Raw genomic sequence first — 72,089 nt, 5'->3', positions numbered from 1 at the left:
ACTTTATGTCTGAGCACGGAAATACAGTTTTTTCACCACCAAGTGTCACTGTTGCGCAGCCTAACACACACACGCACACACACACACACACACACACACACACACACACACACACACACACACACACACACACACACACACACACACACGTACAGTACAGCACCACTCAGTATACTCAGTGTATAGCAGAGAAGCTTTGAACTAGTGATGATGGAAGGCTGAAAGGGCTGGAACAGAATGTGAAGTGGCTCTGGTGGTGGTGGGTTTCATTTCTGGCCCAGCCTCCCACATCACAGCTATCATAATAACAAGGCAATATAACCCCCTTTCAGCAAGACCCACGTCTTTGTATGCTCGTATGCCTTCAGTAAATAATATCACACTTACCAGGGGGCCATATTTTGCAACAATTTAGTTTAGAGAGTCCCCTGTCTTGCTTCGGTGTCGCTTTCCCGTCGCCGAAGCACATAATCGCACTGTATAAACGTGCATGCCCGAACGCACACACACGCACGCACACACGAAACAGACAAACGTGACACGGGCACAAAAGCTCATTTCGAAACACACTGATACAGGAAGACCGAAAAGCATCAACAACAAATAACCCTAATCACATACATAGAGTATATTAGGAGTATATGCTACAAAAAAAGACTCCAGCAGCATGTTTTTGGTGTATTTAAATCTATGCATAGCAGACGTGTGTGTGTGTGTGTGTGTGTGTGTGTGTGTGTGTGTGTGTGTGTGTGTGTGCGACTGTGCGTGTGTGCGTGCATGTACACCATACTTGTACTGCCTACATGTACTGTCGAATTTGAGAAATAGACATTGAGAAGACAGTTTTCCTGGTCCTTGCAAGAGATTTTCAGAGGCTTACAACTATGATTTTCAGAGGCTTACAACTGTGAAAGCATGCAGGTTAGGGTCGCAGGCATTAATTAGACGTTATGGTAGGATTGGAGTTATGCCAGATTTAGTGTTATATTTGGGAACTGGTATCTTATACCAAATCTAGCAGATCTACCTACAAGTGTTTTTTTCACATGTTTTAATGTACCACGTTCAATGCGTGCCTCTGGTGTGTGTGTGTACAACTCAGCTATTAGGGTTAGCGTTACAAATGGCAACGGATTTTGAAAATGGCATTTATAAAAATGCCGTCCTAAAGTTTTAATGTCCTCAGTGCGTGCGTGTGTGCGTAGGTGCATGCCTGCGTGCGTGCATGCGTGTCTAGCCAGCGATGACAACCTCTGTGTCCTCCAGGGCAGCAGCATTAGCATCATCATCATCATCATCAGCGGGAGACGGCACATGGAAATAAAGGCGGCGAGCAGAGAGAGAGGCGTCGGTTGGGGGGGGGGGGGGGGGTTTCATTAGTCTGTCAAACTCAATGATATTTAGAGTCCCTGCGCCCTGGGCACGGACGGACGGACGGACGGACGGACGGACGGGGGAAACTCAATCAGTGCTCTGATTTCATAACCCCTGCTCGGTGACAGGGCTTATTTTATCGGCCCACCAAATCCCTTCTAATAAACGGCGGGGCCGACTTGGCACCTCACCGCGTGAAATACAACCTCCATGCCGTCCTCCGTAGGTCGACCCGAAAGCGGAGGGGTGTGCGTGTGCGTGTGTGTGTGTGTGTGTCGGGCGATAAATCAGAATTGTGGGCTACTTGGAAGGTGCAGATAATCCACTGCAGGTCCGGATATGGCCCCCCTATACACACACACACACACACACACTAACACACACACACACGCACACACAAATCAGAGTGCAGGACAGTGTTGATCTGGCGAGGGCTTGATTGATTGATTGCCATTGATTGTGAGGTGGGGGGGGGGCAGCGGGAGGGCGGTAAATAATCTCCGGCAGAGCGAGTGCCGAGCGAAGGAAAACAATTATCTGTGCAGGCAGGACGCGCCGTAAAGTGAGGAATGATAAACACGGTGAAATATGATTGGCTCAAAGTGATATATGGATGTCGAAGGGCAGGCTGTGTGTGTGTGTGTGTGGGGGGGGGGGGGGGGGGGGGGGGGCGGGGGAAGTGCCAGCGGTATATCCTTGAAGTCTCTGGGGAAGTGTACAGTTGAGAACTCAATGCACTGCGCCATTTTCTGACCATCTTATTTTCTGTTTGTGTGTGAGTGTGTGTGTGCGTGCGTGTTGTGTGTGGCGTGTCGTGCCGTGCGTGTGTGCATGTCGTGCGTGCGTTGGGTTTGTCTCTACATATACGTGTGTACTGTCTAATGCGCTTGTATGTGTTTGTGTGTGTTCTCGGATGATGTGTGTACGTGCTTTTCTGTGTGCGCGTGCGTGCGTGCGTGCGCGTGTGTGTGTGTGTGTGTGTGTGTGCGTGCGCGGCGTGTGGCCCTCCTCTCAGCAGACGACAGATGACATCGTGTCGTCGGCGGAGTGCTCCAGTGACGACGAGGACCTGGAGGAGTGCGACTCCGGACACGCAGGTAGGACGGGCGCGTCGCGCCGTGCTTGCTCTCAACCTTCGGTCTATATACTTCCTCTCCTCTCTTTTTTCTTTCTTTGAGTTCTTGTTTTCTTTTTCCTTTTTCTTTTTGCTATGTCGAGGAGCCACTCCTCTAAGCATCATGTCCCATGGGAGCCTCAAGTGTAACTTCAAAGACTTCCCATAAAAGCAAAAACCGCCCGGCAGAGAAAACATACACGATAGCGTTGAGGGGGGGCGGGGGGGGGGGGAGAGAGAGAGAGAGAGAGAGAGAGAGAGAGAGAGAGAGAGAGAGAGAGAGAGAGAGAGAGAGAGAGAGAGAGAGAGAGAGAGAGAGAGAGAGAGAGAGAGAGAGAGAGAGAATGCTGGGGTTGGGGTCCTCTCAATGTGTATGTAAGCTTTAAAGAGCTCTAAGCACTTGGAAGTAGGCGGATGAAAGAAGTAAGTTGTCAGATGGTATCCTTAGCGTGCCCTCTGTCAGAGAAGACATTAACAGTCTCTACTGTGTACTCGACTTCTGCTCAACTGCTGTATATATATATATATACATTTATATTTATATTATATATACGCATAGCCTGAGACCATAACTAAAGTCCACACTTAATAATCTCAAGTACAAGTTACACTTTGTTAAGGGGCCTCCAGATGCAGACATGGCGAGGCGCTGATACTAATTTTGTCCGCTCAGCATTCAGTGGCGAGCAAAGGCAGAGAGGGGAAAAAAGCTGAAACTGGACGTTGACAAAGTACAAAATTAGTATTTCGCCCCATGTCGCCCACACTGATGCTTCAAAATGTATCTCTCCTGTACATGGTTGATTTCCTCTTGCTGTGCGTGCGTGTGTGTGTGTGCGTCCCCCCTTCGACAGAGGATACATTTTGAGATTCTTTTGAGAGCAAACGATGCTTTCAGCATAGATACTGTGATATGTAGCAGACTAACTGCAACGGAGCCTCTTCCTCGCTCCTCTTTCCTCGCTCCTCCTCCTCCTCTTCCTCCTTCTCTTGTTTGTACCTCTGTTTTCCTTCGTCGGAGGCTTGCCTTACCTGAAACATTCTAATAGAGAACAGATATCCTCGAATTTCTGTGCGCATCGTCTCTCCCCCTCCTCCCTCCTCCCCTTACACACACACATACACACACACTGACTCACGCATGCACACACACACACACACACGCAGACACACTGACACACTTTAGATGTCATTAGGTCAAAGTGATAATATTCCAGAGTCAGACACTGAGCAGTGCAGCTGGTAAAGCAACGCTCCAGTGTTCGGCGCTATATAAGATAGCAGACAGCGCTCAGATCAAAACGGGATAAGGTTCCTTTGAGACAACTTGGGTTTGGACCGCCGCACTGTGGAGGTTTTAATATGCAGCTGTCAGTCAAGGCCTCTCTGCCCATGGGAGGGTTTGGCTCTCATCCCAGCGGCTGTGGGGATAAAACCTGGAGTGCACGAGCTCTCCGTTGAAACTGGCTGAGTGTGCGAGAGACTTAAATTCCCCTCAGGCCCCCGCGGAAATCATTACCAGCTCAGGCGATTTTAATGAGTGCACAAGCTCTCCGTTGAAACTGGCTGAGTGTGCGAGAGACTTAAATTCCCCTCAGGCCCCCGCGGAAATCATTACCAGCTCAGGCGATTTTAATTGCCGCGCTGTCCTTCAAAACGCCATCACGGCGGACTAATTGATGCCGCCTTAATCTGGCTAAATATGCCCCGGCTTGGCACCGAGCATATGTCCACTTTTCCTAGCTAATAATGAGGCCGTTTTCATTCGGATGCCGCGGAAACAATCAGTCACTTTTTACACACTGTTATACCTCTGGCCAGAGATAAACAAAAGATAGTATTAGGCATTTATTTAAACGACGCCTCTGAGTATGTGTTGATATTACCACATATGAGAGATAATTATGCAACTATCCATCAGCTATTAATTTAGCTTCTTGCCCTATATCTGTGAAAGCGACTCATTTCTATTGAAGCCTTATTATTCCGCTGCAGCGCAATTCTGTTTCCCTGGAAATTGTGCACACAGTTTCTGCTCCTTGTGTTCACAGGCTCTGATGTGAATAAAAAGTCATTTTCTCCTCAGGTTCAGCTGGCATTTGCAAGCATAATTTGCCGGAGTGAATATACATCTAAGATTATTTAAATTGAAAGGACAGAATGTGCCAGCTTGTGTTTCTTTGCCCGCCATTATTTGTAGAACCACAAACCCAAGTATGCTCAAAAGTGGAAGTGCAAAGTAACTGGTAGTGTAAGATTTATATTAAAGAAATTAAATAAATAAGGACCAACGTGAACAACATGGTACCCTCCCCTCATATAGTGGCAACATACATAGCCATAGCCATACACACTCATACTGTACGTACATTTCACCATGTCGACACAGAAATTCATGCCCTCATTCCTCGCCCTGCTTCCAGCTGTGTGACCAGTTGCATGATGACATGACGTTTGTTTGTTGGGTTGGTTTTGATTTCTTTATCCTTTCGTTCTTCATTCTCTCCTCCTGCGATGCATCATAATTATGAACCATCTCTCTGTGCTCTATCGATTTGGACCCCCAACTGGCTGGGTCACAAATGATTTCAGTTTATTCACGTTTGTTTTCTTTATATACTTTGCATTGGGTTGGGGGGGGTGGGGGTTTGGGGTGCTAGTTTTGTTCTGTTGGTGTCGTTTTATTTTCCTTTGACGTCCTCTATCATCCGTCGTCCATCATCATCCTCCAAGCAAGGATCAAAGCCGCTCCTCCCGTTTTTTGCCTCATCTTGTGCCGCATGAACTTTTGGTGGTTGGAAATAAATCAACGTTCTCCTCCTCATCATCTACTTTGTGTTAAACTTTTGATTCGTTTTAGTTTTATGTTTTGGGATTTTGTGCCACATGGCTTCCAAAGAAACATTCCCGTCCCGCCCCGTCCCTCAAACCCCTCTGCCCTGCTCCATCGTCCCTCCCCTCAAACCCCTCTGCCCTGCTCCATCGACACCTCGCCCCTCAAACCCCTCTGCCCTGCTCCATCGACACCTCGCCCCTCAAACCCCTCTGCCCTGCTCCATCGTCCCGCCCCTCAAACCCCTCTGCCCTGCTCCATCGTCCCGCCCCTCAAACCCCTCTGCCCTGCTCCATCGTCCCGCCCCTCAAACCCCTCTGCCCTGCTCCATCGTCCCGCCCCTCAAACCCCTCTGCCCTGCTCCATCGTCCCGCCCCTCAAACCCCTCTGCCCTGCTCCATCGTCCCGCCCCTCAAACCCCTCTGCCCTGCTCCATCGTCCCGCCCCTCAAACCCCTCTGCCCTGCTCCATCGACACCTCGCCCCTCAAACCCCTCTGCCCTGCTCCATGGACACCTCGCCCCTCATTTCCGATGAAAACACAGGGAAATTAACGGCAACAAAATCTTTTTCTTGCCATCATCCTTTTTTGGGCCTTGTGCAGGCAACCCCATTCTGTCTCAAGAAAGTTGTGTGTGAAAGAATGACTCCCCTCTGACCTCCCTACCAAACCACCCCCCCCCCCAATCCTCCACCCAAAACATCACCCCCCCCACTCCCCCACGTTTTCCCCTCCCCCTTCCCACCTCCAGTTCCTCCCCACTCCGCCTCACCTCTCCCTCTTTCTTTTAGCCTTTCTGCATATACATGTCTGTTTTGACTGCGGATGGCATAAAAAGACTTTTATTGCCACAAAGTATATCTGTTTTTCTATTCTATCTGTTGCTCCAAGTAGAAGGCATTTTATGTGGCATGCACAATGTACTGGACTGCAGATACTAACTCTACCTGTAATGTGTCAGACCCCCCCTCCCTCCCCCCCTTGCTGTGCTTCTGCATGGGATATGATTGGCAGCCATTTTGTATTGCTTCTATATCTCCACCCATAAATCTCAGGCTATAACTCCCTCCCTCCCTCCCACGTCCTCCCTAGTCCCTATACACTCTCCTTGCTGGCTATCAGTATATATGTGTTGGTGTGTGTTTTAGGGGTCACAGCGGTGGACTGGTTCCACTGCTGTCCCCCATGTGGCTGCTCCTGCTTCTGAGGCATCCGGTGTCTTTCTCTATGTGTTTGTCTGTTTGTGTGTGTCTGTGTGTGTCTGTGTGTGTGTGTGTGTGTTTGTTTGTGTGTGTGTGTGTGTGTGTGTGTGTGTGTGTGTGCTTGCGAGCACGCGTGCGCGCGTGTGTCTCTGCTACGTCTGCCAAACCAGCTTGTCTCGTGCTGTACTGTATTGTAATTGTTTTGTCTGTCTGTCTGTATGCCTGTCTGTCTGTCTGTCCATCTGTCCGTCTATCTGTCTGTCTGAATGTGTGTTTTAAAACTGTTAAACCTTACCTCCACCCTTGATCCTGAGCGAGTTCCACAAGAGGGCAACCAAGGAGCGTGAAGAAAACTCTGGTTGCCTACAAAAGTTTAAATTTAATTGGGTTTGCCACACTTTTACATCCGCTACTCGTACTTAACCGTCGGTTAAGTTGGTGATAAAAGTGTGTACAACAGGTGTGCTTTAGTGCACGTACAAAAGGAAAATCCCCGGAGGCACATTAAAGAACACAAAATCTACAACAATGTCCATCACCGGTGCTAAGATAATAGGTTACTCAGTTTGGGGTGCAACTGAGTCAAGTCAATCTTCCTAAATCTAATTTCACAGTAATTAATGTCATCACTGCTTGTCATTACCATGTAATCAACACAGTTTAGTGATTAATTTGTAATTATATAGTCCCTGATTGGTGCAAATGATTCTCAGACATCGTGGCTGAAAATCGAGACGTTCACGTCTACTAGTTATTCAAATCTGCCACGGAAGCCGATATTAATCTTGTCTGTTAACTGCGAGTAAAGACAGTCTGTGAGTGGGCTGCATTGCAGCAGCTCATCGTTTGCACTATGGCGTCAATAGCACATTTAATATCCATAAATCTCTACAAAGAGGAGAACTGTTAGTAGCGGTTTAGTTGGGAACAGCTGTTTCACGGCCACGCTGACAGCCAAGTGGAATGCAGACAGATTAAGCACATTCAATAAATGGGCCACAAATGGAGCCGCTTGAACCATTACCACGTTAGTCTTTGATGAATAGGCCTTGTCAGTGCAATTGGGTTGCTAGGGAACAGCTTGGGTCCAAGTTCATTTCCTGTCAACCGCCGATATTCACAAAGACCGCAATAAGGACATAAACTTGTACCCATTTAGAATGTTTATGTTCTCAAGTGAGAAAAGTTCTATAGGCCACATCGATTCAAAGGTGATAGGTGAAGGAGGCCGTTTTATAAGAATGTGGTGGGTCTTTGTTTAGAGACAGAGGAACCTGTGGCAGGAGGTGCCGTTATGCCTGATTTTAGTCTTAATAGTTGCTCGCCAGTGTATAATATATAATAATAATAATAATAATAATAATAATAATATAATAGCAGATCTATGAGCTTACAATTGAGTGTTGTGAGCCTGTTGATCCAACCAAGAATAAATAAGACATTAGGTTGGAAGCATCAAAGTTGAGTTATTTTTGAAAGGCCCAGAGGTGTGGTGTGGGGGGGTTTGTGTGTGCGTGCACGTGCGTGCGTGCGTGCGTATTAGGGTTTGTAGAGGGCGTAGAGTGAAGTATGATAGGGACGGATCAGTGAGTTTCGTGGTGGCGTCAGGGCCCGGCTTCCGTCAGGGCCCATCGGCCCGGCTGTCACTTTGGTGCGAGCCTCAGATCAGTTTAAAGGTTATTCGGCTGACACATGTCCGCCGAGCATGGGAGGTGCAGCCTAATGGTCGTTCAACAAATCGACCGGCTGACAGGGGCGACTCGCCCGTGTCTGCGGCGGGAGATGCCAATTTAATGCGCCCAAAGCGCGGCCAGCCACATGATGACGGATTAAGAGCTATCTGCCACGGGCCCGCGGCTGTGAAACACCACCCCAGAAGGGAGCACTTCCTCTAGTCAAGAGAGATATGGTTTGTGTAATATCCCAGTATGGCAGTAACTGACCTCTCTCCCTGGTGCCCTCACCGCTCTAAACTTAACATCGTCCACTGTTTAGTGAAGGAGATCAACATCCACATTGGGGAAAAGTCAGACCTCCGTAGGCTGGGGTGTGTGTGCTAAAGAGATAAAAAGAAAAAAAATTATAGCACAGAGCTCAGATTTTCTTTTCATTTTTTTTGCAGTAGAGGTTGGTAGAAACCTCAACACTGCACACCAGCATAATCCTTAGAATGTCCTCTTTAACTGTGTGTCCACAGCGAGAGCTGGTTGGTGTGCTGCTGGCTGGCTTTTAATCACCTTCCTGTACCTGTGGTGGGTTTTGGGGGGTGAATGAATCTGCCACAGCAGTTCTCTGGGCACAATGTGTACAGCCCCACAATGGGATTTCAGGCCCCCCCAAAAAACCACTGACTCACCTACAATTTTGCGCCGTCAAAATCCCATTGACGGACGGGGTCCATCTGGGTGTGCTGGCTTTCCTCTTTTATGGTGTAGCGCCGGTAAATCCCTGACACACCGATGGGATTCATCTGCAATCCGGAAGCCTCAGCACACATCGGATGGACACGGGGATCAGTCCAGGAGAGAGAGGGAGGGCGGGAGAGGGAGGGGAGGTGGGAAGGCGAAGGGAAACTGCTGTCCTGAGTTTTCTTCATCTGGAACCTCAAAGCTGCTGAGGTAGCCAGTCAGCCACTCAGTCAGTCAACCGTTTAGCGCTGACTCTATTTGCTTAATTCCTCTTCAAAGGGCAGCATGGGCATTCAGCAGATAGTCGAGCACTTGGCACGTCTAAGTCCTTCAGACTAATGAGGAAATAGGGAGGGCAGAGCCTAAGATTCACATTTCGATTTTCTCCGTTTTATAATTATTTCTAACCATTGATGAAGATACTTCAACTCTTCACCGGCTGTTTAGTCTTACTCCTTCGCTGCGAGGCTACTATAGGTCGACCTGCCGAGGTCCTTTTTCAATTCCATCCTCATCTCCTTTGGAGGGAAATGAACGCTGTGGTGAACACTGCGATTGCTACAGAGTGGGGAATTACAAAAAGAAGGAAGAACAAAAGCCCCGTTGGTCTCAACCCGAGCACGGAGAAAAACAAACACAATTCCGTTAAGCAAACCCATTAGAACAGCGGCTGTTTGCCTAGTTCAGAAAAAATGTGCTTCACAGATGTGCGCAGCTTGTTTAGGAGCTTACACAGGATTAAAGTGTTTACTAACACATCAAGGTCCTCTGCACAGGCTCCTCCAGAGACCCTGGTTGCCACGGTTCCTTCCCATCCAAGGGTTCTGTTGATATAGCATGGGAAAGCACCAGTCGCCAAGTGCTGTTAGCCAATAATGAAGTGACGACGTGCAAACAAGGCCAAGACAACAAGGGCACAGTCAATGAGATAAAACAATGTTGCAGATGAAATCGTGCGCGCAGAGCTGCTATTTCCAAGGAGCTTAGGTTGCTGATTGCAGTACATCACCATAGCCACACAATCTACTTGACGTGCCTTCACATAAGTATCATTAAACCTGCTGATATTTGGCGACATGCAGTCAGTGGGCACTTCCCACAGCAAGGACAGTTAGCCGGTTCTGCTTTAATTTTCATTCAAGTTTTATTTATTCTCGAAATTACACGGAGTAATCAAACAAATTTTCAGTGTCGTCGAGTAATACAATCACATAGAAAAACATCACAATACATCAGAAGATCAGGAAAATAAAAACAAAGAATACAATACAATACAAGGTATACATATGAAATTTAAAAATGATCTAAAAGCAGTTACACATTGTGGGGGTCTGTTTGCTCACCATGGTTTTAAAACGATGCAAGGGTGGTAAATTGTAATGTCTTTTGTAGGTCGTTCCATGTATTAGGGCCACAGAAACCTTAATGACGAAGGTTTCTAGAAACAGCCAGAAGGGCAGGGCGAACACTTGATAAAGGAAGATAAATGTGCCTCCCGCGTTGCATTCACCAGGGGTGTAAATAAAAGCAACGCCTCTTGCCCTCTCGTGGAACTCCTCCCAACACTATGTATATCTGTCAAGCGAAGGCTGTTGGTTATGCACATTAACACAAAGCTTCTAAACTGTTTCTAAAAGTGGTCCATTAATTATCAGTATATATTTTCCCCCTTGATTAATTAGAGAAGGCGGTGGGACTAAATGCTTTGTAATGTTGGTTGTATATCACCCATAAGTGTGCTCTCCCACGTGTTGGATGCAGACCAAAATAATTTATTTTTCCTGAGACCAATATCCCACAGCCCTTGGTGGCAGTGATCTTTTTTTTACTGACCTTTGAACCCTCAGACAACCCCTTTACCCATTTCCTGACCCTGGCTTGCTGTAGTGTTATTGTATATTACTTTCCCTAAATGCAACTTACTTAAGCATGCATTAACCCAGCCTCTTTATAAAGTCCAAATGTTAAGTTTTAAATAGAAACCAAACTAGAAAGAAAAATCCATGTCTTGATTTACCTCTTTCTGACGTACATCCAGATTGCACGCCCTGTTCCCGTGTTTGAAAATACTAACAAGAGAAACTTCATGAGGAATAACTAATAATAATGATTTTATTATTATTAGTTTATTGAAGGTGGTGACATTTTGCCCATGGACTGTCCCCCCCCTCTCTCTCTCTTTGTCTGCCTCAGTGTGTGCTTTCTGGTTGTTCATCTTTGATAATGTGATAAATTTAATGCCGTTCTTTCTTGCTTGCCAATTTGTTTTTCCTTATTTTTGTCTTTGTACGATACATATATGTAAGTACACATATATGTGGATATCTCTGTTTATTTCTGAATATGTTCAAACGTTAACTATCTTATAGTTTGCTAAGAATTGCTAAGAACCGATGATGTTTTGATGATTGATTGACCTAATTAGCTTCCTCTTTTCTCTATGAATCATCCATTTATGGACCCCAGGAGACCACTTGAGATCGGGGGCCTGGCAAAACATGATTCCAACCATTCGGCCTTCTCCAATTAATCAATTCATAGAGAAAAAAGTGAAGCCGCCCTCACCACTCTCTGTGAGAATTAGAAATTCCAAACTGTTCTTCACCGGGTTATCATTCTTATCTTCTTGTTATAATACCTGATAGACAGATCTGCTGCCGCCTTAAAATTTGGATTTCCGAAAAACAAAATGTTGACAAAAAAATTGTTTTGCATGGCAAAGAAGTTGCAGCTTAGGGACTGTAAAAAACCAAGTGTCAGTGTTGAGAGTGCTGTTCTCTTCTGTACATGGGCATGTATATGCTCATTGTTTGTATATCCCCATCCCTTCCTTACAGCCAAAAGCTCTAATGCCGCCCGACCGCTTCGTGCCGCCTTTACATGGACATGGCAACTGATGTACACGTTCACCCCCATCTGTGTCATTTCCTTCCTAGTATGTTCATAGGTCCCACCCCCCCACCAAACCCCCCGCCCCCCCACACCCCCCCCCCCCCCCCCCACCCCGTTCACACTCCCTCCCGACCCCGTATACATAAGAGACACTAAGATATGTACAGTCATCCATTGGATCATAACGTAAGCCAAGGGAAATCACAAAAAACTAAACAAAATAATAAAGTGAGAAAAAAGATAACCTAATCCGGCTGTAGATATTTACGGAGAGATTAAAAAAAAAAAAAAAAAAAAAAAAAGAAACTAATGAAGATGATCTGGTCAAAAAGCAAGACATAGATGTACAGTTTTCTTTTTTTATATATAAAAAACGAGATGACTATCCAAAAAAGAGAAAAAAAAATCTATATAAATATTATATATATATATCCTGAACAGAATGGTGAAGATTATTTTTCATGTCATGCTGTGTGGATGTATGTGCTGTTGCCTCCCTGTTTGCCATCCTGTCTAAAAAGAGAATTAATTAACTAATTAACCAGACATTGTTAAAAAGAAACTAACCTAACTTGTCCAAAGGCATTCTTACACAACTTTCTTTTGTAAATTTTTTTCTTCCTGCCAAAATCATGCGGGCAATTTGTTGATGTAAGTTGACAAAATTGATGGTATGCTTTCCTTCTTTGAAAACTGTTCGTAGGCTTCTATAATTTTATACGAGCTGACTTTGTTTTTAATCTCTTTACTATACTTACTAATCCCTTTCTGGATATACTATCTGTGGCTTTACTTTGTGAATGTTTTGAAAATGTTTGCTCTAACTCTAAACTGTTTTTTGCCTGTTGTGCCATATTTATGATTTCCTTTCCTTGGTTATGGTTTTGTTCTTTTTGTTGCTTTTATGAGAGATTTGCATCTCTTTATAGTGCCCTGTTTGTGAGCCTTTGCGGTGTACAAGCAAGCCACTTTGGCAAAAGGATGAGCAGATTCAACAGACATCTGAATGTCATATTTGTACCTGTAGCAAAACATTATGTTTGGGCAATACAATATATTATCATCAACTACTGGGTGTCGAGGATTTCATTCCAAAACTTAACTGTTGGTCTTGACTCAGTCCTTTAAAAAAAACACCGTCATTCCCATCCAAAATATATACTTTATCTATTTTATTATTGTTATTTTTTGAATAAAATAAATGTAATGCATGTGTCGGGTACCTTCAGTGCTTAACCCAGCATTCCACTCACAGTATTCCACTGTGAGTTTAACTTCCTTAGCATTTCAAGTCTGCATGCAGCTGATGCTTTATTTCCCCCCCAGACATTTTACTTTATACTATAGTCTAGAAACATTTCAGACTTGGAATGCAATCCTTCACTCACTTTCAGCTCACCACAGCTACATGCATAATAGAGTAGTCTTGCACTCCAACATGTAGAATGACAACGCTGGCTGATGCAAGTGAGAATATGAGTTTATTATTAAGAAGTAAACCTTTCAGGCATTCAGGTGTCGTTGAAATGCTGGGTGACTTTATGCCATTGTGGTAACTGTATATAGGAGTCAAAAGGCAAGGGGCTAGGGCGAATAGGGGAGCCTAGTGGTGTCGAATAAAGGGGGGGAAAGCAATTTCCCCTTCATAATAATGACCTATGCTATGGAAGATGGTTTGACACTTTATTGGCGGAGTTTATTCTTACCGTCGTAGACTTGCTTTGGATTAAGTATAGGATTCATTCGAAATTTGGATTACCATTCAGCCCCTTCCAAAATTCTCTTTTCTCAGTGTGACAGGAATCGGAATTTGCTAGCTTACGCAATACGCAGGTTCAGTGGGGTTGAAACAAATGTCTCTGAGCACTCACATGCAGAACTCTGAGTTCCTTTAAAAAAAGAAGAAACATCATCTTTAACCAAATGCTCCCTAGCATCCCTCTTCTTGGGCAAACATTCGGTCAAAACAGCCGATATACAAGCTCACAATGCATTGCAATGGGTGGCACATTGTGAGCTTGTAGATCGGCTGTTATTGGCGAAGAGATTTGGTGTAAATAGGGAAAAGGAGCAGACCTAGAGCCCTGGGGGGCCTGGCTCAACTAAGTAAATAGGATTTAAGTATAAGCATTGAATTACATTTACCTAATGTACTGTTTACATTTCTTAAAAAGATGTAAACATTGGTCATTAACATTTGATACCCATATATATTTAACTGTAGGTCTAAATGTTTAGCCATACAATTTTAATAATTTAGATTATCAGCACATGCAGTACAATAATTTGGATGTATCATGAATATGCACAATACGATCAGAAGTGTTAATTTTAACTTGAGAGTGTCAAAACTTGCATTTATACTCTCAGAGTTGAATAGACACTGTAACTACAGTATATAAGACCATGGTTAGTGTGCAGTACAGTATAAACCTTTTTTCTAATAATATTAATAATAATAATAATAAGAGAAGTTTGAGGAGTGAAGTCATGTCAGTTCAGTGTGGCTCACCCTGCAGCCTTTTGATGCAACACATACATTATTTATGGCTGTTGTTTTCCTTCAATCTTTTGTCTCGTTTGTTTCTGGATTTGATTGATTTTGCACTGGTATGGTGTTTTTCTGTTCTTTATTTCTGTTAGTTTTTTTTTTTTCATATGATTTTTCATCCCTATGTTGAGCTTTGCCTTTTCAGTTTTATTTATTTATTTGATTATGTTTTGTTGGGTTATCAATTCCTTTGGTGTTTGACTGCAACTCTGACTGATTTCCTTTCGTTGTTGTCTTTTGCTGATGGGAATGGTTTCTGAACTTGTTTCTTTCTCCTTGTTTCCTCTAGGAGGGGAGCTAGTCATCCCCGTGCTAGTTGAGGACCCCATAGACATTCCCTCTGTTTCCACCCGCTCTCCCTTCATCTCCCTCCCCCCGACCCTACGCCCCGTCCTCACCATTATTGAGACCACCAAAGAATCCCTGGCCATGGCCACAGAGGCGGGGGTACCTTGCTTGTCGGACCGAGGCAACGATGATTGTGAGGATGGTGATGGTGTTGGTGGTGAGGATGGTGGTAATGATGATGATGATGATGATGATGATGGTGGTGATGGCATGGTGATTTCGGGGTTTGGCTCTGGCGAGGCTTTCGACTCTAGCCTGCCCCCGACTGACGATGAAGATTTTTACACCACCTTCTCCCTGGTAACAGATAAGATCTTGACCACGTCGGCCTATGAAGGCGGCTACAAGGCCCTAGCACCCAAGTGGGAGGCCAAGGACCTGAGGCCTAGCAAGGCCTCCGAGGCGGGTAGGACTACACCCACCCGGCCTCTGCCCGACATCCGGGCCACGCCGCCAGCGGCGGGCGGCGCGCCCCCCTCGGACGCACCCCCTAAGCGGCCTGCCGGGAAAATGAACAACCGCGAGGTCAATAAACCCCCGCAGCCGGACGTAGTCCTGCTGCCCCTCCCCACGGTGGCCTTGGACATGGACGGCACCAAGCCGCGGGGGCCCCTCGTCACCTCGCCCATGCTGCGCACGGTGCCGGCCGCCCTGCCCACCGTGCCCGCCGTGGTGCGGCGGGTGCCCCCGGGCGCCTCCGAGGTCCGGGAGTCCAGCAGCACCACGGGGATGGTGGTGGGCATCGTGTCGGCCGCCGCCCTCTGCATCCTCATCCTCCTCTACGCCATGTACAAGTACAGGAACAGGGACGAGGGCTCCTACCAGGTGGACGAGACGCGCAACTACATCAGCAACTCGGCGCAGACCAACGGCGCCGTCGTCAAGGATAAGACTCCGGGGGGCGGCGGCGGAAAGGGCAACGCCGGCAGCAAGAGACCGAAAGACAAGGACAAGGAATATTATGTATAGAAAATAGAGAGAGAGAGAAAAATATTCCCAACACAGTAAGTACAAAAAAAACAAAATACCCAAGATGAAACTGTTTGAAACAAAGATACAAACATTTTGACAGTACCATATTGGCAACTGTGATTTAAGAAAAAATGAAAAAAATGAATAAAGATGCAAGGATTTTCTTGTTGAGGACTCGAGATGGACCAAGACGTTAAAAGACAACAAAAAAGACAAAAGAGACATTTCCAAAAAAGCGCCCATGGGTATAACGGAAGGCGCTCTTTACTGTGGTAACCTTTATCGGACAGACGATGCAGTACGGCGGTTGATAGGGACTCCACAACAGAACTTTTTCACTGCGGGAGTGTCCCCCCTCGGCCACCCTCCTCGCCCCCCTCCACCTCCCCCACCTTGCGCGCCCGTACATGTGAGACATTTTGGCAGTGTAAGATAGACATCACTGTTTCATACAACACACTATCCCAAGTTGACTGTCAGAGGTGTGTGATCCATCAGAGTTCTAAACGATCTTGATACCATCGTAACCCTGTAAGATAAAAAAAAAAACTAAAAAACAACGCAATCACTGTCATTTCAGCCATTCTGAGCATGCATGTGAGGTGTATGTGACGTGGTGCTGGCATCTGTGTACGTGCGGGGACCAGAAGAAACAATGATTGTCTTGAAAAGTTCTGAGGTAAAAAAAACAAAACAAAACACAATTTACATTTTAACCACGTGAACCCAATAAGCACCCCTATTCCGGGGGCATGTCGTAATAGACATGCATGCAACATGCAGCCTGTCGGTCGAATAGAGAAATATAGCTGCGCTACAAGATCACAACGCGTCGTGTTTGCGACACGTTGCGGGCTTGTAGATGTGCTATTTTCGCCACTTGACATTGGCAAGGTAGACATGGGGTTTGAGTGGTTTAGGGGGAAAGTAATGGTTACATTAAATGTACCTTTCACAGAGGCGAGGTGAGGTAAGATATATGTATACTTCAAGGTGTCTTCATGATTTCTGTTTCTTTTTGTAAGGTTTTTTTTATTTATTATTAGTTATTCGTTAATTTTAGGTCCAATGGTTTTTGATTTCAAGAGATTATATTCAGTCAGGGTTGACTAGGCAGTGCTCATTGAATGCTCAGCAGGAAGTTGATACAGCGATGTATCACAATTTCTTTCTCCCACCCCACCCCCCCTCCCCCTGGTCTCTGCTGACGATTGGATTGCTATACACTGACATTCAAATTCCACATATTGTTCAAGCGTGCTAAATATGGCTCCACCAGGCAAAATGCTAGATTATTTCTTCCAACTTTTAGAGAAAAAAATAAACAAATAAATCTCTGATAGGATTTCCCCCTTCCCTGTTATTTATTTTATTTCAGCTTTTTTCATAGACCAGTAGTTTGGCCATTTATTACTTTTGTTCGGGTCCAGTTTTCTTTCCAATTCTGGAGATGCTGTTTGCAAAATGCAATGTCTGGTGGGGACAGATTGGAGCAACAACCAAGATTAAGACCTATTCAAGTGAGAAACAAGTGTGAATACTGTCACAGTAGACTGTGTCAAAAACAGCAGATATGTTTACATATTTTATTACATCATAGCCGTTGTATTTTGCTGGTCAAATTATTGTATATAAACCTGTTTCCGTTGAGTTTCTATTTGTTTTTCGTTTGGTACTCTTATTGTACAGACGGCCCTTCTGATTTGATCTTACAGATGTGCTAACATGACAAGAGTTTTGTTTTTCGTTCGTTTTTGGCGATGAACCGGGGGTGTAGTGCTACTTTTAGAAGTGGTGGGGCGCATCCATAGCGTTTCTCCCCTCGACACCAAATATCTTTTGCCAAAAATAGTTGATCTACAAGCTCACAACGCATGGCACTGCAATGTGTTGTGAGCTTGTAGATCTATGCTATGTTTGGCAAACCCTCCCCCTCCGCCCCAGAATATGGATGCTGGGGTTCAAGTGGTTTATCAATTGCCTATAGCCGAAATCGTACCAAAATCATTCTCAAAAACGAAATCCTATTTTTTAGAAGTGGGGGAGCGTTGCTCCCCTGCACGCCCCCTCCACTACACCCCTGGCTGGCGATGTACACACGGGGACATTTTGTTTAGGCGGGCAGCAAATGTTGTTAGCTTAGAAGTCTAGTATTTCTGGATGGTGTTTCTCCAAGTCGCATGAATATTTGACAACATGGGAGCAGTCAATCAGATAGAAGAACACCCTCCCCGGATCTTGTATTAGCGACTCCTCCCCATTCTTAAATTACTTTAATGTTATTTATTTTTTTATTGGAGATTAAAAGAAAACAATATCATGAGAATAAAGACAAATTGTGATGGATTTGGAGAACTATTGCTTGCACCTTACTGACTTGCGCAGGTGTTTTCCTTTTTTCCCCCACATAATTTTTTATTTTATTTATTTGTTTGTTTATTTATTTTATGTTTTTCTTTTTTATTTATTCTGTTATAACATGTAGCATAATTCCAAATCTCAATTTATTTCCTCTTGGCACACTGTTTAAATCAGATCCTGGCTACTCTTGTTCATTTTTCATTCCATACAGATCGGTCAGTACTTACGTTCCGCTTTGATTTCTTTTGTTGGTGACTTTTTAAACCCGTTAATTGCTGTTTTATGCTCCTTGACTCCAAACAACTCCCAGAAATAAAAATGTTGTTCCCAATGTTTTCAATGTTAGAATGTGGGTGGCTGTGTCACTCATCATCATCCATGTCATAGTACAACAGAGAACATGAAGCCTACATTATAGCCTAGCTCTCTCCAAGAGAGATGTTGTTTAAAGGAGAATTCCATACTAGAAGGCTTTCTTACCTTTATTTGTAGTTGTTACGTCCCCACCAAAGAGGTCCAGGTGTTATTTTGTGCAAAAGCGCATTATTGGCTATTTCCCCTATAAGCCCTCAATGAATTGCATTGAATTGAATGGGGCTATGGGGTGTTGTGCTAATTCGCTTATTTCCATCGCTCAAAAATTAATTTATTTTGTATCCTCTCTTCATAATGTAAATAGTATCCCAAGCGGCACACTTTACTACTTATTTAGATGGAAATAAGCGAAATTGCACAAACACCCAACCCCCATTGAGGGCTTATATTAGGGGAAATAGCCAATAATGCACCTTTGCACAAAATAACACCTGGACCTCTTTGGTGGGGACGTAACAACTACAAATTAAGGTAAGAAAGCCTTCTAGCATGGAATTCTCCTTTTAACATAATTGTTTCTCTTGGAGACAGACTTCCCTAGACTTCAAAGGCTAATTTGAGCTAACCTGGCAACGCAAATTTTAGTTTGAAGATCACTCGGAAAGTAGCCTCGGACATTTTTTTATCTTTATGAATTCATTTTTAGTCACCATGGTGACTCACAGAAGCACAATTTTCCCCCCATTTATCACCTGCGCGGAACAGTCTTCTCATGGTGTCATTTCCATCCCAACGAAGCACCGTGGCTCGAGAGAGAGGGTGAGTGCATTGTCCGGTATGTTCGGTAACAGGACAACTCACCCCTTTTCCTCCCAGAATTTTCTTCTCCTATCTTCTGACACTATCACTATACTTATAGAGGATATGCGCCTCAAACCTGGTTTCTTGGTGCAGAGAGAGAGAGCGAGAGATAGAGAGAGAAAGAGAGAGAGAATACGAAGCTGTGGGAGATTGGGGGGGGGGGGTCTTATCAGAGGTTCTTACCATCCTGGAGGAATGGTTTCGGGTTTCTCTAGGTCAGCCTTTTTTGTGGAAAAAGCTCAGCCAAATGATATTCTCCACGAGCACGAGTGGCTGAATGGCTGCAGCACCTGCTTTTCCCTGCTCCGTTTTTTTACGCCGCCCATATTTCGTGCAAATGGGCCTTCGCGGCGCTGGTCATTAACTTGCAATAGCCCATTGATGTAGGAGATCAGAGTGGCGTGTGCGAGTATATTCAGGCAGTATAATGGCTACATATTAACTCATTCATCCTGCCACAGGCAGTGCACGGTAAAGAGCACACAAATGGACCTGTGAGGTTCCATGTGGTTCCACATTGGTTCCATGTATACCCGCTTCTGATTTAAATGAGCACTGAGGATTTTACAGTGTGGGAACCAGAAAGCGGAGAGGGATTAATACTTACAGTGGCACTGTGCAGTGCTTTTACATTCAGCGAGGCCTGACTGTGAACATGAACGTTACAGACTACAGTGCTTTTACATTCAGCGAGGCCTGACTGTGAACATGAACGTTACAGACTACAGTGCTTTTACATTCAGCGAGGCCTGACTGTGAACATGAACGTTACAGACTATATAGTGCTTTTACATTCAGCGAGGCCTGACTGTGAACATGAACGTTACAGATTATACAGTGCTTTTACATTCAGCGAGGCCTGACTGTGAACATGAACGTTACAGACAACAGTGCTTTTACATTCAGCGAGGCCTGTGAACATGAACTTTACACACTAAAAACACGTGAACATGAACAGTACATACAGTATAGGCTATATAGTAGGCCTATGTTTGAAATTATTCATTCATGGAATAAAAATGTATTCTATTAAATACATTAATTTTCATTTGTCTCATGTTCTGTAGATGTTTGACAGTCTAATTTACTGTATTTCAAAGGAATTCTGAGCTGTCCACTGGATCTGAGTCATCTGTCATCTGTTCGATGAGCACTTTCCTCGCTTTCTGCCTCTCTTTCTTCTTGAAGGAATTGTAGTTTTGTGTTGTCTTTTTCTAATGATGAGCTTCAGACAGTCCATCCATGCACCATACCTAACCCCATGCATCTTCCTCTTGGGTACAATTATTCACCCTAACTTATTTGTTTTCTTGTCAGAAGAACTTTGTTTCAGCATTTGTACTAAATTAAATTAACTACACTAACATAATTATTGTCATCCGGTAGAAAGGTCAGATTGTCGCTGGTACTCCCGAAACCTACAGTGTGACTGAGAAACTCAATCATTTCTAATTGACCTGATTACATTTTTACAAGGGAATGAAATTATGATACTGTAGGTTTGATTACAACAAGAGCTTGGAAAAAAACGAAGGAAAAGGCCAAGCTCCTGGAGGCTCGGGGTGAACATTTAAATAACAGACGGTCAATATGAGGAAGAAAAAGCAAACGAACAAACTAAAAAGAGAAGGTAATTCTAACAGGAACAATATTCCCTATTAATTTAATAGACCTTTGTCTAGACCTACAGTATTATACCAAATTAGGCTCTGTTCCATTTAGTGTATAATGCCTTTTCAGTGATCCAACATGCACAATAGCAGCATGCTGACTAAGGTCACATTCATACCAGAGAGCTTTGCTGCGATTAAAACGAATCCTGCTGCGCATTGTCAGAAAGTGCGCTTCGTTTGGCAGGTGTGAAGGCTCATTCGAATCCTAATGCGCAGCAAATAACCGCATTTTACTCCGCCCAAAAACGTGGGTTTCGCTTCGCTTCGAATCGCACTTGACTACGATTCGGTGCAGGTGTGAATGCAATCCGCAGTAAATAAAGGAAATGAAGCAAACATAATGTGGTGGGTGAGGAGCTGAACACAGTTGGAGACGGTTAAGGCATATTTTACGCAGCGCAAAGATGTCCCGTTACTGTGGATAGACGTGGTCGAATAAGGAGACTGAAGCCCTGATCGAAATGAGGACGTGTAGGCTACATTAATCAATTGCTTAAGAAAACACATAAAAACACTGCAGTGTATTATAACCTACATAATATTCTGTCTGTCTGTCTGTGCGTGCCGTAAACATGGAGTGCTGTCACTGTGTGGGACTGGGGAGTTATATCAGTGCGCTCATGCAGCGCTGTGCCTCCATGCCCAAAAGAACAGTGTGTGGCGGCTGCGTGCGTAGAGAGAGAGAGAGGGGGTCCCAGACGGCACGACACATGCACGTTATGAGTGTAATTTTATCACCATAGATTTCACTGTGTAGGCTATAGTTTATGAACGGAACACATTGATAAAGGTCCCCCTTGCTGCGTTTCCAATTGCTGCGAATGACAGTGTGAAGGCAAACCGCAGCCAATTAAATATGCAAGAATCCCGTTTCCCCGCCCATACGGATCTGAGTCTACCGAAGTATTAGGTGAGAATCTGACCTATGTGTAACATTACACTACTATATTTTTGCCAATATGGCTGTCATTACGAGTGGTTCAACACCAACCGGTGACACCAACAACATGGCAAAGAAATAGAAATGTCATTGGTTTGCCCCACTCATTGGGACCCAACCCGTTTGAAACCATGAGTAGGCTACCTTAAGAAGATTGACTTTGGTGCTGCAGACTGGCATTAGAATTTGTCCAACAACAATTAACTCTAAAATTAGGCCTGTTTCCACTCCTGGAACAAAATGTTAAAGCAGATGGCAAAATCAATCAATGCTTTCAAGATGCTCTACAAAGAAGACAAGATATCCATCCATCTGATGTTCAAAATGCTTTTTACCTTGTAAGATTGTTGGCTGACGTGTACTGATTGGATTTTATGTGCACCAACTACTTTTCCTTTTAGTCAAATTAGCTGAAAGAGATTACAAGGTTGTATAACTCATATGTTAATTGACAGAAAAACTATTTACATTCACTAATGGTTTCTCCAAATGGATTTGTGGTGTGTGACTGCATTTGCAGTACCTCTGTCTCCTTGCCAACACAAAACAGAAATAATTGGTTGAGAGATAACATTTTTGTTTAGGCCTAAGCTCTCTGAACCAGTTTATATATCAATGTTTTATAATGTGTTTATTCCACATATCAGCAATTTGCTTTATAATGCCATTAGCCTGACGCCGATTAGGTTACATTAAAAATGTGCATCATGGCTGCTTGGAACGGCTGCGACATTTACCCTGTAAAGAAAGAGCCATGACAACTAGCTTTCCATAGGAATATTAGGAACACACTTTTATTCACAACGCAAAGGGGGAGAGTCTACTGCACTTTGCACATGCCTCTATCACATAAAAACAAATGCAGTGGTGGAAGAAGTACTAGAAGTAAAATGCTGACGTGTCAAATTTTGAACACAGGCCTTTTATGTGTATGTGTAGCGTTCAAATGTCTTTGTGGTTTAACATAGTCATTAATGTGCACACACACACGCGCACACACACACACACACACACACACACACACACACACACACACACACACACACACACACACACACACACACACACACACACACACACACACACACACACACACACACACACACACACACACACACACACACAGCATTGGCATTAAATATGCTTACAATACCAAAGTAAAAGTAGGCCTATATATGTTTGGAAACGAGTCTTTATGAAATCATAACGATATGATGCATTGCGAGTTTGCAGATGGGCTATTTTCGAATAGGCAAAGCATAAAATGGGGATTAATTGGTTCATGCACACTTACATGAACCAATTAATCCTATATTTTATACTTTGTCTATTGGAGTGACTATAAGTGGAGTGCAGTGTAAAGTAAAAATAAAAGCACTCACTAAAACCCCAGCATCCGTATCGTGGGGTTGCGAACTTGCAACGCATTGTGAGCTTGTCGACCGGCTTTTCAGCGAAAGGTTTCCCCACAATAACAAAAAACAGACAAAAATAAAAGTACAGTATGGAGCCCTGAGGGACTCTGGTCAACCATATATACTGTATAGGCTTCCGAACATAGATAGGTAAATGTACGTATAGTCACTTTCCACCACTGCAACAACGGATAACAGAATAACACGACACAAGTTGTAACACATGACATCACCCATACAACCTCCCCAATAACTAACACAATGAATAGAATGCAGTGACACAAGAACGCCTACAGTACAGTGAGGCTACAGCACTGTAGTGTATAGATTGCAGCGTTCACCCCACACACACACTGCGTGAAGAAGCTGCGGGGCAAGTGCAATATCCGCCGAGCAAACCCAGGAGTAACACTGAAGACAATGGTGATCTATACTGACAGGTAAAATATGAGAACCCTGACCTCACTGTACCTCCAGGATTATATGAAGGGCAAACACTCACTCACACACACACACACCTGAAGAAGTGTGCTTGTGTATCTGTGCACAGCGTGTGTGTGCATACATGCATGTGTTAGACGGTAACCACAAACACATGCAAATAATGCTCATATGCAAATGCACGCCACGTGCACGCCACGGTGTATACAGTATAAATGTCCAAATGCATGTGTTAGTGTGTGCGCGCGTGCGTGCATGCATGCATTAAAGTTAAACTCACAAACACATGCAAATGCCTCTCTTTTCTTATTAATACTTTTGTATTCCCCATAACACAGAACATGTGTGTGTGTGGACTTCATTCACTTTCATGTCTCTAGTGCAGACGGCCTAGCCCACCTCCCTCCTCGCTCTGTTCCGCTCCATCACTTAGCGACCAGAGCTTTCACTCGGCTCCTCAGTCCTAATTAACTGCGGAGATATGAGCGCGCTAATCTGGACTCTAAATCTCCTGTTCCACTGACAAAAGCTTTTTACAGGGGCTGTCACACAGCGGAATGATAAACAGCCAAAGGCCGGCCGTTCTCTTCCAGGGGCCACAGTGCCATCTAGGGACCGGCTTCCACAGGGCAGCTTCCACAGGATTAATAAAAAACAAACACCTTGGAACTAAGGTGCTATTTACACGAGGATGGTGTTCATAGAAAACGGCAAAATAAAGTACCGTTTGCTGTGGTTGTTTAGACGAGAACCGTGTTCTCATGAGGTGAAAACGCAACAAAGTGAAACCACCTTCCAGAGTGGAAATCTTTGAGAACGCGTTTTATCCCTTCTCCGTGTAAACAGGCAAAACGGTGAATCCGCAAAACTTATGACATCATGGCTCACGTTGGCTGACAGCGCATATGTTTATTACATTGATGCAGAGCCATATAATTATGATATAATGGAGTTCCTGAACAAGCCTCCCTCCTCGCCTACAAAGTGCTGCTCATCAGCGATGGTGAATGTAAAACCATGATGTAAATAAAAAGCCTTGTGATAGGCGGCAGCAGCAGCGTTTATGTAGCCTAATGTATTATAAAATATATACCATCCCGTGGCGCTTTTGCCTGTCAGTGTCAGCCCAGAGCAGTGTTGCGCCGCTTACACTGTTTTTTGGCAAATCTAAGCTAGCAAATTTAAGACCATCTCTTCAAAATAAGAGTATCCTCTAGAGTATTGAAAAAAGTTTCATTTGCACATTAAAAGTACAAATTAAGCATTTAAATGATGCTATAAGACACACATTATGTTTAATTTAATTACTTATTTTTACACAGAAACATAATGTGTGTCTTTACAATAGCTGTAATGTAATAATAATACTAATAATGTAATGTAATCATTATTTAATTAACGACACTTTTATTCTGAAAGCAACCGGATGTCTTAAATTTGCTAGCTCTCAAACAGGAAGTTCTAGATTTGCCAAAAAGACGGAGCCGTGTTGCGCAGGCTTGCGTGAAGGGGTTCTTCTTCTTGTACGTGGGTGACCTGTCTATTTGGCAGCCCGTTATCGCCACCTAGCGACATTATAGCATAATAGCACATTATAGCATAACGTGTGCGTTCTCGTGTAAAGGGTAAGAAAAAATGAGAACGCAAGGGACTTTGCCATTTTCTATGAACACCATCCTCGTGTAAATAGCACCTAAAAAAACCACTTGAATGCTAGTAGTTATCTAACTTCTTCTTGCCAAGGAAGGACCCCACATAGATATGTATTCGGCCGCGTATCGTCGGCCCCATCTGAACATGTGTTGTCTCGGTGACTGCCATGCAGAAGAGAAGGTTTTCTGTAAAAGGTTTTCTGTAAAATTATTGAAAATATTCCAAGCATTTTTGCGATTTTTGTAATTTCACAAATAGATCTTGCAACGTGGCACGAACTAAAGTGGTTGTGATAAACTATATTAACACATTTTTTTGGGGGACCCCCAACTTGTGCTTTTTTGAGAGAAATGAGAGCCTGACCATGCAGTCACTTTCAGTATTAGAAGCCTGCAGAGGGGAGCTGTGTGTGTCTGTGACTGTGCCCAGGTGATGGTCGTTGATGCTCATTAATTCATCAAGGAAGACAATTATGTTTCTGCACTGTCAAATAGGTCTACAAACTCTTGACTATATCTATCCTAAGATGCCATGTTAAGTTGTTAACTCGAGCTAGGTTCTAAACAAGAAAGCATGTTTACAGTTGTTGCACAGTGATACGTATCGTATCGTGAGTTGAGTATCGTTACATGCATAAGAAATGTGAGTACTTTTTCCACCCCTGCAGACTCGGCGATGCTGCTGTACAGTATTACAGTATATATCCCGCCTATACTGTAATAATACACTATGGTCCGTGTCAGGCTTGGAGACAAACCTATGCAATTAGCTCCGTCTCAGAAGAGCAGCTTGGCCAGGGGAGCCACTTAAAATCCTGTGCCTTAGAACGGCGTACCGTGGCGTATACCACACCATGAGCCCCCCGGACAGTACTGTAAGCCCCCACTTAATTGTCTCATGTCTAAAATTATTCTTTGGTCAAAAATATGTTTTTTGACACGTCATTTACTTTTATGGATACACGATTAAGCATTGTAAACCGTTTTTCTAAATAGGCTGCACACGTCTGCATGTTTTAATAGTGTGTCTGCGCGCGTGCACGCAAATGCGTGTGCATGTGTGCGCACAAGTGTCCCCCCCACTTCTAAAAGTGGCACTACAACACTGTCGTAGTTGAAATCATACTATTTCCACAACTATTTGGTGCTATATTGCATACTAGCAGAATCCCAATCCCGATGTGAGATGATGTGAAGCCTTTTTTTTTATCATTTTTGAGTGGTGCAACCACTCCAAGGAACAGCAATGTCCGTGCGCATTATGTGTTCACCTATGTGTCCGTGTCTTCACCTGTGTTGGTTAATGAGCACGTGGGGCGACTGTGGCTCAAGAGGTAGAGCAGGTCGTCCAATGATCCATGGGTCGGCGGTTCGAATCCCGGCTCCTCCTGTCTACATGTCGAAGTGTCCTTGGGCAAGACACTGAACCCCCAATTGCTCCCGATGTGCTGGTTGGTACCTTGCATGGCTTCCGCCGCAATCGGTGTATGAATGGGTGAATGTAATGCACAATCTATGTAAAGCGCCTTGGATAAAGGCGCTATATAAATGCACCATTTACCATAATGAGTACCAGTAGGGGCACTGTTGTGCCAGAACAGAGAGAGGGATAGTGCTGCACTGTTGCCTGCTAATGAGAGAGAGAGAGAGAGAGAGAGAGAGAGAGAGAGAGAGAGAGGTAGATAGAATGAAATACTCGGTTGTGGACAGTCAAACCTACTGTACTGTACCTCTGGCCTGATCTGATGAGGCTGGGATTTTCTCTCCAGACATGAGCCGGGCAGCGAGGCGAGGGAGAGGAGAGGGCCCTGAGCTGCACGCAACACGTTGGTTCACTGGAGCGCTGTAGTCTGGAGGATTGACAAGGAGATAGAATAAAGAATAAAGACAAGGTGTGGCTGCGTGCGTTTATCTCTGTGTGAAATGCTCCAAATTGTATCCGTGAGTTCCCTGAGGGCAAGGGGTGCACACGATTGTGTGCTTGCATTGGAGCGTGCGTGCATGGGAGCGTGCGCGACTGCGCGTATGTCTGCTCTATAGGCCTATCTGACTGCTACCCAGGGGGGACAGGCCTCCTATCCAAGCCTGCCTGGCTGTGTGTTTGGATCCAGTGAGAATCCCAATGAAGCAATGAGTATGAGTATATATCCCAGCAGCAGTGTTGGTGAGTGGTGACAGGTTTCAGCTTGGCCCACAGGTTACAAATAAACAAACTGTCTTGGCGATATTGTCGGAGAGGTGTCTCTGTATCGTTTACGGCAGTCAGTCAGTCACAATATTATATTTCATACAGTCTGTTTCTAGCTAACAACTAATTCAGCAGCAGTTAACATTAGCGTTTTCTCGCAGTCAGTTGATTTTTCATATTCATATGTGAAACCGCCGGGATGATTTGTTTATTTTTCAAACACAGTTGACAGTTCTTATATGAGGCGATCCCCCTATGGGGATTATAATACAAATTTAAAAAGTACACAAACCTGTGTAATTTGGTGCCCTCTAGCGATATTGACATCAGACTTTGGTGCTCTATATGCACCAAAACAAGACCAGAACTCCATCACGGGGAAATTATCTTTGCAACCACTATATTAATCAGAGGTGGGGACTTGGACTCGAGACTCGAGACTCGACTTGGACTCGAGTCCCGATTTTGATGACTTTAGACTTGCTTGATCAAATCAAAAATAGACTTGGACTTGCTTGGGACTTGAATGCCAAAGACTTGAGACTTGACTTGACTTGAACGCCAAGGACTTGAGACTTGACTTGACTTGAGCCCTCTTGACTTGAACATTTTCAAGTCACTTAATACCTTACAGCATCTGATTATCTTTTTTATGACATGTAAAATAGTTTGGTATTTGTATATAAAGGGATGCCGCGGATCGGATATCGGGTCGATATCAGCCAAAAAACGTGATCGGGATCGGATCGGACTACAGCGAAAATGACCGATCCATTCCAAGCACTGCAAGCACTCCACTCCAGTCCATTCTAGTACTCCACTCCAGGACTTTATTCCTCCAGCAGTGTGCGCTACAGAGGCATTGGCAGCCCCAGTCACACTTAGTGGCAGTCTTGCACAGTGCAGGCTGCTAGGCTAGCCACTAGCTATTACTGCGCGCTGCTACTCAGTGTGGAGAAAGCCACATTGACAGCCGCTCCCGCATGGGAGTATTATATATTCTAAAACAAAAAAGACCCAACAGCCGAGTGCAAAAATGGATTCGCCACCGTGGTAACAACAGCAGCAAAGTTTCAGCCTTAGCTCCATGCAAGCTAATCTTTAGCATTGATTAGCGTCAACATCTTAGACGAGAGACGGAACAGCGCAACAAGCTGACAGCTGAGCATGACGACATGCTCATGTTCTTAAAATGATATATCCCCACAGTCCCCAACAGTTGGTTGACAAATATGACCGCTGTTTGTCAATACTTATGTGACAGACCATGCTATGATGCTAATAACTGCTTAAGTGCTAACCAATGCTTAAATAAACAGACACTATTTCCATTGTCACGGACAGACACTGTGTGCTGTGTAGCTGTAGGACAGTATGCACGGTTTGGGGATCAGGGGTCCCCACTCCCAGCCAAATGATAGGTTCCATTTGTACACTCTATATTGACATTGATTTTACAATATAAACAAATACAAAATAATAATTTGGGGTCACAGAGATACAAATTGCTGGGTCCTTAAAATTTTGTGCATAATGTGCATAATACTAATAAATAGTATGGATAAAAAAAGGCATAGAATACAATAAAATAAATTTGTCACTAGAACACTTCCACATTTGAAGTATAGGCTCAAGTTGTTAAAAATAAATGGGTCAGTTATTCTCAACCTATACTCATGTGGAACTTGTTTGTTGACTATTATTCTGGGGAGGTGTTGTTCTCTGTTTTGAGTAATAATATTATCACTTGATCAATCCTGATTCAACATTCCAGACTATAAAATCTGTAATAAAAGGTAAAGATAAAAAAATGTCTGACAGATTTGGGAAAGCATAGAGCGACTTAAATATGTGCTGGATCGGATTGGATCGATATCGGATCGGTATCAGTTATCGGATCGGTTTTGATGATTTTAGATCGGTATCGGATCGGGAGTGGAAAAAGTGGATCGAGGCATTATGTAACATTCCTCTTCTACCCTGGATTTGAACACCTTTTCAGTGCAAGTAATGACATTTTACCATTGTAATAATAATAGCCTGCTTGCTCAGGGGAAACATTTAATTTGTGTCAGATCCTGTGTCTCGGTGAGACATGACCTTTGACATGATCTAAATGGCTCAATAGATGCTCATGATTTATGTAAATCTTTACATATCATTAATTAGTATTATGTCTTGGTGGGACTTGTTTGGGACTCGAAACAAAAGGTAAGGACTTGGTTGGGACTTGAAACAAAATGCTTAGGACTTGATGGGACTCGAAACAAAAGGTAAGGACTTGGTTGGGACTTGAAACAAAATGCTTAGGACTTGGTTGGGACTCGAAACTAAAAGTTCAGGACTTGGACTTGCTTGGGACTTGAATGCCAAAGACTTGAGACTTGACTTGACTTGAGAGCAAAGACTTGAGACTCGACTTGGACTTGCAACATAGGGACTTCCTCCCACCTCTGATATTAATTTCCTAGAGTATACAGAAATCTGAACTAACCCTTTAAGAGCAATTTGTCGTTGCTGTCAGACAACCACCTATTATCTCCATACTTTTTTGGAAAATGAATGCCCTACTAATACTTGATCATACTAACTACAGCATCACACAAAAGCTTACATCTACAAGCTCAAAATGCGTTGCGAAGCGACACATGTGTCATGTAGACCATAGGGCTTGTAGATCTGACCCAAGACTTTTGTATGGCATATAAAAACCACGGTGAAGCAGCATTCTGCTTCTACGGCACGACTGCTTGGAATAAACTCAGTGATGTATAGGTTTGGTTTGCAACTAGTGTAGAAAGGATATCATTTTAGCGGTTCAGTTGTGGTGCAGTATAGGTTGTAGTGAATACGTTTACAATGCCATAACACCCAATGCATCTAACCAGGGGTGCCCAGACTTTTTTGGACTTGAGAGCTATACTTTCAAAATGACCAGCTCAAAAACCCACTAAAAACATTATCTCATTGAATTATTAAAATGACCTAAGAGGGCTTTGGAATATCGGAGCTGGCGTTTCATAACATGACAAACACACTTGGAATGGGAAAAAAGGATGGAATTAGTTTGTAATTGTAATGCTACGGATGTTTGTGCTCAACAGTCTTGAAAACAAAGTACTCCATTGTGGCTTATCTGTCACGGTCTGTATCTCCACTGTCAGCCCTGGCCACTTTCCATTCCACACTGCAGTCCCATTTACTCACCTGTCTCCAACTCCCTCATCATCCCACATGTGGACACTTCTACAATCAGCCTGCCCCTTATATAACTGAACTCATTGCAAACATTTATTGTCAGTTCATAGTTTGTTTGTCACCGATGCATGTTCCTGGTTTCTGTCGTTCCTGTGTTGACTATACTTTGCCATTGCTGTTCCTAGCTGCGTTCCTGAGTTTTCCCTGCATACAATTTTTAAGATTTTGCACCGTTTCTGCAGTGTAAGATTTTGCACCTTTTCTTTATTAAATACTTTGAAAATCTACGCTCGTTTCCTGTGACTCTGCATATTGGGTTCAATTCTCTCTGCATCCTTTTTTGTCATCAAAGTTTTTTAATGATTTTTTCTATTCTCTCTACATCCTGACATTAATAGGCAATTTTTTTTATGTCAATCAATGAAGTCACCTTATTTTTTTATATGTTTTAGGGACATGTCATGTGATCTGCCTGCACAGCCTTTGTGATCTACTGGTAGATCGTGATCTACCTTTTGGGTACCCCTACCTTTTTGGGCACTAACCTAGCTTCTGGATTATTGCTGTCTATTATTATTTATTCTGCGTTTGAGCCATGCACCACCATTTCTCTCTAGGCCGTGTTCAGACGAGCCCTCCGACGTCGCTTCCAGTCATCCCGGTTCTCCATGCATCTGGCCAACTCGTTGGTGGTGGTTTGTGCTCCTGCGTCGTTCTTGACTTTGATGAGATGTAGCCTAGAGTTAAACCCAAGACTAATTTTGTTGTTTAAAATGTTGTCCACAATTCCATGCTGTATTGATGTTGGTAACATAGGATAAACAACAAGCTTTCACAGAAAATAGCAGCTGGACAAGTTCAGCGACCTGTTGTGAGCTTGCCGATAGGCTATTTTCAGCTCAGCTTTCCCACAATCACAGAATACACTAGAGCCCTGGGGGACTCCAGATTTAAGTGGTTAATGGTTAGAGATAATAAAATGCGTCACATTATGTTCAAGGAATGTATGTTATTTATTGCGACTATAGGTCGCAGTTTACTATGAGAACCTGCATTTTCCCTCATTCGTGCGGTTGGTCACACCTCCATACATTTATACATGTATTGTATATGGTCATGCCTCGTCGTGGCATCACACCTCCATATATGGTCACGCCTTCATGGTCACGCCCTGTGACACATCACGCCACTATTACCATATATGGCCATCTCCAGCCCCGGTTTTTAGTACAGGCCGTCGAAGCAGCCGCTTCGAGCGCTACCTCTTAGGGGCCCTCCAAAAATATATATTTTTTGCACTGGTTTCTGCTTTAAGTGGGGGGATATTGGTCTGGCAACTGGCAACCCACACATTCACATTGGGTGAGGTGACAAATGTTAGACGCTAGGGGGGGTAGTCGCCACCGTCTAAAAATGAATCCTACACTGCGCGTTGCCTAGGAGACAGGTTTAATTAACAGCCGACCCTTCCCGCCCGGGTTGAACCGGAAAGGGAAAAAAGATAAACGACAACAAAACAAATGATTGGATTTCCCAAGTAAACTTGCAGACAGTGCATATTTATTTACCAGGCATGACTCCAACTCCAAGCAAAATGGACTCAACAAAAAATGTTATCATTAGAGCGGACGTAGAATCCTACGCACATCGACAGGCTGGGTGCTGGGCTAAAGAAACTTCAATAGGTCTATATTGGATGGAGCCGCACACCACAGGTAGGCCTACAAGAAGAATGTTCTTTATTGAAAATTCTGACTATTTTATCATTACCATTTCCTATTTTCCATTTTTTTAACATTTCCCTACTACACAAAACTATTAGTAGGCTACTCCAGTCCACATGTGTGACTGTGAGCAAATTAAGTGAGGAAGTAATGTACAAATGTACAAATTCCCATTGTGTCATTCAAGTCAATGTACAACTGGGCGGCTGGGCCATTCGTAACTTCATTGACCATCTGGTCTGCATGGTTGCTGTGAAGCAACACATGTGGGCTAGTCCATGTGCTTATCAACACAGACGAGTGAGAAATATATTATTGCCAAACTACTGCCAAAATGCCATAATGTTACTGTAACTGCGCTTTCATGTGTATCTGGCCGAGCAAGTTAATTTCAGCAGGCCAATTCATTAGTCCTCGTGACCTGTCTGTCATCAAATATCTAAATCAGATACCGTATGTGACACTGGTCACCCTGAGCTTCACCAGTCACTCATGAGCAGTTCTTTTTCGATTTCTGACCAACTATGACTATAAGTATACATTTTAGTAGGCCTATAGTTGTGTATTTTTTTTAATAGCAAGTGTGGTCGTACTCAAGTATAAATTTGACCTGTTGGGTCAAATTTTTGTAGTTGTAGTTGAGTAATATTTGACCAGGGGTGTTCCTTGGCTCAAGTGCTGTGGTTGAGCTCTTTGTCCACTGCTGGAAATAGGGTGCCGTGGCCTATACACCAGTCACCCTCACCCATGAGGGTTGCAGAAGAGAGGACACATCTCTGTATAGTTTGCCGACTCGGCTCTACAAATAGGCAAATTTTTATATATTTGAGAAAGGAATACATATTTCTACGAACAACTGCACAGTGCACAGAGATATGTTTCAATCAAAAATAACCCCAGAGAGTTTCTGCAGCGCTAACCCGGTCTCTGGCTGAACAGTGCATGGTTGGATATATACACTCTTAGCTTCGGGCTTTAGAAGGAGAAAAAGCAGAGCTGGGGGCTGTCTGTAATGCAAGCCAAATGGGTTTGTTCTAAGGGGAGCGAGTCTCTGTGGTGGCTACAGAGCTTACGCCAGCACAATAACACTACAGTGAACTGCGGTGGCAAATGCACCGTCAGTTTTTGATTGGCTACGAGGGGCAGAACTCACACAAAGACGCTGCTGTGTTTACTAATAGTCCTTTTGGCAGGGAGTTATGAAGCATGGTTTCAGGAGGTGCTCAGTGCTCTACCAGTGGAGTAGGCCTATAGTATTTATTTGTGTGTGTGTGTGTGTGTGTGTGTGTGTGTGTGTGTACCAAAAGTTTACCAAAAGTAAAAAGTATGCATTGTGCAGAATGTCCTATTTAAAGTTTTCAAATGTATAAAAGTATTTTGAAAATAGCAGATCTACAAGCTCACAATGTGTCTCGCTGCCACGCATTGTGAGCTTGTAGATCGGCTATTTTCAAGTGGATGAATGTGGTTAATCTATGTTTTGTAAAAATAAAAATAAAATCTACAAAGTAACTAGTAGTTACTAAGGTTTTCAATTAAATGTTGTGGAGTAAAAGTACAACATTTTGATCCGAGATGTAGTGGAGTAGACTTAAAAGTATTGGAAATGCTCAAGTGATTATGGCTTACAATGCTACTAGGCATTTATTTGCTGACTCAGTATAGTATGTGTATTTTTTCCCATGGCGCCAGCCAGCAAGCCGTGATCATACAATGCCAAATTTAGGCCACTAATGGACCAACAGCGGTGTTAACTTGCACGCAAATCATGCTTACCTTATTTGTACACAATGTAAGGGTCCATGTGGTTACACCTGTACACTCAGAGTTAAATGAATAGGACTTTACTGCTCAAGCTCGTTGGTGAAGCTATTAAACACTATTCTCCACACACTGTCACTTGAGTTTCTCTCCACCAACAATGGCCGACCTAGAAATGAACAGATCTTTATAAAAGCATAATTCGTTGCTGTCAGGAGGAAACCTCATAACTACATTGTTTTGGTTTTTGGCATAAATCGGTGCTATTGAACACCCTTTTTTATGTCTGTGTGTTTCGAAAATATTGAACCAATGGAAAGTAGTAAAAAGTGCTTTAGACAACTCCATTGGACCCTCAGAATGTTTGCTAAAGCAACTAACTCCACCACCTCTCCCCCTCTCATGGAAGTAATTGACAATATATAAAGTTACAACACCAACTTTGATGTAGTATTGCTTGTTTTAATAATATAAGGTTTTCTTTATTTCCTGAAAAATGAACATTTTGAGTTATGAGGTTTCCTCCTGACAGCAGAGATATAGCATTTGAAGAGCCTTTCTCTCATGAGAGCTACCTTTTCAGTCCTAATCCTGCACAATAGAAGGGTCAATTTAGTTTCATTTGTACATTCTTTGTAGTAGTTGCATTAATAGCCACATTGGGATTTCAAAAGCTATTTTGTCAGGCTACTATAGTACTTGGAAGCCACCTCTCCCCTCCCCAATTTTGATGGGCTGGAATGGCTTAGGGTTGATGTACAGCAACTTGCCATAGGCCTGCGGTCTACAAGATTTGCTACACGACTAAGATACCCATACCTGTCAAAATACTTCACAATCACAACACCAGAGGGAGTTCAACAAACCACATGCAACTGAGATTCGGCTCAAAAAAGGGGTTAAATTCATTTAGCTTCTATGCCACTAAAATAGACGCCCTAACAACGGCCATTAAGAAATGTGAATCCCTAGACTCCTTCAAAACCCCTCTCAAAGAGCACTTACGGACGACTGAAATTCCATGTAAAAATGTTAGTCCCCCCACCCCCCTATTTACTATGCACACATTTTACTTATTTAAATAAAAATGAACAGCATGCAGAGTTGGACAATATGATGAATAATTTGTTGGTCTCAGGAATACGAATAAATGACACAATTACAATTTGTAAAGTCTATGAACCAAACTTTATTAAAATAGTGACTTGTTGAGAGAAAGCTTTATGAGGTAGAAGAGAGGTCGGCTCACATTGCAGTTGATTTGTTTCAATGTAAGTACAGTATCAGACACAGTGTACAGTATGAGAAATGTGATCAGAGAGACAACTCAAACAATCTGGACATGGAATTTGATTCAGCCTTTTCAGCTTTTTTCTTGTCCAGGTTTTCCTGTTTCACGATTTCCCTTTGCTCAAGGAAGTCTTTGCATTCGTACAGCTTGTTAATCCTCAGGATGTCGATATCAGACATGCCGTCTCTCTGGCCGATCTGCACGTTGGCGTTTGGGATGGGGGTGATGCTGTCTTTGCCGGACTGGATAGAGAAGGCCGTTTTACCGTAGTGCATGATGGAGGAGTAGTCATAGGGGGTGTCCAGGTTGTTGGTGTTCTGCTTGTGGAAGTTGTATTTCATGTCGTCGTTGATGTTGTCCCAGTTGATGAGGACGTAGTCGTCACGGTCGCTCCTGGTCTGCTCATGCTGGAAGCCCAGGGCATGGTTGATCTCGTGCTGGATGATGCCGTGCCACATGCAGCCCTTACGGTTGATAGAGACCACTTGCTTGCCTCCTACTCTGCCTAGATCAGACCAGCATCCATCACTGTTCTCAAAGCTGATGTAGTCTTCCTCGTCCTGACGTGGCTCAAAGTGGACACAGGTGCTGTCGGTGAAGGTCTGCATGGCTCTTTCAAGCTTCTTCTTGTCCCATTTGTTGAAGTCGCTGCTCACCGTGTAGGGGATCGTCACCGAGCCATCAAAGAAGTCTTTCTCCCACAGGCAGTTGTAATAGAAACAGTACATGGCGTTTCTGGTTCTGGGAGCGACCATGTCTCCCTCCACAAGGAGCTGCCTGGAGCCGTTGTTGGAAGTCAGAATGATGGTGCTGATGTCTGCCTGGACTCCAGATTCACTTCTTTCTTCCAGGATGGGATGGGCCTGGGAGAGGCCCAGCAGTAGCAGGAGGCTGAAAAAGATCTTCATCTTCTGGGTCCTTCAGGGGTCTTTCTTGGTCCCTGATGGCGATGCTGTGGAGAGGATGCTGGGAGCTTGGTGAATGAGACTTCTGAGTCCTTAGCTTTTATACTGACCGGTGTAGGTGTGTCTGCTGGAGGATTAAGGGTTGTGTCCAGGCCACTAAAGCCTAAACAAACCTGTGAAGGCAGAACTCCTCAGACCAACCTGTTGTTTCAACAGGGTCTGTATTCCTCAGTCATTACAGGGACAACTACTGTTGGTTAATGGTGTGGGAAGGTTTGCATTACATCTTAGACATTGAGCTGACTCTAAATTGTGAAACTTTAAATGTTGTCTTTAATATTATTTTTATATCCATAATAATTGACATGACTGTAGCACTCTCACTTTTTTCTATATATAGATTTAGCTAAAAACAAAGGCCAACAAAATTACCCTGTTCATATAATGACAAAAACATGCAATTGAGCAAGAACCTGCAAGTTTAATAATAAAATAAAGGGCAAACAATGAATATTCAGTATTCACTTACATTTACTTCACTTACTATTATTGTTGTTGATTAATATAATTTAATTGTGTGCTTCTATTTTTTTTTTGTTATATACAATTGTCTTGTTACTAAAGATATTAATCTTTTTTGAGTTTTCCATAGTGTAACATTAACTGTGTCAGTATATGACCTTAAACTGAAACTGTTTTTTTCAACTCACTAAATTATATCATATAATTGCTGCCCAGGTATCTGGTACAAACAGATAAGGTTAGATCACAGGGCTCTTTTCTTTATAATTATGTACCAAGAGCTCTCTCCCTCTCCATTGAGGAGAGTGGTATAAATCCCTGTGTATGTAAGCTGTTGCTTTACTCTGTATATCTCAGAATGACAATTTATTGAACTCTACTGTATTGTCTTTGGCTCCGTGTCATGGTAACTTTAGTATTTCAGACTCAAGATGTTCCTTACCTATCAGTTGTGGTTAATTATTTTTATCATAATTAATTTGCTTTGAGTTTGTATTAACATATTTGCATGATTGGCACGGCTGCAAACAATCAAATTTCACCAATCTTAATGAAGCGAGGGTAGCTACTGGGACGTAAGTCGGGACTTGATCACTCCCGGCTGGGTCACCTGAGTGAGGGGTATGATGTTGTGAGACCCGAAACCCCGATGACCTTGGGATACATCACTGAGGATACGTCCCAGGTGCATCCATTTATGTGTGTATTTTGTTATAGTTCTTCTATTTATAGTGACTCATAGGAATAGACTAAGTGACAACCAGGAATAGTCTGGTGACCACCGGAGAGACTGGTGGCAGCCGGAAATTAGACGGCACCCGGGAGCAGTATGGGTTAGCGCCCCAGCCTGTGTCTTCCGTGAGGAAGAAGCCCAACAAACCCACGGTGAGGCCTTTATGAGGGCCATGCAAGCCTCAAGCGGAGTCTGCGGCACCACCAAGGGCAAGGTGGAGCCTGCGGAACCGTTGCGGCTTGAGAATCCACCATTCCTGAATAAAGTGCCTGGTGCTGGGAGTCTGGTGCAACGCACAGGGCCTGACCTGGTGAGAGCAGGAGTGGACCTGGTGAGACGTAGGAGGGGCCCGGACAGGTGTCAACCCACAGAGCCTAGTCCTTCCATGTGCCAGAATGGTACCTCCCAGTCCCGGCAGAATAGTTCAGGAGGAACGGATTGTGTGGCCCTGGTTTTTCCCTAATGGGACTTATCGAGGGTAGCTACTGGGACGTAAGTCGGGACTTGATCACTCTCGGCTGGGTCACCTGAGTGAGGGGTATGATGTTGCGAGACCCGAAACCCCGATGACCTTGGGATACATCACTGAGGATACGTCCCAGGTGCATCCATTTATGTGTGTATTTTGTTATAAGCTATGGAAAAACTACAAAATGTGCTCCACTGAACCAGGTCAGGTAGGCTATAATATAGGCTAATGATGTGAAAATGGTGCAATTTCTTCCTAGGCCTTTCACGGCAATCAGGCTTTAGAAGGCAGAGGTTCTGCTCTGGCATCCAGGGAGTGTGTGTGCACAGTTTCACGTTGATCAGGTCAACAATGCCGGAGATTAGCTGTCCACAAACTGACATAGTCTCAACTACACTTTAGAAACAAGCCCAAATAAGTTACTACACTTAGAAAAAAAATCACACCCGTGTGAAGTCAGTGGTGCAACTCCGTGTGGGGGTCCCCGGAAGTTCCAGACCCACAGGACCACGGCCATGGTGTCGGCCCGGTTCCGGCGAGCCACCCCACGTCCGAAACGGTAGAGAAATGACAGTTACCATGTGGGGGTCCCTCTACTGTACTGTACTGGCACACCCGAAATCATCATTATATACAGTTAATATGTGCGTGTGTGTTTGTGTGCGTGTTAGGTTGCGCACAGGTGGTGAAAAACAACCATGCTATTTTCGTGCTCATACCCACCCAGCCAGGCAGCCAGCCAGCCACACACATAGCTCCGTAAGGGAGTGGTTGCACCACTAAAAAAACCTGAAACGCGCAACAACTGTACCAATGTTTACAAGTGACTTTACAGGAGAGAAAAAACAGAAAAACAACCCAAAGTCACTTATAATGAGCAGACATGGCAACACTGGGCCAACACTGTGCAGGTGTCCTGGGACAACAGGTGTGTGTCAATTAGAGTATTAGCTTAACGGAGCATTTAAGGGCAGATTCAAACCATGGTCCCTCACCCGGCACCACTTGTCAGATGTTGTAGTAGTGTGAATGGTGCGTACCGTTCCCCGGAGCGGGTCACCAAACCATTCCCAGGACCGAGGTAGGCTCAGGACCCATTGAAGTGTACTCGGATACTGATCGATGCGATATGATAGCATTGAATAGCCTACAGTTGAATGAAGCATATACTCGGGTGCGGAAGAATCAAGGCCAATGTGAATCACGGTCAGCGGGGACCAGGCAATTGTATTTGGAAACAGTTTGAATCAAACAGACTCAGTCTGAATCTGCCCATAAACACAGACAAAACACACAGGTCCAGGCAGCAGAGCTGTGCTGAGGCTGCAAGAGATGTCTCTGGGACTGGCTTTGAGGTACTCATTAGTGTTTGTGGGGGTCTCCCTGTTTCTCCAGCTCAAAATAGTAAACAGAAAATTCATTTTCAGCTAAGGATACCAGTTTTATCCACTGAGGAGAGGGAACTGGACTCACGCAAGATACATGAGTGAAATTGGAAGTGAATGAATGAATTGTAAAGCGCTTTGAGCACTTGTAAATGCGTTATAGAAATGCAATTCATTAAAGCTAATATTTGAAGCTCAATAAATGAAGCTTTAAGCTGATAAATGGGTATATACTCTCTTGACTGAATTGGAACACACTTGAATACTGTTTTCTCTTTAATAAAGAGCTGGAGAGACAGGGAGACCCCTGTGCCCCGTTACTGAACAAACCTATAGCAATGATTGCGACTGAAGGTCGCAGTTAAATATGGAATCGTACATTTCCAGTCAGTGTGTCGGGCACCATCAGTGTGTTGTTGGTGCCCAGGTCTCGTGACATCATCAGGGATGGAGATGTGAAGACCCTGATGTCATAGTAAATGCGACCTGCTGTCGCAGTTAAGCCCATATTTGGAGATCCCTGATTGGCAAGCAACTCTACATCTGACCTCAAACCCTTAGATTTCCATATATGAATATATGACAGAACCTGTTCTAACATTCCATATGTTGATCCTAACCCATGCATCCTCCCTCTTCGACTTATACCTGACCTGTCCATTCAAATTTCAAACTATAGACGGGCCTGCCTCAAAGTTTTTAGTTCAGCCATGCCTCCCTCCATGCCCGGCAGCCGGCGAAAACTAGAGTTCTCAACAGGCCCGGAAATTAAGGCCTGGCCCTACCTGGGCCCTCATCAAACCCTGTGTACACTCAAGAGAATGTCCCCGCTACCACCTTTAGATCTCCATATATGGAGCTGACCTGTTCTGACATTCCATATGTTGATCTGTCAAATCCTGTACACTCAAGACATGCTCCTTTATATGGCCAGTACAGAATTCATTCCATGTTGATCTGACCCCCCATGCCAAAGCGCCAGCGCTCGCCCAGCAGTCTGCCGTCAACGAGGCAGATGCGTGCACGCAACCTCGCTCAGGCATCTTACTGGTTATTACAACTAGAATTTCGCGGGCCCGCGGCCCGCTCATCCTAACGCTGTACTGTACTGTAGTCTTGTGTACTGTACTGTACTGTACTGTACTGTTATTAGTGTTATTGTTGTTCTTCTTGTTATTGTTATTGTTATTGTTATTGTTATTGTTATTATTATTATTATTATTAGTATAGTTATTGTGATTATTATTATTGTTATTATTACATGGATTATTGTTGTGATGTGAGCTTGTTTGTAAATTAGTGAGTTTACAGGTGACCATGTTGATACGACATGGATACACCTTTTTGCTCACATGTTTTCGCTCACATGTTTTCACTTGTATATATAGATTGTGAGAAAGGGATGTCAGAAAGCCAAGCGTCAGTTTACTCACAGCACAGCACCGTCACTCCTGTCACCTGTGGGTTGAGCTGCTTAACACGACACTGTCTGTCACTGTCTGTCTGAACACATCAACATACCTGCACATTTGCAAATGATGCATCATGCTGGGACCTCTCTAAACGTCTGTTTCCTTCATTGTATTTCCTTCTCTTGTAACCGGCGGGGATGCGCTTTTGTTTCAAAACAAAATAATGTTGACAGTGACACACACACACTTACACTCACAGTCACTGGTGACTTTGAATCAGTGGTGGGACCTTACTCTAAGGGTGGGACTGGGAAATAAATAATGCGCGGAAGAACTTGGCATCCGATGATTGTGGCGATGAGAGGTGCTGAGGTGGTGTGTGTGCTGGCTGGCTGACACACGCACACCCTGGGTAAATAGTATGTGTAGTGCGCGCGCTTGTACATACACACACACACACACACACACACACACAGGGCTGTAGCTGATGTTTTTGTTGCCCTACTCACAACTATCTTCTGTCCCCCCGCCTCCCACACCTGCAAAATGTGGACAGTGTTTTCCCTGACACCGACCCTTCTATAATGCAAGATCGCCAAAGTCTACTTCCCTGGGCTACACATACGAAGAAACCACCACGATATTAAAGTTAAAGTGAAACTGGTTATAATCACTGTGTGATAATAATAAAATTTGGTCTGTGACTGTGGGGTGACAGACATACAGTCTGACATACAATAGGCTACACGTGTGCACAGTTAATAAACAATTACCTAATATGTCCAGAGTTCTTAAATTAACATAGTTGGATTTTAACAGAAAGACAATGCCATAAATCAGTCAAAGTGAGTGACAGACTCAACAGTAGCACACAGCATGCAAGGCAGCGATGCATGCATGCAAACATGTTTCTCCAGCTGAGATTTAGTGTCTCCATCTCTCTCTGGAAGAGGTTGCACATGACCTATACGGCCACACTGAGGCGCTCCAACACAAACACATGGAGCTTCAGCTGACACAAATCAACACCATGCCGTTTGTCCAAAACACACAATAACTCCTCTCCCACCATGTGTTCATTTATCTTCAGCCAGATAGACTCCATTTGACCCAAATCAACACCAATGCTAGCCTGTTTGTCCAAAACACACTATCTGCTCTCCACGTTTCTACTTCGCCACAACCTAATGTTAGTAACAAATCTATTGTTGTAGATTGTGAGAAAGGGATGTCAGAAAGCCAAGCTTTGTCAGTTTACTCACAGCACAGCACAGCACCGTCACTCCTGTCAGCTAGGGTTGAGGTGCAGGGTCGAGCTGCTTAACGACAACACTGTCTGTCAGGCGTACTGTAGTAAATATAGGACTAATAATATGTGCATGGAATGGATAGTAATTGTGGGTTCAGCGCAGACTCGCAATTGCGGTTGGAAGGGGGACGCGACACACACACACACACACACACTCACACACACACACACGGCGATGTGTGGATAAATCACTGAGATTTGGGAAATGCGCACGCAAGCACAGAATGCACGGGCGTGCAAACGATTAAGCACGCACAGGCAAATGTGTTCAGATGTACAACTATTAAGCACGCACAGGCAAATGTTGTCAGAAGCATCTGTTTCGGTTTCGGCCGAATTCACGACATTGACGGGTAAGAAATCATCCCGGTCGCGTGGTTCATGTAATGCGTGTGTCACTGAAGGACTGGCCCCAACATGACGATTTTGACGTAGGCTGTTGAGCTTGCGCAACAACAGCGTGTTTCACAAAAGTAATATTTGTACAGTAAATAAGACACTTGAGTGGCTGAAATGTAGCCTATGTTAATTCTGGGAGCGTGCAGATTTTCTTTTGCATAGAGAGATGTGTGGTAAAAGTGTTGTTCGGTCGGAGAAAGAGGACGGATAAACGGCCATGTGCTCGTGTACCCCCTGTCTATTAGGGTAGCAGGATATAGAGATATTTGACACTGTCACTGAACAAACAAGCACACTAGCATACTATCACATATAGAGATATTTAACACATATATTATATAGCTCTGATTCCTAAGGTTTTGTTTATTAGGTGTTACTGTAGGTGTAATCTGTACTTTAACTATAGTCAACTTAGATGAGTTACAAGTTCCTTTTCAGTGAAATATGTAAAATGTGCTGTGATATTTAGTTACTGTTGAATAGACCTATACTGTATGTTGATGGTTATAAAAAGTAGAAGTCTGCCTGTATCTCCAGCTCTTTTTGCCTAAAATGCAACATTGCTTTCTCACTCAATAGTAAACAAACTGACATACAAGCTCAAAATACGTCACGATGCAACACATTGTGAGCTTGTAGATCTGCTATTTTCAAAATATTTTTTATGTATTTGAAAACTTGAAACGGGACATTCTGCATAATGAGTCAACTTTTGCTACTTTAAGTACAGTTTGATGTCAATACTTTTGTACCTTACTCATTTTTGAATTCCGGACTTTTACTTGTAACTAAGTACTTCTATATTACAGTATTGGTACTTTAACTTAAGTACAAAATGTGAGTACTTTATCCAGCACTGGTGGATTTGATGGATTGTGATCTGTAGATTTGTTATTTTCGGAATATACTGTACCTACTACTTAGCTACTACATGTCATGCTTTAGAGATGGGGTTGAATATAGAGAGTAGAGAGTATACCCTGCAGTTTTGCATATTTTAAATATGTAAAACCTGTTATAATTTATCTATATGGGTACATATTATTATATTGGTATAATTGCTTTTATAAATTAAACCTAACTGAGTGTAAATCAAATGAACAATATTCAGAGTTGGACAATAAGATGAATAATTTAACATTTGTTGGTCTCAGGAATACGAATAAATGACACAATTACACTTTGTAAAGTCTATGAACCAAACTTTATTAAAATAGTGACTTGTTGAGAGAAAGCTATATGAGGTAGAAGAGAGGTCAGCTCACATTGCAGTAGATTTGTTTCAATGTAAGTACAGTATCAGACACAGTGTACAGTATGAGAAATGTAATCAGAGAGACAACTCAAACAATCTGGACATGGAATTTGATTCAGCCTTTTCTGCTTTTTTCTTGTCCAGGTTTTCCTGTTTCACGATTTCCCTTTGCTCAAGGAAGTCTTTGCATTCGTACAGCTTGTTAATCCTCAGGATGTCGATATCAGACATGCCGTCTCTCTGGCCGATCTGCACGTTGGCGTTTGGGATGGGGGTGATGCTGTCTTTGCCGGACTGGATAGAGAAGGCCGTTTTACCGTAGTGCATGATGGAGGAGTAGTCATAGGGGGTGTCCAGGTTGTTGGTGTTCTGCTTGTGGAAGTTGTATTTCATGTCGTCGTTGATGTTGTCCCAGTTGATGAGGACGTAGTCGTCACGGTCGCTCCTGGTCTGCTCGTGCTGGAAGCCCAGGGCATGGTTGATCTCGTGCTGGATGATGCCGTGCCACATGCAGCCCTTACGGTTGATAGAGATCACTTGCTTGCCTCCTACTCTGCCTAGATCAGACCAGCATCCATCACTGTTCTCAAAGCTGATGTAGTCTTCCTCGTCCTGACGTGGCTCAAAGTGGACACAGGTGCTGTCGGTGAAGGTCTGCATGGCTCTTTCAAGCTTCTTCTTGTCCCATTTGTTGAAGTCGCTGCTCACCGTGTAGGGGATCGTCACCGAGCCATCAAAGAAGTCTTTCTCCCACAGGCAGTTGTAATAGAAACAGTACATGGCGTTTCTGGTTCTGGGAGCGACCATGTCTCCCTCCACAAGGAGCTGCTTGGAGCCGTTGTTGGAAGTCAGAATGATGGTGCTGATGTCTGCCTGGACTCCAGATTCACTTCTTTCTTCCAGGATGGGATGGGCCTGGGAGAGGCCCAGCAGTAGCAGGAGGCTGAAAAAGATCTTCATCTTCTGGGTCCTTCAGGGGTCTTTCTTGGTCCCTGATGGCGATGCTGTGGAGAGGATGCTGGGAGCTTGGTGAATGAGTCTTCTGAGTCCTTAGCTTTTATACTGAGCGGTGTAGGTGTGTCTGCTGGAGGATTAAGGGTTGTGCCCAGGCCACTAAAGCCTAAACAAACCTGTTGTTTCAACAGGGTCTGTAATTGTATTCCTCAGTCATTACAGGGACAACTAGTGTTGGTTAATGAGGTGGGAAGGTTTGCATTACATCTTAGACACTGAGCTGACTCTGAATTTGAAACTTAAAACTACATTTTGCCTTTAACATTTTAATATATCCATAATATTTTACATGTCTGTTGCATTCATGAAAGAATTGAAGTAGGACTTTATTCCATCTATCGATTTAGCCAACACAAAAGTAAAATAACAGTATATAAAATTATATCCCATGTTACTAATATGACAGACACATCCAAGTGAGCAACAATCTGCAAGTTTAATAATAGAAATAAATGACATATACAGCAAACAATGAACATTTACTTTTACTACACTTAATAAATAGAATAGAATTGTATTGTGTGCTTCTTTTTTTTTTGTGTTCGTAAGTATGTTTAAGTGTTATTAAACAATTGTCTTGTTATTAAAGATAATTTAATCTTGGTTTAGTTTTCCATAGTGTAACATTAACTGTCAGTATAACCTTAAACTGAAACTTTGTTTTTCAACATACTAAAATTAGATAATATTATCGCTGCCAAGTATCTGGTACAAACTGATAAGGTCAGATCACAGCTCTTTTCTTCCCAATTACCGTATGTACCAAGCTCTCTCTCCCTCTCCCTTGAGGGGAATCCCATGTAAACTGTTCCTTTACTCTGTATGTCTCAGAATGCATTCTCTGAATAAACCAATTTACCGCTATTTATTTATTTATGTATTCTCTGCTCATATTTGGCTCCGTGTCATGGTAACTTTAACTGAGTATTTCAGACTCAAGATTTTCCTTAGCTGTCAGTTGTGGTTAATTATTTTAATATCATTATTAATTTGCTTTCAGTTTGTAGTAATAGTTTAATTTGCATGTTTGGCACGGCTGCAATCGATACAAAATATACCATTTAAATCCAAGCCAATCAAATTAACCTATAGGAAAACTCCAAAAATGTTTGCGTGTACAGGGTTTGATGAGGGCAGGGCCCAGTTACTAATAATAATATATTAATAAACTTTATTTTTAGAGCGCTTTTCAGAACAAAATTCAAAATGCATTCTTTACATTGCATATAAAATGCAGTACAATAAAGGCATTTGGTGGGATAAAACAACAACAAAACATCATTGAATCATTAAACAGACAATATAATAAAACTACACCATGCACATAATAAACAATAAACAGGCTATATGTGGGAAAGCCTGTGTAAAAAGGAAGGTTTTGAAGAATGCCACTGAGGTTGCGTCCCTCAGGTTCTGGGGTAGGGCCTTCCATAGTTCTGGTGCCCGGGCTGCGAAGGTCCTATCACCCATGGCATCGTTAAAAGGAGTCCGTAGACCGGATAGCTCAGCTAGGGGCAGGCCTTCATTTTCCTGTTGAGAACTCGCCGGCTGCCGGGCATGGCTGCACTAATAACTTTGGGGCAGGCCCGTCTAGAGTTTAAATGGACAGGTATCAGTCAAAAAGTAAACATCGAAGAGGAAGGATGGATGGGGAAGGATCAACATATGGAATGTCACTCAGAACACGTCGGCTCCATATATGGAGATCTAAGGGTTTGAGGCGGTTTAAGGTTTTTAGGTCAGATGTAGAATTGCTGGCCAATAATGATGACTTCAGGGATCTCCATACATCAGCGATCTCCATCCCTGATGATGTCACGTGATGTCACGAGGCATGACCATATATATTAAATCATGCCTGCATGTGGTCAGTGGGGTGACCAACCAACCAAACTGACGGGAAATGCACAATTTCATAGTTAACTGCGACCTGCAGTCGCAATAATTATATTAACACTTTATTTGCATAGTAGTCCCTTTCACAACAACTCAAAGTGCTTTACAGAGCAATAGAGGAAAAAAATAAAATAAATGGCATAAAACAACATTAAAATAATAGCAGTAGGCTAATGCAATATAGTGAGGTCATGAATAACAACAAAGATTTTTCTTTTAAAGCTGTGCTTAAACTGGGGAGAACAGGGAGGACAAAAATCAGCTTCTTCTAAATTTAAGAAAACAAGATAAAGGGTTTGTTTAGGCTTTAGTGCTCTGGACACAACCCTTAATCCTCCAGACACACCTACAGTCCTATAGGTCAGTATAAAAGCTACGGACTCAAAAGACTCATTCACCAAGCTCCCAGCATCCTCTCCACAGACTCTCCAGCGCCATCAGGGACCAAGAAAGACCCCTGAAGGACCCAGAAGATGAAGATCTTTTTCAGCCTCCTGCTACTGCTGGGCCTCTCCCAGGCCCATCCCATCCTGGAAGAAAGAAGTGAATCTGGAGTCCAGGCAGACATCAGCACCATCATTCTGACTTCCAACAACGGCTCCACGCAGCTCCTTGTGGAGGGAGACATGGTCGCTCCCAGAACCAGAAACGCCATGTACTGTTTCTATTACAACTGCCTGTGGGAGAAAGACTTCTTTGATGGCTCGGTGACGATCCCCTACACGGTGAGCAGCGACTTCAACAAATGGGACAAGAAGAAGCTTGAAAGAGCCATGCAGACCTTCACCGACAGCACCTGTGTCCGCTTTGAGCCACGTCAGGACGAGGAAGACTACATCAGCTTTGAGAACAGTGATGGATGCTGGTCTGATCTAGGCAGAGTAGGAGGCAAGCAAGTGATCTCTATCAACCGTAAGGGCTGCATGTGGCACGGCATCATCCAGCACGAGATCAACCATGCCCTGGGCTTCCAGCATGAGCAGACCAGGAGCGACCGTGACGACTACGTCCTCATCAACTGGGACAACATCAACGACGACATGAAATACAACTTCCACAAGCAGAACACCAACAACCTGGACACCCCCTATGACTACTCCTCCATCATGCACTACGGTAAAACGGCCTTCTCTATCCAGTCCGGCAAAGACAGCATCACCCCCATCCCAAACGCCAACGTGCAGATCGGCCAGAGAGACGGCATGTCTGATATCGACATCCTGAGGATTAACAAGCTGTACGAATGCAAAGACTTCCTTGAGCAAAGGGAAATCGTGAAACAGGAAAACCTGGACAAGAAAAAAGCAGAAAAGGCTGAATCAAATTCCATGTCCAGATTGTTCGAGTTGTCTCTCTGATCACATTTCTCATACTGTACACTGTGTCTGATACTGTACTTACATTGAAACAAATCAACTGCAATGTGAGCTGACCTCTCTTCTATCTCGTATAGCTTTCTCTCAAGTCACTATAATAAAGTTTGACTTATAGACTTTACAAAGTGTAATTGTGTCATTTATTCGTATACTGAGACCATCAAATGTTAAATTATTAATCATATTGTCTAACTCCTGAATACTGTTCATTTGATTTAAACTCAGTTAAGTTTAATTTATAAAAGCAATTATACCAATGTAATAATAATATATATGTATCCATATACATCTCTGCAGGTTATACTCTCAAAATCATAGAAATTGACAGCAATTATTTTTTTTAATCTGTAAAACGTTCTGAATGTATTCAACCCCCATCTCTAATTAGAGAGTACAGTAGTAGGTACAGTATATTCCGAAAATAACAGATCTACAGATCACAATCCATCAAATCCACTAGTGCTGGATAAAGTACTCACATTTTGTACTTCTGTTAAAGTACCAATACTGCAATATAGTACTCTGTTACACGTAAAAGTCTGGAATTCAAAAATGACTAGGTACAAAAGTACTGACATCAAACTGAGCAAAAGTAATCATTACTCATTATGCAGAATGTCCTGCTTCAAGTTTTCAAATATATAGAAGAATCTTTTGAAAATAGCAGATCTACAAGCTCACAATGTGTTGCATCTTTTTGAGCTTGTATGTCAGTTTGTTTACTGTTGAGTGAGAAAGCAATGTTGCATTTTAGGCAAAAAGAGTTGAAGATACAGGCAGACTTCTACTGAAAAAACACTAGCATTTTATAACCATAAAATAAATAGGTCTATTCAACTAAATATCATGCCACATTTTAGATATTTCATTAGAAAAGAACTTGTAACTACATTATGTATTACTGTTGTATGGTAGACAATATTAAATGTCGGTTTCAGGTGTGGTAATCTGAACAGCGTCTTTACACTCTAGTGAAATAGTGAATTTCATATTGAATGTAAACATACAACAGGACTAAGGTGAGGCAGTCAGCAGCAGGTCACAGCGCTGTAGGGCTTCAAACCCTATATCCAGCAGAAGCTTGGATAGTACTACTGCCAGAGCTTTTTTTTGCTTTGCAACACCATGCATTTACTTGCCTGTGAATAATTTTGGCGGTACTTGTACGGTTCTATATATTTGTCTAATACAATAGGCTATTCATTTAATCAATCAAACCCAGTAAATAACCTGTTACCCTCTAGGAGTCTCAATAACAGTTATAAGTAACTGCTGTTTAATGTAGCAGAAGAGGCAATTCATTGAACATAGTTTTGCACAATTTTAACATCCCAGATCGATTTAAATGGGTTGCAGTGTAATGCTAAAGGTTTAATCACAGGGCTGTCTGCTTCATGTATTATAATTAAAAGTGCATTCTGGTATTGTGAATCAATGTATTGAGTGCTATCCTTACTTTCATGAAAGCACCAACTTCAGTGTTTACTGACCTATAGCCTGAGCTAATGCTAGACCTTTCTGGCTCAGAATTGATTGGTTCACCGATCTGTCCGTCAGCCCTGGTCTCCCTTTTCTATTTATTAAAGAGCTGGAGAGACAGGAATATTCCTGTTACTGAACACACACTCTATAGCAATGATTACTGTCACAATATAGAGCTATTTAACACTGTTACTGAACACACACTATAGCAATTATTACTGTCACAATAACTTTGTAATGCTACTGACGTTTGTGTACAACATTTGAGACAGGCCTTTTTTTCAGCCAGGACGCCTTATTGAGGGGAAAGGAACTGGTTGGAATAACGTGTTCCTTCCACGCGCTACGTCCAACCAGGGAAACTCCCCCCTGTCAGGTGTAAAGGAGCAACTTGGACACTCAAGCATGAAGGAAGCATGAGTTCAAGTCCGTTGCTCTCCCTAGGTTGGCGGAGGGTGTGTAGAGCCCAGGATCACATCACAGGATGATTGACACAGGGGTGAAAAATGGGTTACAAAATCGTGGGAAAAAACATATATAAATTAAAAGAGACAGGCCTTTTTTTATGTCAATCAATCAAGTCACCTTAATTCAAGTGATAGATTATATACATTTAGGGGCATGCCACGTGGTCTACCTGCACAGCCTTTGTGATCTACTGGTAGATTAGCCGCAATTTGCAACTCTAGATTTTTTTTATAATGGGATGAATCTAGAGTTGCAATACCCTCCATTGACTCCCTACTCATCCAAATTGCGTTTGCGATCTGCTTGTATTAAACAACGTTAAACTCACCAACATTGCAGCTCTAGGTCAAGCTTGAATTATCCTCTTTCAATCTGCCTAGCTTGTTTTTCATAAGAATCCACATGTAGACATGTTATGAGCTACTTTCTGTCAAGAAATTCTGTGCAGGTGATTCTTTTTCAAAGTGCTGGAGTTTGGAAGCACTCGTCGTAAGTCACTGAACGGCCCTGTGTGTACCACCTGTTTCGAATTGGCACATAATGCAGGAGGCAGCAGCGCGACCCGTTAATAGTGCTTCCAAACTGCAACACTTTTGAAATGTAAAATTTACATTTCAACGAATGGACCTGTAAATGACAACAAAACAAAAACTAAGGTACTGGTGTGGTACTTCTGGTTTACCGGAATGGGGTTCAACTCCCTGCAGTGCTCTGCTCAATTTGTTGTATTTACATGATTTATTTTTATTTTCTGCTCATTGTGTTGCCTATTCATAGATGATAGCCCCCAGGTTCTTTACTGTGGTTGTACTCCCTACAGTTAGGTTACCAAGTCTATGTATTTATTCTTTCTTTTCACTAGAACCAATTGTGAGAACTGATTTAGTTTGAGAAAGTTCTATATATTACTCATTTTGTTCCATATTTACTCCATTTGACTCACATTTTTAAACACTACAACACTTAAACACTACAACACGCTAATAATCAAGAACAAAACATGGCACAGACTCATCCTCTGAAACCATTTTTGAGTGGTGCAACCACTCCAAGGAACAGCTTTGTCCCTATGGGACTATGTTTAGAGTACAAATGTTTAGAGTACCAATAGGGGGTGCTGTTGCAACACTCGCTTCAGACTGGTCTCATTTTTCATGATTTTGGAGGATTTGAAAAAAAAACCCACAAATCACTCTGAGACCATGGGCTATAGCCCATCTCGAACGGCATACTATAGCACGCCGTTTTTCATCATTTTTGAGGATTTGTAAAAAACACGAAAATCTCTCTGAGACTATGGGCTATAGCCCATCTCGAACGGCCTACTATGCCGTTTTTCATCATTTTTGAGGAATTAAAAAAAAAGACGAAAATCGCTCCGAGACCATGGGCTATAGTCCATGGTCTCGGAGCGATTTTACTTTGAAATGTTTTGTATGGGGTTGCTAGGTGTAAGTATGTAGGACTAGTAGCATGCCAAAGTTTGTGCTATTGCCATAGAGAATGCATTGGGCGTTTAAGTTAAATAACTCAGAAACTATAAAACATTTCAAAGTAAAAAGTTCCAGCATGTGTCTCCACAGTAAGCTGAATAATAAAAAGTGTGAATGGAGTTTCTAGGTGAAAGTGATTTTTTTGACGTGCCAAAATCTGCCATTGAGCCCCATGTTAAAAGTCTCAAATTTGAAAGCACTATATTTCTAAAACTATGACACCTTTCAAAGATTCCTTTTCAGGCAAACATGTCCACCGTAAGATGAACCTAAGTAGGCTAGAATGGGGTTGCTAGGTGTAAGTATGTAGGACTAGTAGCATGCCAAAGTTTGTGCTATTGCCATAGAGAATGCATTGGGCGTTTAAGTTAAATAACTCAGAAACTATAAAACATTTCAAAGTAAAAAGTTCCAGCATGTGTCTCCACAGTAAGCTGAATAATAAAAAGTGTGAATGGAGTTTCTAGGTGAAAGTGATTTTTTTGACGTGCCAAAATCTGCCATTGAGCCCCATGTTAAAAGTCTCAAATTTGAAAGCACTATATTTCTAAAACTATGACACCTTTCAAAGATTCCTTTTCAGGCAAACATGTCCACCGTAAGATGAACCTAAGTAGGCTAGAATGGGGTTGCTAGGTGTAAGTATGTAGGACTAGTAGCATGCCAAAGTTTGTGCTATTGCCATAGAGAATGCATTGGGCGTTTAAGTTAAATAACTCAGAAACTATAAAACATTTCAAAGTAAAAAGTTCCAGCATGTGTCTCCACAGTAAGCTGAATAATAAAAAGTGTGAATGGAGTTTCTAGGTGAAAGTGATTTTTTTGACGTGCCAAAATCTGCCATTGAGCCCCATGTTAAAAGTCTCAAATTTGAAAGCACTATATTTCTAAAACTATGACACCTTTCAAAGATTCCTTTTCAGGCAAACATGTCCACCGTAAGATGAACCTAAGTAGGCTAGAATGGGGTTGCTAGGTGTAAGTATGTAGGACTAGTAGCATGCCAAAGTTTGTGCTATTGCCATAGAGAATGCATTGGGCGTTTAAGTTAAATAACTCAGAAACTATAAAACATTTCAAAGTAAAAAAGTTCCAGCATGTGTCTCCACAGTAAGCTGAATAATAAAAAGTGTGAATGGAGTTTCTAGGTGAAAGTGATTTTTTGAGTGCCAAAATCTGCCATTGAGCCCCATGTTAAAAGTCTCAAATTTGAAAGCACTATATTTCTAAAACTATGACACCTTTCAAAGATTCCTTTTCAGGCAAACATGTCCACCGTAAGATGAACCTAAGTAGGCTAGAATGGGGTTGGTAGGTTTAAGTATGTAGGACTAGTACAGTAGCATGCCAAAGTTTGTGCTATTGCCATAGAGATTGCATTGGGCGTTTAAGTTAAATAACTCAGAAACTATAAAACATTTAAAAGTAAAAAGTTCCAGCATGTGTCTCCACAGTAAGCTGAATAATAAAAAGTGTGAATGGAGTTTCTAGGTGAAATTGATTTTTGACGTGCCAATGTCTGCCATTGAGCCCCATTGTAAATTTGAAAGCACTATATTTCTAAAACTATGAAACATTTCAAATATTCCTTTTCAGGCAAACATGTCCACCGTAAGATGAACCTAAGTAGGCTAGAACGGGGTTGCTAGGTGTAAGTATGTAGGCTTCTCTGTTGTTAGCAAAACATGCTAATGTTTCTCATCCTCCGCAACACCCATTCTCATACACCACTATACTTTTAAGTATGTTGCAGTAGAGAGAACGTCGTCATTTTGTACCATGGGCTATAGCCCATATCGTACGGCATACTATAGCACGCCGTTTTTCATCATTTTTGAGGATTTGAAAAAAAAAAAACATTGGTTATAGCCCATCGTTTTTTGAATTTTAGATTTTTTCTAACCTCGTTTTTCATCATTTTTGACCATGGGCTATAGCCCATACCGTACGGCATACTATAGCACTCCGTTTTTCATCATTTTTGAGGATTTGAAAAAAATGAAAAAATGATGGGTTATAGCCCATCGTTTTTTGAATTTTAGATTTTCTTTTTTATCCTCGTTTTTCATCATTTTTGACCATGGGCTATAGCCCATACCGTACGGCATACTATAGCACGCCTTTTTTTCATCAATTTTGAGGATTTGAAAAAAATGAAAAAAAAAAAAACATGGGTTATAGCCCATCGTTTTTTGAATTTTTGAAAGAACAAATTAACCTCGTTTTTCATAATTTTTGACCATGGGCTAGCCCATGCCGTAAGGCATACTATAGCACTCCGTTTTTCATCATTTTTGAGGATTTGAAAAAAATAAAAAACAACATGGGTTATAGCCCATCGTTTTTTGAAATTAAAAAAAAAGGATTTAACCTCGTTTTTCATCATTTTTGAACATGGGCTATAGCCCATACCGTACGGCATACTATAGCACGCCGTTTTTCATCATTTTTGAGGATTTGAAAAAAACCAAAAAAAAAACCATGGGTTATAGCCCATCGTTTTTTGATTTTTTTTATTGTTTTTTAAACATCATTTTTGACCATGGGCTACAGCCCATACCGTACGGCATACTATAGCACGCCGTTTTTCATCATTTTTGAGTATTAAAAAAAAACAAAAAAAAATTGTTTTATCCTCGTTTTTCATCATTTTGTATGTAGGACTAGTAGCGTGCCAAAGTTTGTGCTATTGCCATAGAGAATGCATTGGGCGTTTTAGTTAAATAACTCAGAAACTATAAAACATTTCAAAGTAAAGAAGTTCCAGCAAGTGTCTCCACAGTAAGCTGAATAATAAAAAGTGTGAATGGAGTTTCTAGGTGAAAGTGATTTTTGACGTGCCAATGTCTGCCATTGTAAATTTGAAAGCACTATATTTCTAAAACCATGAAACATTTCAAATATTCCTTTTCGCAAAAATGATGAAAAACGGCGTGCTATAGTATGCCGTACGATATTGGCTATAGCCCATGGTCCAAAATGATGAAAAACGAGGATAAAAAAAAAAAAATCAAAAATCAAAAAAACAATGAGCTATAACCCATCGTTTTTTTAATTTTTTAATTTTTTTCGAATCCTCAAAAATGATGAAAAACGGCGTGCTATAGTATGCCATACGATATGGGCTATAGCCCATGGTCCAAAATGATGAAAAACGAGGATAAAAAAAAAAAAAAAAATTCAAAAAAACAATGGGCTATAACCCATCATTTTTTTCTTTTTTTCATTTTTTTAAAATCCTCAAAAATGATGAAAAACGGCGTGCTATAGTATGCCGTACGATATGGGCTATAGCCCATGGTCCAAAATGATGAAAAACGAGGATAAAAAAAAAAAATCAAAAATCAAAAAAACAATGAGCTATAACCCATCGTTTTTTTAATTTTTTAATTTTTTTCGAATCCTCAAAAATGATGAAAAACGGCGTGCTATAGTATGCCGTACGATATGGGCTATAGCCCATGGTCCAAAATGATGAAAAACGAGGATAAAAAAAAAAATCAAAATTAAAAAAAAACAATGGGCTATAACCCATCATTTTTTTCATTTTTTCATTTTTTTAAAATCCTCAAAAATGATGAAAAACGGCGTGCTATAGTATGCCGTACGATATGGGCTATAGCCCATGGTCCAAAATGATGAAAAACGAGGATAAAAAAAAAAAATCAAAAAAACAATGAGCTATAACCCATCGTTTTTTTAATTTTTTAATTTTTTTCGAATCCTCAAAAATGATGAAAAACGGCGTGCTATAGTATGCCATACGATATGGGCTATAGCCCATGGTCCAAAATGATGAAAAACGAGGATAAAAAAAAAATCAAAATTTCAAAAAAACAATGGGCTATAACCCATCATTTTTTTCATTTTTTCATTTTTTTAAAATCCTCAAAAATGATGAAAAACGGCGTGCTATAGTATGCCGTACGATATGGGCTATAACCCATGGTCCAAAATGATGAAAAAAAAAAAAAAACAAAAAAAAACAATGGGCTATAACCCATCGTTTTTTTCATTTTTTCATTTTTTTCAAGTCCTCAAAAATGATGAAAAACGGCGTGCTATAGTATGCCGTACGATATGGGCTATAGCCCATGGTCCAAAATGATGAAAAACGAGGATAAAAAAAAAAAAGAAAAAGTCAAAAAAACAATGGGCTATAACCCATCGTTTTTTTTCATTTTTTCATTTCTTTCAAATCCTCAAAAATGATGAAAAACGGCGTGCTATAGTATGCCGTACGATATGGGCTATAGCCCATGGTCCAAAATGATGAAAAACGAGGATAAAAAAAGAAATCAAAATTTCAAAAAAACAATGGGCTATAACCCATCGTTTTTTTCATTTTTTCATTTTTTTCAAATCCTCAAAAATGATGAAAAACGGCGTGCTATAGTATGCCGTACGATATGGGCTATAGCCCATGGTCCAAAATGATGAAAAACGAGGATAATTTTTTTTTTCAAAAATTCAAAAAAACAATGGGCTATAACCCATCGTTTTTTTCATTTTTTTCAAATCCTCAAAAATGATGAAAAACGGCGTGCTATAGTATGCCGTACGATATGGGCTATAGCCCATGGTCCAAAATTATGAAAAACGAGGATAAAAAAAAAAAAAATAAAATAAAAAAAACAATGGGCTATAACCCATCGTTTTTTTCATTTTTCCATTTTTTTTAAATCCTCAAAAATGATGAAAAACGGCGTGCTATAGTATGCCGTACGATATGGGCTATAGCCCATGGTCCAAAATGATGAAAAACGAGGATAAAAAAAGAAATCAAAATTTCTAAAAAACAATGGGCTATAACCCATCGTTTTTTTCATTTTTTCATTTTTTTCAAATCCTCAAAAATGATGAAAAACGGCGTGCTATAGTATGCCGTACGATATGGGCTATAGCCCATGGTCCAAAATGATGAAAAACAAGGATAATTTTTTTTTTCAAAAAATCAAAAAAACAATGAGCTATAACCCATCGTTTTTTTAATTTTTAAATTTTTTTCGAATCCTCAAAAATGATGAAAAACGGCGTGCTATAGTATGCCATACGATATGGGCTATAGCCCATGGTCCAAAATGATGAAAAACGAGGATAAAAAAAAAATCAAAATTTCAAAAAAACAATGGGCTATAACCCATCATTTTTTTCATTTTTTCATTTTTTAAAAATCCTCAAAAATGATGAAAAACGGCGTGCTATAGTATGCCGTACGATATGGGCTATAACCCATGGTCCAAAATGATGAAAAAAAAAAAAAAAAAAAAAAAAAACAATGGGCTATAACCCATCGTTTTTTTCATTTTTTCATTTTTTTCAAGTCCTCAAAAATGATGAAAAACGGCGTGCTATAGTATGCCGTACGATATGGGCTATAGCCCATGGTCCAAAATGATGAAAAACGAGGATAAAAAAAAAAAAGAAAAAGTCAAAAAAACAATGGGCTATAACCCATCGTTTTTTTTCATTTTTTCATTTCTTTCAAATCCTCAAAAATGATGAAAAACGGCGTGCTATAGTATGCCGTACGATATGGGCTATAGCCCATGGTCCAAAATGATGAAAAACGAGGATAAAAAAAGAAATCAAAATTTCAAAAAAACAATGGGCTATAACCCATCGTTTTTTTCATTTTTTCATTTTTTTCAAATCCTCAAAAATGATGAAAAACGGCGTGCTATAGTATGCCGTACGATATGGGCTATAGCCCATGGTCCAAAATGATGAAAAACGAGGATAATTTTTTTTTTCAAAAATTCAAAAAAACAATGGGCTATAACCCATCGTTTTTTTCATTTTTTTCAAATCCTCAAAAATGATGAAAAACGGCGTGCTATAGTATGCCGTACGATATGGGCTATAGCCCATGGTCCAAAATTATGAAAAACGAGGATAAAAAAATAAAGAAATAAATAAAAAAAACAATGGGCTATAACCCATCGTTTTTTTCATTTTTCCATTTTTTTTAAATCCTCAAAAATGATGAAAAACGGCGTGCTATAGTATGCCGTACGATATGGGCTATAGCCCATGGTCCAAAATGATGAAAAACGAGCATAAAAAAAGAAATCAAAATTTAAAAAAAACAATGGGCTATAACCCATCGTTTTTTTCATTTTTTCATTTTTTTCAAATCCTCAAAAATGATGAAAAACTGCGTGCTATAGTATGCCGTACGATATGGGCTATAGCCCATGGTCCAAAATGATGAAAAACGAGGATAATTTTTTTTTTCAAAATTTCAAAAAAACAATGGGCTATAACCCATCGTTTTTTTCATTTTTTCATTTTTTTTAAATCCTCAAAAATGATGAAAAACGGCGTGCTATAGTATGCCGTACGATATGGGCTATAGCCCATGGTCCAAAATTATGAAAAACGAGGATAAAAAAAAAAAATAATAAATAAAAAAAAACAATGGGCTATAACCCATCGTTTTTTTCATTTTTCCATTTTTTAAAAATCCTCAAAAATGATGAAAAACGGCGTGCTATAGTATGCCGTACGATATGGGCTATAGCCCACGGTCCAAAATGATGAAAAACGAAGATAAAAAATAAATCAAAATTTCAAAAAAACAATGGGCTATAACCCATCGTTTTTTTATTTTTTTATTTTTTTCAAATCCTCAAAAATGATGAAAAACGGCGTGCTATAGTATGCCATACGATATGGGCTATAGCCCATGGTCCAAAATGATGAAAAACGAGGATAAAAAAAAATCTAAATTTCAAAATAACAATGGGCTATAACCCATCGTTTTTTTCATTTTTTCATTTTTTTCAAATCCTCAAAAATGATGAAAAACGGCGTGCTATAGTATGCCGTACGATATGGGCTATAGCCCATGGTCCAAAATGATGAAAAACGAGGATAAAAGAAAAATCTAAATTTCCAAAAAAAACAATGGGCTATAACCCATCGTTTTTTTATTTTTTCATTTTTTTCAAATCCTCAAAAATGATGAAAAATGGCGTGCTATAGTATGCCGTACGATATGGGCTATAGCCCATGGTCCAAAATGATGAAAAATGAGGATAAAAAAAATATATAAAAATTTCAAAAAAACAATGGGCTATAACCCATCGTTTTTTTCATTTTTCCATTTTTTTTAAATCCTCAAAAATGATGAAAAACGGCGTGCTATAGTATGCCGTACGATATGGGCTATAGCCCACGGTCCAAAATGATGAAAAACGAAGATAAAAAATAAATCAAAATTTCAAAAAAAACAATGGGCTATAACCCATCGTTTTTTCATTTTTTTATTTTTTTCAAATCCTCAAAAATGATGAAAAATGGCGGGCTATAGTATGCCGTACGATATGGACTATAGTCCATGGTCCAAAATGATGAAAAATGAGGATAAAAAAAAATATCAAAATTTCAAAAAAACAATGGGCTATAACCCATCGTTTTTTTCATTTTTTCATTTTTTTCAAATCCTCAAAAATGATGAAAAACGGCGTGCTATAGTATGCCATACGATATGGGCTATAGCCCATGGTCCAAAATGATGAAAAACGAGGATAAAAAAAAATCTAAATTTCAAAAAAACAATGGGCTATAACCCATCGTTTTTTTCATTTTTTCATTTTTTTCAAATCCTCAAAAATGATGAAAAACGGCGTGCTATAGTATGCCGTACGATATGGGCTATAGCCCATGGTCCAAAATGATGAAAAACGAGGATAAAAGAAAAATCTAAATTTCCAAAAAAAACAATGGGCTATAACCCATCGTTTTTTTATTTTTTCATTTTTTTCAAATCCTCAAAAATGATGAAAAATGGCGTGCTATAGTATGCCGTACGATATGGGCTATAGCCCATGGTCCAAAATGATGAAAAATGAGGATAAAAAAAATATATAAAATTTTCAAAAAAACAATGGGCTATAACCCATCGTTTTTTTCATTTTTCCATTTTTTTAAAATCCTCAAAAATGATGAAAAACGGCGTGCTATAGTATGCCGTACGATATGGGCTATAGCCCACGGTCCAAAATGATGAAAAACGAAGATAAAAAATAAATCAAAATTTCAAAAAAAACAATGGGCTATAACCCATCGTTTTTTCATTTTTTTATTTTTTCCAAATCCTCAAAAATGATGAAAAATGGCGGGCTATAGTATGCCGTACGATATGGACTATAGTCCATGGTCCAAAATGATGAAAAATGAGGATAAAAAAAAATATCAAAATTTCAAAAAAACAATGGGCTATAACCCATCGTTTTTTTTTCATTTTTTCATTTTTTTCAAATCCTCAAAAATGATGAAAAACGGCGTGCTATAGTATGCCATACGATATGGGCTATAGCCCATGGTCCAAAATGATGAAAAACGAGGATAAAAGAAAAATCAAAATTTCAAAAAAACAATGGGCTATAACCCATGGTTATTTAATTTTTTCATTTTTTTCAAATCCTCAAAAATGATGAAAAATGGCGTGCTATAGTATGCCGTACGATATGGGCTATAGCCCATGGTCCAAAATGATGAAAAACGAGGATTAAAAAAAATCAAAATTTCAAAAAAACAATGGGCTATAACCCATCGTTTTTTTATTTTTTTCATTTTTTTCAAATCCTCAAAAATGATGATGTCGTATCTGGACTCGATAATTCTATAACTATAATCATTCTTTATCAACTACATTTCTGGGCTAAAGTTATTGTTGGAGGCTCTGTCTAGCTGAAAGCAATAGTACTCTTTGCATATCTCATGTTTCTCAAGGCAGTCAGTCTCCGGCCTGTCTTTGATATCTAAAGTCAAGGAGGTGTCGTTGACCTGTTTTACATGCCTTTTGCTTGCAGGAATTAGCATTCTATTGTCACAACCAAGAGGCCAGTTGATTAAGTCTCATACGTCACTCTATATGCATCCCCCCACTGTTGATATGTAAAATGTGTGAAACACCTATGTTGGACGGAACTTTGTATAAAGGGTCTCTTTTGTAAGTGAAAGGGAGTCTTATAGCGGCCTAGCCATCGAGAGGTGTTTAGGCTGTGTCCGTGTGCTCCCGTGGCACAGCAGGGCCATGGGGAAGCAGATGCTATTTTTGTCACTCTGGACTCTGTCTCTTGATTGCAATAAATACAATCCATGGATCTTCAGTTTCACATCTCTCTGCGTGTTTTTCCTCATCCGACCGTCTGAGACTTTGATGCAGACTCTTCGTCCTTATTTGTCTATTTTTTAGTCCAGTTTAGTGAGTGTATAGTTAGGAATTACACGACAATGAAAAATGGCGTGCTATAGTATGCCGTACGATATGGGCTATAGCCCATGGTCCAAAATGATGAAAAATGAGGATAAAAAAAAATATCAAAAAAAAAAAAAAAACAATGCGCTATAACCCATCGTTTTTTTTCATTTTTTCATTTTTTTCAAATCCTCAAAAATGATGAAAAACGGCGTGCTATAGTATGCCATACGATATGGGCTATAGCCCATGGTCCAAAATGATGAAAAACGAGGATAAAAAAAATCAAAATTTCAAAAAAACAATGGGCTATAACCCATCGTTTTTTTCATTTTTTCATTTTTTTCAAATCCTCAAAAATGATGAAAAACGGCGTGCTATAGTATGCCGTACGATATGGACTATAGCCCATGGTCCAAAATGATGAAAAATGAGGATAAAAAATATATATCAAAATTTCAAAAAAACCATGGGCTATAACCCATCGTTTTTTTCATTTTTCAAATTTTTTCAAATCCTCAAAAATGATGAAAAACGGCGTGCTATAGTATGCCATACGATATGGGCTATAGCCCATGGTCCAAAATGATGAAAAACGAGGATAAAAGAAAAATCAAAATTTCAAAAAAACAATGGGCTATAACCCATGGTTATTTAATTTTTTCATTTTTTTCAAATCCTCAAAAATGATGAAAAATGGCGTGCTATAGTATGCCGTACGATATGGACTATAGTCCATGGTCCAAAATGATGAAAAATGAGGATAAAAAAAAATATCAAAATTTCAAAAAAACAATGGGCTATAACCCATCGTTTTTTTTTCATTTTTTCATTTTTTTCAAATCCTCAAAAATGATGAAAAACGGCGTGCTATAGTATGCCATACGATATGGGCTATAGCCCATGGTCCAAAATGATGAAAAACGAGGATAAAAGAAAAATCTAAATTTCAAAAAAACAATGGGCTATAACCCATGGTTATTTAATTTTTTCATTTTTTTCAAATCCTCAAAAATGATGAAAAATGGCGTGCTATAGTATGCCGTACGATATGGGCTATAGCCCATGGTCCAAAATGATGAAAAACGAGGATTAAAAAAAATCAAAATTTCAAAAAAACAATGGGCTATAACCCATCGTTTTTTTATTTTTTTCATTTTTTTCAAATCCTCAAAAATGATGATGTCGTATCTGGACTCGATAATTCTATAACTATAATCATTCTTTATCAACTACATTTCTGGGCTAAAGTTATTGTTGGAGGCTCTGTCTAGCTGAAAGCAATAGTACTCTTTGCATATCTCATGTTTCTCAAGGCAGTCAGTCTCCGGCCTGTCTTTGATATCTAAAGTCAAGGAGGTGTCGTTGACCTGTTTTACATGCCTTTTGCTTGCAGGAATTAGCATTCTATTGTCACAACCAAGAGGCCAGTTGATTAAGTCTCATACGTCACTCTATATGCATCCCCCCACTGTTGATATGTAAAATGTGTGAAACACCTATGTTGGACGGAACTTTGTATAAAGGGTCTCTTTTGTAAGTGAAAGGGAGTCTTATAGCGGCCTAGCCATCGAGAGGTGTTTAGGCTGTGTCCGTGTGCTCCCGTGGCACAGCAGGGCCATGGGGAAGCAGATGCTATTTTTGTCACTCTGGACTCTGTCTCTTGATTGCAATAAATACAATCCATGGATCTTCAGTTTCACATCTCTCTGCGTGTTTTTCCTCATCCGACCGTCTGAGACTTTGATGCAGACTCTTCGTCCTTATTTGTCTATTTTTTAGTCCAGTTTAGTGAGTGTATAGTTAGGAATTACACGACAATGAAAAATGGCGTGCTATAGTATGCCGTACGATATGGGCTATAGCCCATGGTCCAAAATGATGAAAAATGAGGATAAAAAAAAATATCAAAAAAAAAAAACAAACAATGGGCTATAACCCATCGTTTTTTTTCATTTTTTCATTTTTTTCAAATCCTCAAAAATGATGAAAAACGGCGTGCTATAGTATGCCATACGATATGGGCTATAGCCCATGGTCCAAAATGATGAAAAACGAGGATAAAAAAAATCAAAATTTCAAAAAAACAATGGGCTATAACCCATCGTTTTTTTCATTTTTTCATTTTTTTCAAATCCTCAAAAATGATGAAAAACGGCGTGCTATAGTATGCCGTACGATATGGACTATAGCCCATGGTCCAAAATGATGAAAAATGAGGATAAAAAATATATATCAAAATTTCAAAAAAACCATGGGCTATAACCCATCGTTTTTTTCATTTTTCAAATTTTTTCAAATCCTCAAAAATGATGAAAAACGGCGTGCTATAGTATGCCATACGATATGGGCTATAGCCCATGGTCCAAAATGATGAAAAACGAGGATAAAAGAAAAATCAAAATTTCAAAAAAACAATGGGCTATAACCCATGGTTATTTAATTTTTTCATTTTTCAAATCCTCAAAAATGATGAAAAATGGCGTGCTATAGTATGCCGTACGATATGGGCTATAGCCCATGGTCCAAAATGATGAAAAACGAGGATAAAAAAAAAATCAAAAATTAAAAAAAACAATGGGCTATAACCCATCGTTTTTTTCATTTTTTCATTTTTTTCAAATCCTCAAAAATGATGAAAAACGGCGTGCTATAGTATGCCGTACGATATGGGCTATAGCCCATGGTCCAAAATGATGAAAAACGAGGATTAAAAAAAATCAAAATTTCAAAAAAACAATGGGCTATAACCCATCGTTTTTTTATTTTTTTCATTTTTTTCAAATCCTCAAAAATGATGATGTCGTATCTGGACTCGATAATTCTATAACTATAATCATTCTTTATCAACTACATTTCTGGGCTAAAGTTATTGTTGGAGGCTCTGTCTAGCTGAAAGCAATAGTACTCTTTGCATATCTCATGTTTCTCAAGGCAGTCAGTCTCCGGCCTGTCTTTGATATCTAAAGTCAAGGAGGTGTCGTTGACCTGTTTTACATGCCTTTTGCTTGCAGGAATTAGCATTCTATTGTCACAACCAAGAGGCCAGTTGATTAAGTCTCATACGTCACTCTATATGCATCCCCCCACTGTTGATATGTAAAATGTGTGAAACACCTATGTTGGACGGAACTTTGTATAAACTTTGTAAGTGAAAGGGAGTCTTATAGCGGCCTAGCCATCGAGAGGTGTTTAGGCTGTGTCCGTGTGCTCCCGTGGCACAGCAGGGCCATGGGGAAGCAGATGCTATTTTTGTCACTCTGGACTCTGTCTCTTGATTGCAATAAATACAATCCATGGATCTTCAGTTTCACATCTCTCTGCGTGTTTTTCCTCATCCGACCGTCTGAGACTTTGATGCAGACTCTTCGTCCTTATTTGTCTATTTTTTAGTCCAGTTTAGTGAGTGTATAGTTAGGAATTACACGACAATGAAAAATGGCGTGCTATAGTATGCCGTACGATATGGGCTATAGCCCATGGTCCAAAATGATGAAAAATGAGGATAAAAAAAAATATCAAAATTAAAAAAAAACAATGGGCTATAACCCATCGTATTTTTTCATTTTTTTCAAATCCTCAAAAATGATGAAAAACGGCGTGCTATAGTATGCCATACGATATGGGCTATAGCCCATGGTCCAAAATGATGAAAAACGAGGATAAAAAAAATCAAAATTTCAAAAAAACAATGGGCTATAACCCATCGTTTTTTTCATTTTTTCATTTTTTTCAAATCCTCAAAAATGATGAAAAACGGCGTGCTATAGTATGCCGTACGATATGGACTATAGCCCATGGTCCAAAATGATGAAAAATGAGGATAAAAAATATATATCAAAATTTCAAAAAAACCATGGGCTATAACCCATCGTTTTTTTCATTTTTCAATTTTTTTCAAATCCTCAAAAATGATGAAAAACGGCGTGCTATAGTATGCCGTACGATATGGGCTATAGCCCATGGTCCAAAATGATGAAAAACGAGGATAAAAAAAAAATCAAAATTTCAAAAAAACAATGGGCTATAACCCATCGTTTTTTTATTTTTTAACTTTTTTTCAAATCCTCAAAAATGATGAAAAATGGCGTGCTATAGTATGCCGTACGATATGGTCTATAGTCCATGGTCCAAAATGATGAAAAATGAGGATAAAAAAATATATCAAAATTTCAAAAAAACAATGGGTTATAACCCATCGTTTTTTTTCATTTTTTCAAATCCTCAAAAATGATGAAAAATGGCGTGCTATTGTATGCCATACGATATGGGCTATAGCCCATGGTCCAAAATGATGAAAAACGAGGATAAAAAAAAATCTAAATTTGAAAAAAACAATGGGCTATAACCCATCGTTTTTTTCATTTTTCCATTTTTTTCAAATCCTCAAAAATGATGAAAAACGGCGTGCTATAGTATGCCGTACGATATGGGCTATAGCCCATGGTCCAAAATGATGAAAAACGAGGATAAAAAAAAAATCAAAATTTCAAAAAAATAATGGGCTATAACCCATCGTTTTTTTATTTTTTCATTTTTTTCAAATCCTCAAAAATGATGAAAAATGGCGTGCTATAGTATGCCGTACGATATGGGCTATAGCCCATGGTCCAAAATGATGAAAAATGAGGATAAAAAAAATATATCAACATTTCAAAAAAACAATGGGCTATAACCCATCGTTTTTTTCATTTTTCCATTTTTTTCAAATCCTCAAAAATGATGAAAAACGGCGTGCTATAGTATGCCGTACGATATGGGCTATAGCCCACGGTCCAAAATGATGAAAAACGAAGATAAAAAAAAACTAAATTTCAAAAAAACAATGGGCTATAACCCATCGTTTTTTAATTTTTTTACTTTTTTTCAAATCCTCAAAAATGATGAAAAATGGCGTGCTATAGTATGCCATACGATATGGACTATAGCCCATGGTCCAAAATGATGAAAAATGAGGATAAAAAAAATATATCAAAATTTCAAAAAAACAATGGGCTATAAGCCATCGTTTTTTCATTTTTCCATTTTTTTCAAATCCTCAAAAATGATGAAAAACGGCGTGCTATAGTATGCCGTACGATATGGGCTATAGCCCATGGTCCAAAATGATGAAAAACGAGGATAAAAAAAAATCAAAAATTAAAAAAACAATGGGCTATAACCCATCGTTTTTTCCATTTTTTCATTTTTTTCAAATCCTCAAAAATGATGAAAAACGGCGTGCTATAGTATGCCGTACGATATGGGCTATAGCCCATGGTCCAAAATGATGAAAAACGAGGATAAAAAAAAATCAAAATTTCAAAAAAACAATGGGCTATAACCCATCGTTTTTTTTATTTTTTCATTTTTTTCAAATCCTCAAAAATGATGAAAAACGGCGTGCTATAGTATGCCGTACGATATGGGCTATAGCCCATGGTCCAAAATGATGAAAAACGAGGATTAAAAAAAAATCAAAATTTAAAAAAAACAATGGGCTATAACCCATCGTTTTTTTTCATTTTTTCATTTTTTCAAATCCTCAAAAATGATGAAAAACGGCGTGCTATAGTATGCCATACGATATGGGCTATAGCCCATGGTCCAAAATGATGAAAAACGAGGATAAAAAAAAAATCTAAATTTCAAAAAAACAATGGGCTATAACCCATCGTTTTTTTTATTTTTTCATTTTTTTCAAATCCTCAAAAATGATGAAAAACGGCGTGCTATAGTATGCCGTACGATATGGGCTATAGCCCATGGTCCAAAATGATGAAAAACGAGGATTAAAAAAAAATCAAAATTTAAAAAAAACAATGGGCTATAACCCATCGTTTTTTTTATTTTTTCATTTTTTTCAAATCCTCAAAAATGATGAAAAATGGCGTGCTATAGTATGCCGTACGATATGGGCTATAGCCCATGGTCCAAAATGATGAAAAACGAGGATAAAAAAAAAATCAAAATTTCAAAAAAACAATGGGCTATAACCCATCGTTTTTTTAATTTTTTCATTTTTTTCAAATCCTCAAAAATGATGAAAAACGGCGTGCTATAGTATGCCGTACGATATGGGCTATAGCCCATGGTCCAAAATGATGAAAAACGAGGATAAAAAAAAAATCAAAATTTCAAAAAAACAATGGGCTATAACCCATCGTTTTTTTATTTTTTCATTTTTTTCAAATCCTCAAAAATGATGAAAAATGGCGTGCTATAGTATGCCGTACGATATGGGCTATAGCCCATGGTCCAAAATGATGAAAAATGAGGATAAAAAAAATATATCAACATTTCAAAAAAACAATGGGCTATAACCCATCGTTTTTTTCATTTTTCCATTTTTTTCAAATCCTCAAAAATGATGAAAAACGGCGTGCTATAGTATGCCGTACGATATGGGCTATAGCCCACGGTCCAAAATGATGAAAAACGAAGATAAAAAAAAACTAAATTTCAAAAAAACAATGGGCTATAACCCATCGTTTTTTAATTTTTTTACTTTTTTTCAAATCCTCAAAAATGATGAAAAATGGCGTGCTATAGTATGCCATACGATATGGACTATAGCCCATGGTCCAAAATGATGAAAAATGAGGATAAAAAATATATATCAAAATTTCAAAAAAACAATGGGCTATAAGCCATCGTTTTTTCATTTTTCCATTTTTTTCAAATCCTCAAAAATGATGAAAAACGGCGTGCTATAGTATGCCGTACGATATGGGCTATAGCCCATGGTCCAAAATGATGAAAAACGAGGATGAAAAAAAATCTAAAATTAAAAAAACAATGGGCTATAACCCATCGTTTTTTTTATTTTTTCATTTTTTTCAAATCCTCAAAAATGATGAAAAATGGCGTGCTATAGTATGCCGTACGATATGGGCTATAGCCCATGGTCCAAAATGATGAAAAACGAGGATAAAAAAAAAATCAAAATTTCAAAAAAACAATGGGCTATAACCCATCGTTTTTTTATTTTTTTCATTTTTTTCAAATCCTCAAAAATGATGAAAAACGGCGTGCTATAGTATGCCGTACGATATGGGCTATAGCCCATGGTCCAAAATGATGAAAAACGAGGATAAAAAAAAAATCAAAATTTCAAAAAAACAATGGGCTATAACCCATCGTTTTTTTATTTTTTCATTTTTTTCAAATCCTCAAAAATGATGAAAAATGGCGTGCTATAGTATGCCGTACGATATGGGCTATAGCCCATGGTCCAAAATGATGAAAAATGAGGATAAAAAAAATATATCAACATTTCAAAAAAACAATGGGCTATAACCCATCGTTTTTTTCATTTTTCCATTTTTTTCAAATCCTCAAAAATGATGAAAAACGGCGTGCTATAGTATGCCGTACGATATGGGCTATAGCCCACGGTCCAAAATGATGAAAAACGAAGATAAAAAAAAACTAAATTTCAAAAAAACAATGGGCTATAACCCATCGTTTTTTAATTTTTTTACTTTTTTTCAAATCCTCAAAAATGATGAAAAATGGCGTGCTATAGTATGCCATACGATATGGACTATAGCCCATGGTCCAAAATGATGAAAAATGAGGATAAAAAATATATATCAAAATTTCAAAAAAACAATGGGCTATAAGCCATCGTTTTTTCATTTTTCCATTTTTTTCAAATCCTCAAAAATGATGAAAAACGGCGTGCTATAGTATGCCGTACGATATGGGCTATAGCCCATGGTCCAAAATGATGAAAAACGAGGATGAAAAAAAATCTAAAATTAAAAAAACAATGGGCTATAACCCATCGTTTTTTTCATTTTTTCATTTTTTTCAAATCCTCAAAAATGATGAAAAACGGCGTGCTATAGTATGCCGTACGATATGGGCTATAGCCCATGGTCCAAAATGATGAAAAACGAGGATAAAAAAAAATCAAAATTTCAAAAAAAACAATGGGCTATAACCCATCGTTTTTTTTATTTTTTCATTTTTTTTCAAATCCTCAAAAATGATGAAAAACGGCGTGCTATAGTATGCCGTACGATATGGGCTATAGCCCATGGTCCAAAATGATGAAAAACGAGGATTAAAAAAAAATCAAAATTTTAAAAAAACAATGGGCTATAACCCATCGTTTTTTTTCATTTTTTCAAATCCTCAAAAATGATGAAAAACGGCGTGCTATAGTATGCCATACGATATGGGCTATAGCCCATGGTCCAAAATGATGAAAAACGAGGATAAAAAAAAAATCTAAATTTCAAAAAAACAATGGGCTATAACCCATCGTTTTTTTTATTTTTTCATTTTTTTCAAATCCTCAAAAATGATGAAAAACGGCGTGCTATAGTATGCCGTACGATATGGGCTATAGCCCATGGTCCAAAATGATGAAAAACGAGGATTAAAAAAAAATCAAAATTTCAAAAAAACAATGGGCTATAACCCATCGTTTTTTTTATTCTTTAATTTTTTTCAAATCCTCAAAAATGATGAAAAATGGCGTGCTATAGTATGCCGTACGATATGGGCTATAGCCCATGGTCCAAAATGATGAAAAACGAGGATAAAAAAAAAATCAAAATTTCAAAAAAACAATGGGCTATAACCCATCGTTTTTTTCATTTTTTCATTTTTTTCAAATCCTCAAAAATGATGAAAAACGGCGTGCTATAGTATGCCGTACGATATGGGCTATATCCCATCGTCCAAAATGATGAAAAACGAGGATAAAAAAAAAAATCAAAATTAAAAAAAAAACAATGGGCTATAACCCATCGTTTTTTTATTTTTTTATTTTTTTCAAATCCTCAAAAATGATGAAAAATTGCGTGCTATAGTATGCCGTACGATATGGGCTATAGCCCATGGTCCAAAATGATGAAAAACGAGGATTAAAAAAAAATCAAAATTTAAAAAAAACAATGGGCTATAACCCATCGTTTTTTTCATTTTTCCATTTTTTTCAAATCCTCAAAAATGATGAAAAACGGCGTGCTATAGTATGCCGTACGATATGGGCTATAGCCCACGGTCCAAAATTATGAAAAACGAAGATAAAAAAAAAATCTAAATTTCAAAAAAACAATGGGCTATAACCCATCGTTTTTTTATTTTTTTACTTTTTTTCAAATCCTCAAAAATGATGAAAAATGGCGTGCTATAGTATGCCGTACGATATGGACTATAGTCCATGGTCCAAAATGATGAAAAATGAGGATAAAAAAAAATCAAAATTTCAAAAAAACAATGGGCTATAACCCATCGTTTTTTTTATTTTTTCATTTTTTTTCAAATCCTCAAAAATGATGAAAAACGGCGTGCTATAGTATGCCGTACGATATGGGCTAAAATCAAAATTTAAAAAAAACAATGGGCTATAACCCATCGTTTTTTTCATTTTTCCATTTTTTTCAAATCCTCAAAAATGATGAAAAACGGCGTGCTATAGTATGCCGTACGATATGGGCTATAGCCCACGGTCCAAAATTATGAAAAACGAAGATAAAAAAAAAATCTAAATTTCAAAAAAACAATGGGCTATAACCCATCGTTTTTTTTATTTTTTTACTTTTTTTCAAATCCTCAAAAATGATGAAAAATGGCGTGCTATAGTATGCCGTACGATATGGACTATAGTCCATGGTCCAAAATGATGAAAAATGAGGATAAAAAAAAATATCAAAATTAAAAAAAAAAAACAATGGGCTATAACCCATCGTTTTTTTAATTTTTTAATTTTTTTCAAATCCTCAAAAATGATGAAAAACGGCGTGCTATAGTATGCCATACGATATGGGCTATAGCCCATGGTCCAAAATGATGAAAAACGAGGATTAAAAAAAAATCAAATTTTCAAAAAAACAATGGGCTATAACCCATCATTTTTTTCATTTTTTCATTTTTTTAAAATCCTCAAAAATGATGAAAAACGGCGTGCTATAGTATGCCGTACGATATGGGCTATAGCCCATGGTCCAAAATGATGAAAAAACAAACAAAAAAAACCAAAACAATGGGCTATAACCCATCGTTTTTTTCATTTTTTCATTTTTTTCAAGTCCTCAAAAATGATGAAAAACGGCGTACTATAGTATGCCGTACGATATGGGCTATAGCCCATGGTCCAAAATGATGAAAAACGAGGATAAAAAAAAAAAAAAACAATGGGCTATAACCCATCGTTTTTTTAATTTTTTAATTTTTTTCAAATCCTCAAAAATGATGAAAAACGGCGTGCTATAGTATGCCATACGATATGGGCTATAGCCCATGGTCCAAAATGATGAAAAACGAGGATAAAAAAAAAATCTAAATTTCATAAAAACAATAGGCTATAACCCATCGTTTTTTTCATTTTTTCATTTTTTCAAATCCTCAAAAATGATGAAAAACGGCGTGCTATAGTATGCCATACGATATGGGCTATAGCCCATGGTCCAAAATGATGAAAAACGAGGATAAAAAAAAAATCTAAATTTCAAAAAAACAATGGGCTATAACCCATCGTTTTTTTTATTTTTTCATTTTTTTCAAATCCTCAAAAATGATGAAAAACGGCGTGCTATAGTATGCCGTACGATATGGGCTATAGCCCATGGTCCAAAATGATGAAAAACGAGGATTAAAAAAAAATCAAAATTTCAAAAAAACAATGGGCTATAACCCATCGTTTTTTTTATTTTTTCATTTTTTTCAAATCCTCAAAAATGATGAAAAATGGCGTGCTATAGTATGCCGTACGATATGGGCTATAGCCCATGGTCCAAAATGATGAAAAACGAGGATAAAAAAAAAAAAAAAAATCAAAAAAACAATGGGCTATAACCCATCGTTTTTTTATTTTTTCATTTTTTTCAAATCCTCAAAAATGATGAAAAATGGCGTGCTATAGTATGCCGTACGATATGGGCTATAGCCCATGGTCCAAAATGATGAAAAACGAGGATAAAAAAAAAATCTAAATTTCAAAAAAACAATGGGCTATAACCCATCGTTTTTTTCATTTTTTCATTTTTTTCAAATCCTCAAAAATGATGAAAAACGGCGTGCTATAGTATGCCGTACGATATGGGCTATATCCCATGGTCCAAAATGATGAAAAACGAGGATAAAAAAAAATATCAAAATTTAAAAAAAAACAATGGGCTATAACCCATCGTTTTTTAATTTTTAAATTTTTTTCAAATCCTCAAAAATGATGAAATATTGCGTGCTATAGTATGCCGTACGATATGGGCTATAGCCCATGGTCCAAAATGATGAAAAACGAGGATTAAAAAAAA

At 40.2% G+C, this 72,089-nt stretch overlaps 4 protein-coding genes across 7 annotated transcripts in view; 2 read left to right on the top strand and 2 right to left on the bottom strand.

The window, feature by feature from the left end:
• Nucleotides 1-16,615, top strand: part of nrxn3b (neurexin 3b) — a gene marked incomplete at its 5' end in the record, with an annotated part of 401,977 nt that extends 385,362 nt beyond the window's left edge. For 2 of the 4 annotated variants that reach the window (XM_083790730.1, XM_083790733.1), the window contains 2 exons: nucleotides 2,390-2,471; nucleotides 15,375-16,615. In XM_083790730.1, the coding sequence (XP_083646856.1) occupies nucleotides 2,390-2,471; nucleotides 15,375-15,691 (399 nt within the window). In that variant the 3' untranslated portion in view covers nucleotides 15,692-16,615. Of the gene's footprint in view, nucleotides 1-2,389; nucleotides 2,472-15,029 lie in introns of all 4 variants that reach the window. The other 2 variants (XM_083790732.1, XM_083790731.1) reach the window with 1 other exon arrangement.
• An 18,922-nt stretch (nucleotides 16,616-35,537) lies between these two features.
• LOC310876881 (hatching enzyme 1.2-like) lies at nucleotides 35,538-36,422 on the bottom strand (the record flags this gene model as incomplete). The annotated part of the gene is made up of 1 exon (XM_083790532.1): nucleotides 35,538-36,422. One exon carries the CDS (start codon nucleotides 36,420-36,422, stop codon nucleotides 35,538-35,540), a length of 885 nt encoding a protein of 294 aa, XP_083646658.1.
• Nucleotides 36,423-43,978: 7,556 nt separating this feature from the next.
• LOC310876880 (hatching enzyme 1.2-like) lies at nucleotides 43,979-44,863 on the bottom strand (the record flags this gene model as incomplete). Its single annotated transcript, XM_083790531.1, has 1 exon — nucleotides 43,979-44,863. One exon carries the CDS (start codon nucleotides 44,861-44,863, stop codon nucleotides 43,979-43,981), a length of 885 nt encoding a protein of 294 aa, XP_083646657.1.
• A 2,423-nt stretch (nucleotides 44,864-47,286) lies between these two features.
• Nucleotides 47,287-48,171, top strand: LOC310876879 (hatching enzyme 1.2-like; the record flags this gene model as incomplete). Its single annotated transcript, XM_083790530.1, has 1 exon — nucleotides 47,287-48,171. One exon carries the CDS (start codon nucleotides 47,287-47,289, stop codon nucleotides 48,169-48,171), a length of 885 nt encoding a protein of 294 aa, XP_083646656.1.
• Between the last annotated feature and the right edge of the window lie 23,918 nt (nucleotides 48,172-72,089).

The sequence above is a fragment of the Protomyctophum parallelum genome (genome assembly GCF_964188405.1).
Source record: "Protomyctophum parallelum genome assembly, chromosome: 19".
Classification (NCBI taxonomy): domain Eukaryota; kingdom Metazoa; phylum Chordata; class Actinopteri; order Myctophiformes; family Myctophidae; genus Protomyctophum; species Protomyctophum parallelum.
This window is presented reverse-complemented; position numbering and strand designations above follow the sequence as displayed.